General features: G+C 33.1%; 1 protein-coding gene across 6 annotated transcripts; it reads left to right on the top strand.

Annotated features, from left to right (window-relative positions):
- The first annotated feature begins 41,685 nt into the window (after window positions 1-41,685).
- Window positions 41,686-70,046, top strand: LOC135156922 (uncharacterized). Of its 6 annotated transcripts, XM_064110808.1 has the most exons (12): window positions 41,686-41,842; window positions 44,913-44,966; window positions 46,884-46,937; window positions 48,571-48,605; window positions 53,122-53,232; window positions 53,763-53,867; window positions 58,560-58,644; window positions 63,025-63,087; window positions 64,637-64,794; window positions 66,654-66,718; window positions 67,026-67,113; window positions 67,635-70,046. In XM_064110808.1, the coding sequence occupies exons 5-11, from the start codon at window positions 53,145-53,147 to the stop codon at window positions 67,050-67,052; spliced, it is 591 nt and encodes a 196-aa protein (XP_063966878.1). In that variant the 5' UTR covers window positions 41,686-41,842; window positions 44,913-44,966; window positions 46,884-46,937; window positions 48,571-48,605; window positions 53,122-53,144; the 3' UTR covers window positions 67,053-67,113; window positions 67,635-70,046. The 6 variants fall into 6 exon arrangements, with proteins under 6 accessions (XP_063966878.1, XP_063966881.1, XP_063966877.1 ...); XM_064110811.1 differs by lacking the exon at window positions 48,571-48,605 and having other exon boundaries at window positions 53,122-53,208; XM_064110807.1 differs by lacking the exon at window positions 48,571-48,605.
- Window positions 70,047-72,089: the final 2,043 nt, after the last annotated feature.

The raw sequence follows: 72,089 nt of genomic DNA, 5'->3' as shown, positions 1-72,089 counted from the left end.
ATGCTTTTAGGACCTGAGGAATGCGAAAGGGTTTAATGTGTTATTAGGAGCTGGGTGGTTGCAACTGTTCGTCTAGAAATATCCGATGTCTTACATGCGAATTTTGTATTACCCATCTCTCTATCGGCTCGTATGTTAACAGACATATAGGTTTGTTTATTCATGGAATTCCTGAATTAATTAAGATCTCAGAGTACGTGATTTAGCTTTGAATTTTGGGTGTATTCTTGTTAAAGGTCAAGTCCACTCCAGGAAAAATGTTAATTTGAATCAATAGAGAAAAATCGGATTTAAAATAAGAAAGTCATGACATTTCAAAGTTTTGCTTATTTTTCACAAAAAAAAGTTATATGCACAATAATTAATCAGCGACATGCAAATGAAAGAGTCTATGATGTCCCTTACTCAATATTTCTTCTTCCTTTTTTTCAATTATACAATTTTTTTTTAAATAAATTGTACAAGGAGGACCAATTTGACTGAAACATGAAGTGTTCAAACAATGGTAATTTCACATGTTCAGGGTGGAATAAAACAATGAGTGTAAATTTTAATATTTCATATTTGATAAATAAAATACAGAGAAATAGTAAATGGGTGACATAATCAGTCCCCTCATTTGCATACCTCCCGGGATGTGTTACTGTTTTGTAAAATTAAGCGAAATGTAAAAAATGTCATAACTTTCTTATTTTACATCCGATTGTGATGAAATTTTCAGTGTTATACTTGTTAATTTTTCATCCTTTTATTCAAATCAACTTTCTGTTGGGGTGGACTTGTCCTTTAATTAAAAAAAAAATACCATAATTTGAATCCCATGTGGTCTAGTGGTTACGCTCTCATCGCCGTGACCCGGGTTTGATTTCCGGTGTAGGAAAAAGCTTTCCTTTATTTCATTCTTCCCTTTTTATGTTTTTTTTTTATAATTAGTAAGATATAACTAGTTAAGTTTGCATTCTTTTTTATATTACCCATATAAAAAAATCAATCATTTTACGAGGAAACGAAAGATATTTCCGTCAAAGTAGGCGTAGCGGAATTTAAAATGGAAAGGGTTTGACGTAGAGAAAACCACATAATTTGGGGAAGACATTAACTGACATAATTTTAAAAATAAATTCCCATACCGTAATGAACCTGTCAACAAGTTTGCTACAAATGATGGCTTAAACATCCCCCTTCCCTCCTCGCGTCGTTTTGCATGCATTTCTTATCAATCAACAATCTGCAAGTGAACAAGCACAATAAAATTTAAAAATCACTTTCTTACGTTCTCACTGAAGCTAAATCCCACTCAACGGATGAATTAATTCTTGTGCAACAATTATACATAATCAATAGTAGTTTGCAATGCTTTAAATTGTCAGTGCAGAAATGAAATTCAATTCAAATTTCATTATATTGATTTAGAATCTGTGCATGAAGCCTTCAAACGTTCCCGTGAATTATAGTACACAAACGACATGTAAATATACATCCAAATCATGCCCACGGTGAAAAGTCGTACAAAAATTTGCAAGGAAATTCCCGTAATTTCCATGCGTATATTTTGGGCGTTAATTGGCCTACAAGCAGATGGTCTAATTCTATAATCATATAACACCACCATGGCTAAACCTGCAAGGTTAACTTATCATTTTGGTCTTATTGCAGTTGGTCCAGCTGTCACACGGACTAATGCTAACTTGGTCTTCCTTGCCCAAATGGTTTAATTCATAGTTCGTCCACATATTTCTTTTCTTTTCAAATGAAAACTTTTCATAAATAGTTCTTCTAATCATGTAAAACAATATTGGTATTGGACTAAGTGAATATGGGCATAGCTAACTGAATGTGGCCTATATAACTGGAAATAAGTCAAAGTGGGAAATAATGGGCTAAATGGTAGTTAGACCAGTAAAGTGCTTGTATGTGAACGAGGATCAGACCCCGAGGGATCGGACCAAATGGAAAGCAGACAATAGAGGGAGCAGACAATAGAGGGAGTAAATGAATATTTACCATATTTTAGCCTATACAGTGCTGACCCTGTAAAAAATCTGTTATAGAGTATACATACAAAAACATGGTAGTAAATGGTATTATTACAATTATGACAATTTTTCAAAGGACTATTTTTTTCAAATAATGTTTTTTTTGTAATCTTCAATGACATGTTTGATAGTGCAGATGGAGCTAGTGAATAACCCATGAGAACATGTATATGCTTGTCCGGCGATGTCGTAAGATTTTAAATCAATCCCTCCTGGTGACGAGACGACCCTCTCCCGCAGGCAGGTTTCGACAATTTAGGAGGACACATCCCCACGCCCGGTCCCCACGCCACCCCTCGCTCCCCATCGCCGTGTGTAAATATCATAATCGTTGAGGGTATTTTTAATAAAGGTGATAGAAATGCATTATTGGTCTGGTAACATAGCTCGCAATTGGAATGTCCTTGAAAGACCCAGATAAAATGCACTGATATACCTTCCGAAAATCTGCATGTTTGACGGCATAGATGAGCGGGTTCATTGCAGAGTTGCTCCAAATCAAACAAAAATCAAATATAAGCAGATATGGGTTAGAACGGTTTGGTAAGAAGGGAAGAGGAAGAAAAGATACGAGAAACACCGCAGTAACCAAAGCCAAATTCTTTGTGACCTTGATTTCACGAGCCCGAAATCTGTTCTCTGCCATCTGATTGGGACGTTGTTGCCTTGCAGCCTGTCCCTGGTTCCTTGCTTCAAGAGCTATCGGGGGCTGATTCCGAAGTGCTGCTGGGGGTACATCTACGAGGGCGGCTATTCGTCTTGTATTAGCTCTTATATAAATAATAATATTGATGTAAGAGATGAGTATGATCGAGATAGAAAGAACGACACAAGCTCCATCAGTAATATAACAAGCAACCGCAGCGATCTTTGCATTTTCGGAGAATACGCTGGGCCTAGCTGGCCTGAACAGTCTTGCATCAGAGTCATAATGAAAATGCGACCCTCCTAAAAAGAAGATCATGGTAGCGATCATTGCTGATAAGGCCCAAGAAAAGCCAACGATGACTGCTATTCTTGATGAAGTGAAAAGATCGTCGAAGATACCAAATGGTTTTGTAATCTTAACACACCTCATACAGGCAATAACAGATAAGGTGAAGATTGTGTTGGACACTAACACCTTACCCACGACTCCAATCAGTTGTATTAGAATATCTGGCATGGGCAGCTCACTGGGTGATAAGAGAGTCACGGCCTGCACTGACATACACACGCAAACCAGCAAATCTCCGAATGCCAGGTTGACCACAAAGACATTGATTTTGGTTATCAGTTTGGTTGAGAAAAACACAGAAAGAATAGTTAGACCGTTGCCTACAAGACCAGTTATAGAGACCAAGATCATAAATGACGCAGAAATGATATACACAGAAGGATGAATCGGTGTCCGATCGCCAGACATTGTTGAATTATCCATAACTTCTGCCAAAAAAAATATCAGACTGCTATAAAATGTGTGAGAATAATTTGTTTGGGGCTTCAGCCTCCCCCCCACTTTTTTTTCCAAAACCATGTACAAAAACGCAAAAATGACCATACGATTGTGATTTTTTGCATGGTTAGCCCCCCCCCCCCCCCACTTTTGACTCAGCCCCCCCCCCCCCCACTTTGAAAACCGTTCCGCGGCCCCTGATACTAGCATGTATCCCAAGAATCCCAAGGTGAAGTCGCCACCTTCCACTTTCCCTGCTTGACCAATAACTCCATTTTTCGCGTTACAGGCGGGCGTAATAATTATGTGCCCGCCTTAGCGACACTCTTGTTATCAACAAGTACTCAGTTCCCAACCCCGGTTCCCAACACCAATGAAGACTGTATAACATCAACAGTTCAAAAAGTAATAAAGCTTATTAAAAAAAAACTTTTTAAATTACTGTGGGTAATGTAGACAACCACCATGACTCCGCAGCCAATCATCAATTTCGTAGACAAACTATTTCAAATATGGCAACACACCGTGTTGTATGAACAATGATTTTATTTACATTTTACAAGCAAGATGCGATATATACAACCTTTGCAGGAAAAATAGGCGACATTTTGAAGATAGGCAAATCGGCATCGAAAGGATTATTGATGTGAAAAAACCGTCAACATTTTCCCCCGCAGTTCTCCTGATGTGTCGATTTGCCGTTTTGCGGCTTTCATGGCATCCGAAACAGTTTGTTGACCAGGAGCACCTGGAGTTTTCTTATTTGCGTCCTTGGCATTAACCCCCTTGCCATGCTGCATCGGTTTGCGGCCTGGTGCAACATCTGTCTCCTATTACATAAGCATGATAAGGAACATTGATTTCTCAATTGATTTTGTTATCTTGGGGTGATGAAGATGTTGACAATGATGATGATGATGATGAGGAGGAGGATGATGATGATAACAACAACAATAATGATAATAATGACAATAATAATTATAATGATAACAATAATAATCATCATCGTAACAATAATAATAATAATGGGAAAGATGTTCACATGTGACATCACACATCTTTGTCGCATTGCCAATTGGAGGATCTACATTACAATAATGATCTAAACTTCAAATGCTCATAACTTTCTTATCATCTATTCAATTTTTCTCAAACTTTAATGAGCTGTTACTTTGACTTTTCTGTATTCACACAAGCTATCTTGTTCCAAAGATTTCATTTTCCTTTAAACCGACATGTAATCCCCATTCTGAAAAACACGTCTATATCCCAGGCTTTAGTGAGACCCGTTTGAGTGTAGTCTGTACTCGTATCCTACCCCAAAGGCAATTTAACTCACCCCTACACCATCACCAAACACACACACACACTTTCACAACGTTTAAAGGAGAAATATATTGATTATGAATATGGCCTTATTATATATCAGTGGAAAGGTCATGATGTGGGGATTATCATTTGGTCATTCAAAAATAACGAAAGTAATATATAAGGTGGAAATCGCCAATTAAAAAGCGCTAAAATGCCTCTCTGAATTGACTCGAATTTGATGACGTGTGGTGTACGAGAGACGTGATTGGCTCTCCAACGTCAAGCTCCACTTGCATGCAAAACCTGTTGCGAGGGTACGTTTTCTCCACACTGTCACTGAATACTTCGATCACGAAATGAAAGAAAACCCAGAAGTTTATCTAGATTTTGGATTTTCAAATTGATGATTTTGAAGATGAATAGAATGATGATGAAATTTCTAGCTCTAGTGACGTGGATGGAGGTAAATTAGTGGAATTACGTCTATGATGATGAGTCGGACAATTCAACTTGCATGCCGATTCGCTACCAACTGATGCAGCTGACAGTGCTAGCTGCACGTAGGCCTACCGCGGGCCAAAATAAATCCATGAAAATTCCAGCCTGACCATCCACACAGAGTCTCTTCCCTCTGTCAAGGCTCTAAAGAAGGAAAATAATGATATAAATGTACTTACAAACTAGATTTTAATTCGTCATGCGGACGAATTAGGTGGTCTGTCGTATAGATAGATAAGCAGGAAAAAAATATTTAAACAGATATTAGATTGAAAAATAGATAGACAAACAGATTTACATAATCAAACAGATACATACAAGAAAGATAATTATATTAGATGGATGGAGTGATGGATGGAGAGATAAATTATAGGTGGTTATATTAATAAAACATAGACATATATAGATAGATATAGAGAGACAGACATATAGATAGAGAGACAGACATATAGATAGATAGAGAGACAGACTTATAGATAGAGAGATAGATTGATAGATATATAGATATATAGATAGATAGAGAGATGATTGGTGGTTATATTAATAAAACATATATAAACATATAGATAGAAAGAGAGACAGACAGATAGATAGATAGACAGATAGATAGACAGACATATATATAGATAGAGAGACAGACATATCATGAAGCTATTACGAGCTATCTCGTAATAGCTTCATGCTGCGTGGTCCTATCGCGTTATGTAAGCGGGCTCTAACTTTCGCCTGGCGGCTCGCCAATTGATGTTAGATATCGTTCCTTCGCCCGAAGGAAGCGATAACAAAGGATTAAGAGAGAAATTGGAAGATGGTTCTCCTTCTCGTGATAGCTTCATGGATAGATAGACAGACATATAGATAGACAAACATATAGATAGACAGAGAGACAGAAATATAGATAGATAGAGAGACAGACATATAGATAGATATATAGATAGATAGATAGATAGATAGATAGATAGATAGATAGACATATAGATAGATACAGAGACAGACATATAGATTGATAGAGATCGAGACAGAGATAGATAGAGAGACAGACATATAGATGAATAGAGAGACAGACATATAGATAGATAGATAGATAGATAGATAGACAGATAGATAGATAGATAGAGAGACAGACAGACAGATAGATAGATAGATATATAGATAGATAGATAGATAGAGACAGGCAGATGGATGGATAGATAGATAGACATATCTAAACAGATAGATACATATATATTAGACAGAGAGAGAGAGAGAGAGATAAACAGACAGATAGATATACAATGTAGGTAGATAGACAGACAGACATATGGATAGATAGAGAGAGAGGGACGTATTCAAACAGAAAGATATATATTAGACAGAGAGATAGATATGTCATGTAGGTATAGATAGACAGACAGATAAATAGATATGATATAAAAAAGTAATTATAATCTGTTTTATTTTGCAATATTTTAGCTATTATTTGTTAGAATTCTTATAATTGATCGTGGGCAAGATAGCTAAAAAAAAAAAAAAAAAAAAAAAAATCATGTTCACCCGCGGACTCGAACCCCTGCCTGCATGATGGAATGAGAAGTAAGTCTGACGCCTAACCGATTGAGCTAGAATATTTCCCATAGACTTAACACGTAAGCAAAACACCAGAATCTCAAATCCAATCTTGCAAGTGAATTACGGGCATGATCCCGACATCTGATCGGAAAATGAAGGAAACGCAACCGAAAGCTTAGAATCTCAGCTACAACATACTAAAAGCTCAGGGATAACTAGCAACAAAAATTGGAGATATGGCTTACGAAATAGAAGAATGTAGAATCTAGTTTTGAGAAAAAGTCATGTCCCATAGAGATTACACGCAAAATGAGTAAAAATGACATGCCATTATTATTTGCAATTTTTGAGGATGATTTGTCTATCAAAATGAAAAATAAAGGCAATAACTCAGAAAGAGTAAGAACTAAGCTACAACATATCAAAAATTGGGTGAAAATTGACCAATATTCACGGAGTTAGAGCAAGATTTGCATAATTATAATGACGTCATAATAGGCAAAATGGATTTTTTGAATTCCGACGCCATTTTGATGACGTCATAATATAATTGAGGGTCAAATGAGACATGAAATTATATCTCTAGTTCATACTCTATCAAAATATGAAAAAAAAATTGGGGGTCCCCATGCGTTCTGAAGAGCTACAGCGGATTTTCTATAGGCATGTTTTTGCCCATATATGGCCTATAGTGAGAGCTCGCGCGCACACGTGCTGCAAACTTTAACGGGTGTTAATTTCCTTATTAATGGTCGTAGAAGGTTGATCAAGGTATCAAATTGCTCAAAATTATATGATCAATGCAATGAAATAAAAAAAACGGTGTTTCTGAGTTGCATTGAAGGCGTTACGCGCGGAAACGCGCGCGCATACGTTTGCGCGCGCAATTTTTTGAAATGCTTAAAATGACCTAAAACGTACTCTGTTTTGGTCAAAAAGTGATTTTTAGCATTTTAAAATTTTGACGCGCGCGTACGCGCGCGTCGTAACCTTCAGGTGACCTTTGATGACATGACCTGATGACCCTTGATCTGAAGTTTATGTCATGTGAATTTGATTTATTTTTGATAATTGATAATGGAGATATGATTGATAATGTGATTTTACAAAATGGCGTCTAGATGACGTCATGATGACGTCATGACATTAAGATTCTTGCAGAATTGAGGTCTTATTGATGTTGATATGTGGTGATATTTTGATGATTATTGAATTTGAACTTTCTGAGATTTGCTGTCCACAAGAAATGGAGGAAATAAAAATAAGAAATAAACTAGATTTTAATTCGTCATGCGGACGAATTAGGTGGTCTGTCGTATAGATAGATAAACAGGAAAAAAATATTTAAACAGATATTAGATTGAAAAATAGATAGACAAACAGATTTACATAATCAAACAGATACATACAAGAAAGATAATTATATTAGATGGATGGAGTGATGGATGGAGAGATAAATTATAGGTGGTTATATTAATAAAACATAGACATATATAGATAGATATAGAGAGACAGACATATAGATAGAGAGACAGACATATAGATAGATAGAGAGACAGACTTATAGATAGAGAGATAGATTGATAGATATATAGATATATAGATAGATAGAGAGATGATTGGTGGTTATATTAATAAAACATATATAAACATATAGATAGAAAGAGAGACAGACAGATAGATATATAGACAGATAGATAGACAGACATATATATAGATAGAGAGACAGACATATCATGAAGCTATTACGAGCTATCTCGTAATAGCTTCATGCTGCGTGGTCCTATCGCGTTATGTAAGCGGGCTCTAACTTTCGCCTGGCGGCTCGCCAATTGATGTTAGATATCGTTCCTTCGCCCGAAGGAAGCGATAACAAAGGATTAAGAGAGAAATTGGAAGATGGTTCTCCTTCTCGTGATAGCTTCATGGATAGATAGACAGACATATAGATAGACAAACATATAGATAGACAGAGAGACAGAAATATAGATAGATAGAGAGACAGACATATAGATAGATATATAGATAGATAGATAGATAGATAGATAGATAGATAGACATATAGATAGATACAGAGACAGACATATAGATTGATAGAGATCGAGACAGAGATAGATAGAGAGACAGACATATAGATGAATAGAGAGACAGACATATAGATAGATAGATAGATAGATAGATAGATAGACAGATAGATAGATAGATAGAGAGACAGACAGACAGATAGATAGATAGATATATAGATAGATAGATAGATAGAGACAGGCAGATGGATGGATAGATAGATAGACATATCTAAACAGATAGATACATATATATTAGACAGAGAGAGAGAGAGAGAGATAAACAGACAGATAGATATACAATGTAGGTAGATAGACAGACAGACATATGGATAGATAGAGAGAGAGGGACGTATTCAAACAGAAAGATATATATTAGACAGAGAGATAGATATGTCATGTAGGTAGATAGACAGACAGATAAATAGATATGATATAAAAAAGTAATTATAATCTGTTTTATTTTGCAATATTTTAGCTATTATTTGTTAGAATTCTTATAATTGATCGTGGGCAAGATAGCTAAAAAAAAAAAAAAAAAAAAAAAAAATCATGTTCACCCGCGGACTCGAACCCCTGCCTGCATGATGGAATGAGAAGTAAGTCTGACGCCTAACCGATTGAGCTAGAATATTTCCCATAGACTTAACACGTAAGCAAAACACCAGAATCTCAAATCCAATCTTGCAAGTGAATTACGGGCATGATCCCGACATCTGATCGGAAAATGAAGGAAACGCAACCGAAAGCTTAGAATCTCAGCTACAACATACTAAAAGCTCAGGGATAACTAGCAACAAAAATTGGAGATATGGCTTACGAAATAGAAGAATGTAGAATCTAGTTTTGAGAAAAAGTCATGTCCCATAGAGATTACACGCAAAATGAGTAAAAATGACATGCCATTATTATTTGCAATTTTTGAGGATGATCTGTTTATCGAAATGAAAAATAAAGGCAATAATTCAGAAAGAGTAAGAACTAAGCTACAACATATCAAAAATTGGGTGAAAATAGACCGATATTCACGGAGTTAGAGCAAGATTTGCATAATTATAATGACGTCATAATAGGCAAAATGGATTTTTTGACTTCCGACGCCATTTTGATGACGTCATAATATAATTGAGGGTCAAATGAGACATGAAATTTTATCTCTAGTTCATACTCTATCAAAATATGAAAAAAAAATTGGGGGTCCCCACGCGTTCTGAAGAGCTACAGCGGATTTTCTATAGGCATGTTTTTGCCCATATATGGCCTATAGTGAGAGCTCGCGCGCACACGTGCTGCAAACTTTAACGGGTGTTAATTTCCTTATTAATGGTCGTAGAAGGTTGATCAAGGTATCAAATTGCTCAAAATTATATGATCAATGCAATGAAATAAAAAAAACGGTGTTTCTGAGTTGCATTCAAGGCGTTACGCGCGGAAACGCGCGCGCATACGTTTGCGCGCGCAATTTTTTGAAATGCTTAAAATGACCTAAAACGTACTCTGTTTTGGTCAAAAAGTGATTTTTAGCATTTTAAAATTTTGACGCGCGCGTACGCGCGCGTCGTGACCTTCAGGTGACCTTTGATGACATGACCTGATGACCCTTGATCTGAAGTTTATGTCATGTGAATTTGATTTTTGTTTGATAATTGATAATGGAGATATGATTGATAATGTGATTTTACAAAATGGCGTCTAGATGACGTCATGATGACGTCATGACATTAAGATTCTTGCAGAATTGAGGTCTTATTGATGTTGATATGTGCTGATATTTTGATGATTATTGAATATGAACTTTCTGAGATTTGCTGTCCACAAGAAATGGAGGAAATAAAAATAAGAAATAAAAATAAACTAGATTTTAATTCGTCATGCGGACGAATTAGGTGGTCTGTCGTATAGATAGATAAACAGGAAAAAAATATTTAAACAGATATTAGATTGAAAAATAGATAGACAAACAGATTTACATAATCAAACAGATACATACAAGAAAGATAATTATATTAGATGGATGGAGTGATGGATGGAGAGATAAATTATAGGTGGTTATATTAATAAAACATAGACATATAAAGATAGATATAGAGAGACAGACATATAGATAGAGAGACAGACATATAGATAGATAGAGAGACAGACTTATAGATAGAGAGATAGATTGATAGATATATAGATATATAGATAGATAGAGAGATGATTGGTGGTTATATTAATAAAACATATATAAACATATAGATAGAAAGAGAGACAGACAGATAGATAGATAGACAGATAGATAGACAGACATATATATAGATAGAGAGACAGACATATCATGAAGCTATTACGAGCTATCTCGTAATAGCTTCATGCTGCGTGGTCCTATCGCGTTATGTAAGCGGGCTCTAACTTTCGCCTGGCGGCTCGCCAATTGATGTTAGATATCGTTCCTTCGCCCGAAGGAAGCGATAACAAAGGATTAAGAGAGAAATTGGAAGATGGTTCTCCTTCTCGTGATAGCTTCATGGATAGATAGACAGACATATAGATAGACAAACATATAGAAAGACAGAGAGACAGAAATATAGATAGATAGAGAGACAGACATATAGATATATATATATATAGATAGATAGATAGATAGATAGATAGATAGATAGACATATAGATAGATACAGAGAAAGACATATAGATTGATAGAGATCGAGACAGAGATAGATAGAGAGACAGACATATAGATGAATAGAGAGACAGACATATAGATAGATAGATAGATAGATAGATAGACAGATAGATAGATAGATAGAGAGACAGACAGACAGATAGATAGATAGATATATAGATAGATAGATAGATAGAGACAGGCAGATGGATGGATAGATAGATAGACATATCTAAACAGATAGATACATATATATTAGACAGAGAGAGAGAGAGAGAGATAAACAGACAGATAGATATACAATGTAGGTAGATAGACAGACAGACATATGGATAGATAGAGAGAGAGGGACGTATTCAAACAGAAAGATATATATTAGACAGAGAGATAGATATGTCATGTAGGTAGATAGACAGACAGATAAATAGATATGATATAAAAAAGTAATTATAATCTGTTTTATTTTGCAATATTTTAGCTATTATTTGTTAGAATTCTTATAATTGATCGTGGGCAAGATAGCTAAAAAAAAAAAAAAAAAAAAAAAAAATCATGTTCACCCGCGGACTCGAACCCCTGCCTGCATGATGGAATGAGAAGTAAGTCTGACGCCTAACCGATTGAGCTAGAATATTTCCCATAGACTTAACACGTAAGCAAAACACCAGAATCTCAAATCCAATCTTGCAAGTGAATTACGGGCATGATCCCGACATCTGATCGGAAAATGAAGGAAACGCAACCGAAAGCTTAGAATCTCAGCTACAACATACTAAAAGCTCAGGGATAACTAGCAACAAAAATTGGAGATATGGCTTACGAAATAGAAGAATGTAGAATCTAGTTTTCAGAAAAAGTCATGTCCCATAGAGATTACACGCAAAATGAGTAAAAATGACATGCCATTATTATTTGCAATTTTTGAGGATGATCTGTTTATCTAAATGAAAAATAAAGGCAAATTTCAGAAAGAGTAAGAACTAAGCTACAACATATCAAAAATTGGGTGAAAATAGACCGATATTCACGGAGTTAGAGCAAGATTTGCATAATTATAATGACGTCATAATAGGCAAAATGGATTTTTTGACTTCCGACGCCATTTTGATGACGTCATAATATAATTGAGGGTCAAATGAGACATGAAATTATATCTCTAGTTCATACTCTATCAAAATATGAAAAAAAAATTGGGGGTCCCCACGCGTTCTGAAGAGCTACAGCGGATTTTCTATAGGCATGTTTTTGCCCATATATGGCATATAGTGAGAGCTCGCGCGCACACGTGCTGCAAACTTTAACGGGTGTTAATTTCCTTATTAATGGTCGTAGAAGGTTGATCAAGGTATCAAATTGCTCAAAATTATATGATCAATGCAATGAAATAAAAAAAACGGTGTTTCTGAGTTGCATTGAAGGCGTTACGCGCGGAAACGCGCGCGCATACGTTTGCGCGCGCAATTTTTTGAAATGCTTAAAATGACCTGAAACGTACTCTGTTTTGGTCAAAAAGTGATTTTTAGCATTTTAAAATTTTGACGCGCGCGTACGCGCGCGTCGTGACCTTCAGGTGACCTTTGATGACATGACCTGATGACCCTTGATCTGAAGTTTATGTCATGTGAATTTGATTTATTTTTGATAATTGATAATGGAGATATGATTGATAATGTGATTTTACAAAATGGCGTCTAGATGACGTCATGATGACGTCATGACATTAAGATTCTTGCAGAATTGAGGTCTTATTGATGTTGATATGTGGTGATATTTTGATGATTATTGAATATGAACTTTCTGAGATTTGCTGTCCACAAGAAATGGAGGAAATAAAAATAAGAAATAAAAATAAACTAGATTTTAATTCGTCATGCGGACGAATTAGGTGGTCTGTCGTATAGATAGATAAACAGGAAAAAAATATTTAAACAGATATTAGATTGAAAAATAGATAGACAAACAGATTTACATAATCAAACAGATACATACAAGAAAGATAATTATATTAGATGGATGGAGTGATGGATGGAGAGATAAATTATAGGTGGTTATATTAATAAAACATAGACATATAAAGATAGATATAGAGAGACAGACATATAGATAGAGAGACAGACATATAGATAGATAGAGAGACAGACTTATAGATAGAGAGATAGATTGATAGATATATAGATATATAGATAGATAGAGAGATGATTGGTGGTTATATTAATAAAACATATATAAACATATAGATAGAAAGAGAGACAGACAGATAGATAGATAGACAGATAGATAGACAGACATATATATAGATAGAGAGACAGACATATCATGAAGCTATTACGAGCTATCTCGTAATAGCTTCATGCTGCGTGGTCCTATCGCGTTATGTAAGCGGGCTCTAACTTTCGCCTGGCGGCTCGCCAATTGATGTTAGATATCGTTCCTTCGCCCGAAGGAAGCGATAACAAAGGATTAAGAGAGAAATTGGAAGATGGTTCTCCTTCTCGTGATAGCTTCATGGATAGATAGACAGACATATAGATAGACAAACATATAGATAGACAGAGAGACAGAAATATAGATAGATAGAGAGACAGACATATAGATAGATATATAGATAGATAGATAGATAGATAGATAGATAGATAGATAGATAGACATATAGATAGATACAGAGACAGACATATAGATTGATAGAGATCGAGACAGAGATAGATAGAGAGACAGACATATAGATGAATAGAGAGACAGACATATAGATAGATAGATAGATAGATAGACAGATAGATAGATAGATAGATAGAGAGACAGACAGACAGATAGATAGATAGATATATAGATAGATAGATAGATAGAGACAGGCAGATGGATGGATAGATAGATAGACATATCTAAACAGATAGATACATATATATTAGACAGAGAGAGAGAGAGAGAGATAAACAGACAGATAGATATACAATGTAGGTAGATAGACAGACAGACATATGGATAGATAGAGAGACAGACATATAGATAGATATATAGATAGATAGATAGATAGATAGATAGATAGACATATAGATAGATACAGAGACAGACATATAGATTGATAGAGATCGAGACAGAGATAGATAGAGAGACAGACATATAGATGAATAGAGAGACAGACATATAGATAGATAGATAGATAGATAGACAGATAGATAGATAGATAGAGAGACAGACAGACAGATAGATAGATAGATATATAGATAGATAGATAGATAGATAGAGACAGGCAGATGGATGGATAGATAGATAGACATATCTAAACAGATAGATACATATATATTAGACAGAGAGAGAGAGAGAGAGATAAACAGACAGATAGATATACAATGTAGGTAGATAGACAGACAGACATATGGATAGATAGAGAGAGAGGGACGTATTCAAACAGAAAGATATATATTAGACAGAGAGATAGATATGTCATGTAGGTAGATAGACAGACAGATAAATAGATATGATATAAAAAAGTAATTATAATCTGTTTTATTTTGCAATATTTTAGCTATTATTTGTTAGAATTCTTATAATTGATCGTGGGCAAGATAGCTAAAAAAAAAAAAAAAAAAAAAAAAATCATGTTCACCCGCGGACTCGAACCCCTGCCTGCATGATGGAATGAGAAGTAAGTCTGACGCCTAACCGATTGAGCTAGAATATTTCCCATAGACTTAACACGTAAGCAAAACACCAGAATCTCAAATCCAATCTTGCAAGTGAATTACGGGCATGATCCCGACATCTGATCGGAAAATGAAGGAAACGCAACCGAAAGCTTAGAATCTCAGCTACAACATACTAAAAGCTCAGGGATAACTAGCAACAAAAATTGGAGATATGGCTTACGAAATAGAAGAATGTAGAATCTAGTTTTGAGAAAAAGTCATGTCCCATAGAGATTACACGCAAAATGAGTAAAAATGACATGCCATTATTATTTGCAATTTTTGAGGATGATCTGTTTATCAAAATGAAAAATAAAGGCAATAACTCAGAAAGAGTAAGAACTAAGCTACAACATATCAAAAATTGGGTGAAAATAGACCGATATTCACGGAGTTAGAGCAAGATTTGCATAATTATAATGACGTCATAATAGGCAAAATGGATTTTTTGACTTCCGACGCCATTTTGATGACGTCATAATATAATTGAGGGTCAAATGAGACATGAAATTATATCTCTAGTTCATACTTTATCAAAATATGAAAAAAAAATTGGGGGTCCCCACGCGTTCTGAAGAGCTACAGCGGATTTTCTATAGGCATGTTTTTGCCCATATATTGCCTATAGTGAGAGCTCGCGCGCACACGTGCTGCAAACTTTAACGGGTGTTAATTTCCTTATTAATGGTCGTAGAAGGTTGATCAAGGTATCAAATTGCTCAAAATTATATGATCAATGCAATGAAATAAAAAAAACGGTGTTTCTGAGTTGCATTCAAGGCGTTACGCGCGGAAACGCGCGCGCATACGTTTGCGCGCGCAATTTTTTGAAATGCTTAAAATGACCTAAAACGTACTCTGTTTTGGTCAAAAAGTGATTTTTAGCATTTTAAAATTTTGACGCGCGCGTACGCGCGCGTCGTGACCTTCAGGTGACCTTTGATGACATGACCTGATGACCCTTGATCTGAAGTTTATGTCATGTGAATTTGATTTTTTTTTGATAATTGATAATGGAGATATGATTGATAATGTGATTTTACAAAATGGCGTCTAGATGACGTCATGATGACGTCATGACATTAAGATTCTTGCAGAATTGAGGTCTTATTGATGTTGATATGTGGTGATATTTTGATGATTATTGAATATGAACTTTCTGAGATTTGCTGTCCACAAGAAATGGAGGAAATAAAAATAAGAAATAAAAATAATAATAAACTAGATTTTAATTCGTCATGCGGACGAATTAGGTGGTCTGTCGTATAGATAGATAAACAGGAAAAAAATATTTAAACAGATATTAGATTGAAAAATAGATAGACAAACAGATTTACATAATCAAACAGATACATACAAGAAAGATAATTATATTAGATGGATGGAGTGATGGATGGAGAGATAAATTATAGGTGGTTATATTAATAAAACATAGACATATAAAGATAGATATAGAGAGACAGACATATAGATAGAGAGACAGACATATAGATAGATAGAGAGACAGACTTATAGATAGAGAGATAGATTGATAGATATATAGATATATAGATAGATAGAGAGATGATTGGTGGTTATATTAATAAAACATATATAAACATATAGATAGAAAGAGAGACAGACAGATAGATAGATAGACAGATAGATAGACAAACATATATATAGATAGAGAGACAGACATATCATGAAGCTATTACGAGCTATCTCGTAATAGCTTCATGCTGCGTGGTCCTATCGCGTTATGTAAGCGGGCTCTAACTTTCGCCTGGCGGCTCGCCAATTGATGTTAGATATCGTTCCTTCGCCCGAAGGAAGCGATAACAAAGGATTAAGAGAGAAATTGGAAGATGGTTCTCCTTCTCGTGATAGCTTCATGGATAGATAGACAGACATATAGATAGACAAACATAAAGATAGACAGAGAGACAGAAATATAGATAGATAGAGAGACAGACATATAGATAGATATATAGATAGATAGATAGATAGATAGATAGATAGATAGACATATAGATAGATACAGAGACAGACATATAGATTGATAGAGATCGAGACAGAGATAGATAGAGAGACAGACATATAGATGAATAGAGAGACAGACATATAGATAGATAGATAGATAGATAGACAGATAGATAGATATATAGAGAGACAGACAGACAGATAGATAGATAGATATATAGATAGATAGATAGATAGATAGATAGAGACAGGCAGATGGATGGATAGATAGATAGACATATCTAAACAGATAGATACATATATATTAGACAGAGAGAGAGAGAGAGAGATAAACAGACAGATAGATATACAATGTAGGTAGATAGACAGACAGACATATGGATAGATAGAGAGAGAGGGACGTATTCAAACAGAAAGATATATATTAGACAGAGAGATAGATATGTCATGTAGGTAGATAGACAGACAGATAAATAGATATGATATAAAAAAGTAATTATAATCTGTTTTATTTTGCAATATTTTAGCTATTATTTGTTAGAATTCTTATAATTGATCGTGGGCAAGATAGCTAAAAAAAAAAAAAAAAAAAAAAAAATCATGTTCACCCGCGGACTCGAACCCCTGCCTGCATGATGGAATGAGAAGTAAGTCTGACGCCTAACCGATTGAGCTAGAATATTTCCCATAGACTTAACACGTAAGCAAAACACCAGAATCTCAAATCCAATCTTGCAAGTGAATTACGGGCATGATCCCGACATCTGATCGGAAAATGAAGGAGACGCAACCGAAAGCTTAGAATCTCAGCTACAACATACTAAAAGCTCAGGGATAACTAGCAACAAAAATTGGAGATATGGCTTACGAAATAGAAGAATGTAGAATCTAGTTTTGAGAAAAAGTCATGTCCCATAGAGATTACACGCAAAATGAGTAAAAATGACATGGCATTGTTATTTGCAATTTTTGAGGATGATTTGTCTATCAAAATGAAAAATAAAGGCAATAACTCAGAAAGAGTAAGAACTAAGCTACAACATATCAAAAATTGGGTGAAAATTGACCAATATTCACGGAGTTAGAGCAAGATTTGCATAATTATAATGACGTCATAATAGGCAAAATGGATTTTTTGAATTCCGACGCCATTTTGATGACGTCATAATATACTTGAGGGTCAAATGAGACATGAAATTATATCTCTAGTTCATACTCTATCAAAATATGAAAAAAAAATTGGGGGTCCCCATGCGTTCTGAAGAGCTACAGCGGATTTTCTATAGGCATGTTTTTGCCCATATATGGCCTATAGTGAGAGCTCGCGCGCACACGTGCTGCAAACTTTAACGGGTGTTAATTTCCTTATTAATGGTCGTAGAAGGTTGATCAAGGTATCAAATTGCTCAAAATTATATGATCAATGCAATGAAATAAAAAAAAACGGTGTTTCTGAGTTGCATTGAGGCGTTACGCGCGGAAACGCGCGCGCATACGTGTGCGCGCGCAATTTTTTGAAATGCTTAAAATGACCTAAAACGTACTCTGTTTTGGTCAAAAAGTGATTTTTAGCATTTTAAAATTTTGACGCGCGCGTACGCGCGCGTCGTGACCTTCAGGTGACCTTTGATGACATGACCTGATGACCCTTGATCTGAAGTTTATGTCATGTGAATTTGATTTATTTTTGATAATTGATAATGGAGATATGATTGATAATGTGATTTTACAAAATGGCGTCTAGATGACGTCATGATGACGTCATGACATTAAGATTCTTGCAGAATTGAGGTCTTATTGATGTTGATATGTGGTGATATTTTGATGATTATTGAATATGAACTTTCTGAGATTTGCTGTCCACAAGAAATGGAGGAAATAAAAATAAGAAATAAAAATAAACTAGATTTTAATTCGTCATGCGGACGAATTAGGTGGTCTGTCGTATAGATAGATAAACAGGAAAAAAATATTTAAACAGATATTAGATTGAAAAATAGATAGACAAACAGATTTACATAATCAAACAGATACATACAAGAAAGGTAATTATATTAGATGGATGGAGTGATGGATGGAGAGATAAATTATAGGTGGTTATATTAATAAAACATAGACATATATAGATAGATATAGAGAGACAGACATATAGATAGAGAGACAGACATATAGATAGATAGAGAGACAGACTTATAGATAGAGAGATAGATTGATAGATATATAGATATATAGATAGATAGAGAGATGATTGGTGGTTATATTAATAAAACATATATAAACATATAGATAGAAAGAGAGACAGACAGATAGATAGATAGACAGATAGATAGACAGACATATATATAGATAGAGAGACAGACATATCATGAAGCTATTACGAGCTATCTCGTAATAGCTTCATGCTGCGTGGTCCTATCGCGTTATGTAAGCGGGCTCTAACTTTCGCCTGGCGGCTCGCCAATTGATGTTAGATATCGTTCCTTCGCCCGAAGGAAGCGATAACAAAGGATTAAGAGAGAAATTGGAAGATGGTTCTCCTTCTCGTGATAGCTTCATGGATAGATAGACAGACATATAGATAGACAAACATATAGATAGACAGAGAGACAGAAATATAGATAGATAGAGAGACAGACATATAGATATATATATAGATAGATAGATAGATAGATAGATAGATAGATAGACATATAGATAGATACAGAGACAGACATATAGATTGATAGAGATCGAGACAGAGATAGATAGAGAGACAGACATATAGATGAATAGAGAGACAGACATATAGATAGATAGATAGATAGATAGATAGATAGATAGACAGATAGATAGATAGATAGAGAGACAGACAGACAGATAGATAGATAGATATATAGATAGATAGATAGATAGAGACAGGCAGATGGATGGATAGATAGATAGACATATCTAAACAGATAGATACATATATATTAGACAGAGAGAGAGAGAGAGAGAGATAAACAGACAGATAGATATACAATGTAGGTAGATAGACAGACAGACATATGGATAGATAGAGAGAGAGGGACGTATTCAAACAGAAAGATATATATTAGACAGAGAGATAGATATGTCATGTAGGTAGATAGACAGACAGATAAATAGATATGATATAAAAAAGTAATTATAATCTGTTTTATTTTGCAATATTTTAGCTATTATTTGTTAGAATTCTTATAATTGATCGTGGGCAAGATAGCTAAAAAAAAAAAAAAAAAAAAAAAAATCATGTTCACCCGCGGACTCGAACCCCTGCCTGCATGATGGAATGAGAAGTAAGTCTGACGCCTAACCGATTGAGCTAGAATATTTCCCATAGACTTAACACGTAAGCAAAACACCAGAATCTCAAATCCAATCTTGCAAGTGAATTACGGGCATGATCCCGACATCTGATCGGAAAATGAAGGAAACGCAACCGAAAGCTTAGAATCTCAGCTACAACATACTAAAAGCTCAGGGATAACTAGCAACAAAAATTGGAGATATGGCTTACGAAATAGAAGAATGTAGAATCTAGTTTTGAGAAAAAGTCATGTCCCATAGAGATTACACGCAAAATGAGTAAAAATGACATGCCATTATTATTTGCAATTTTTGAGGATGATCTAATTATCAAAATGAAAAATAAAGGCAATAACTCAGAAAGAGTAAGAACTAAGCTACAACATATCAAAAATTGGGTGAAAATAGACCGATATTCACGGAGTTAGAGCAAGATTTGCATAATTATAATGACGTCATAATAGGCAAAATGGATTTTTTGACTTCCGATGCCATTTTGATGACGTCATAATATAATTGAGGGTCAAATGAGACATGAAATTATATCTCTAGTTCATACTCTATCAAAATATGAAAAAAAAATTGGGGGTCCCCACGCGTTCTGAAGAGCTACAGCGGATTTTCTATAGGCATGTTTTTGCCCATATATGGCCTATAGTGAGAGCTCGCGCGCACACGTGCTGCAAACTTTAACGGGTGTTAATTTCCTTATTTATGGTCGTAGAAGGTTGATCAAGGTATCAAATTGCTCAAAATTATATGATCAATGCAATGAAATAAAAAAAACGGTGTTTCTGAGTTGCATTCAAGGCGTTACGCGCGGAAACGCGCGCGCATACGTTTGCGCGCGCAATTTTTTGAAATGCTTAAAATGACCTAAAACGTACTCTGTTTTGGTCAAAAAGTGATTTTTAGCATTTTAAAATTTTGACGCGCGCGTACGCGCGCGTCGTGACCTTCAGGTGACCTTTGATGACATGACCTGATGACCCTTGATCTGAAGTTTATGTCATGTGAATTTGATTTATTTTTGATAATTGATAATGGAGATATGATTGATAATGTGATTTTACAAAATGGCGTCTAGATGACGTCATGATGACGTCATGACATTAAGATTCTTGCAGAATTGAGGTCTTATTGATGTTGATATGTGCTGATATTTTGATGATTATTGAATATGAACTTTCTGAGATTTGCTGTCCACAAGAAATGGAGGAAATAAAAATAATAAATAAAAATAAATAAATAAATAAATAAAGAAAGAAAATTCGGACAAACATAAGAGGTGATCTGTCATAGACAGACCACCTAATAAAGAAAGAAAATTCGGACAAACATAAGAGGTGATCTGTCATAGACAGACCACCTAATAAAAACTAGATTTTAATTCGTCATGCGGACGAATTAGGTGGTCTGTCGTATAGATAGATAAACAGGAAAAAAATATTTAAACAGATATTAGATTGAAAAATAGATAGACAAACAGATTTACATAATCAAACAGATACATACAAGAAAGATAATTATATTAGATGGATGGAGTGATGGATGGAGAGATAAATTATAGGTGGTTATATTAATAAAACATAGACATATAAAGATAGATATAGAGAGACAGACATATAGATAGATAGAGAGACAGACTTATAGATAGAGAGATAGATTGATAGATATATAGATATATAGATAGATAGAGAGATGATTGGTGGTTATATTAATAAAACATATATAAACATATAGATAGAAAGAGAGACAGACAGATAGATAGATAGACAGATAGATAGACAGACATATATATAGATAGAGAGACAGACATATCATGAAGCTATTACGAGCTATCTCGTAATAGCTTCATGCTGCGTGGTCCTATCGCGTTATGTAAGCGGGCTCTAACTTTCGCCTGGCGGCTCGCCAATTGATGTTAGATATCGTTCCTTCGCCCGAAGGAAGCGATAACAAAGGATTAAGAGAGAAATTGGAAGATGGTTCTCCTTCTCGTGATAGCTTCATGGATAGATAGACAGACATATAGATAGACAAACATATAGATAGACAGAGAGACAGAAATATAGATAGATAGAGAGACAGACATATAGATAGATATATAGATAGATAGATAGATAGATAGATAGATAGATAGATAGATAGACATATAGATAGATACAGAGACAGACATATAGATTGATAGAGATCGAGACAGAGATAGATAGAGAGACAGACATATAGATGAATAGAGAGACAGACATATAGATAGATAGATAGATAGATAGACAGATAGATAGATAGATAGAGAGACAGACAGACAGATAGATAGATAGATATATAGATAGATAGATAGATAGAGACAGGCAGATGGATGGATAGATAGATAGACATATCTAAACAGATAGATACATATATATTAGACAGAGAGAGAGAGAGAGAGATAAACAGACAGATAGATATACAATGTAGGTAGATAGACAGACAGACATATGGATAGATAGAGAGAGAGGGACGTATTCAAACAGAAAGATATATATTAGACAGAGAGATAGATATGTCATGTAGGTAGATAGACAGACAGATAAATAGATATGATATAAAAAAGTAATTATAATCTGTTTTATTTTGCAATATTTTAGCTATTATTTGTTAGAATTCTTATAATTGATCGTGGGCAAGATAGCTAAAAAAAAAAAAAAAAAAAAAAAAAATCATGTTCACCCGCGGACTCGAACCCCTGCCTGCATGATGGAATGAGAAGTAAGTCTGACGCCTAACCGATTGAGCTAGAATATTTCCCATAGACTTAACACGTAAGCAAAACACCAGAATCTGAAATCCAATCTTGCAAGTGAATTACGGGCATGATCCCGACATCTGATCGGAAAATGAAGGAAACGCAACCGAAAGCTTAGAATCTCAGCTACAACATACTAAAAGCTCAGGGATAACTAGCAACAAAAATTGGAGATATGGCTTACGAAATAGAAGAATGTAGAATCTAGTTTTGAGAAAAAGTCATGTCCCATAGAGATTACACGCAAAATGAGTAAAAATGACATGCCATTATTATTTGCAATTTTTGAGGATGATTTGTCTATCAAAATGAAAAATAAAGGCAATAACTCAGAAAGAGTAAGAACTAAGCTACAACATATCAAAAATTGGGTGAAAATTGACCAATATTCACGGAGTTAGAGCAAGATTTGCATAATTATAATGACGTCATAATAGGCAAAATGGATTTTTTGAATTCCGACGCCATTTTGATGACGTCATAATATACTTGAGGGTCAAATGAGACATGAAATTATATCTCTAGTTCATACTCTATCAAAATATGAAAAAAAAATTGGGGGTCCCCATGCGTTCTGAAGAGCTACAGCGGATTTTCTATAGGCATGTTTTTGCCCATATATGGCCTATAGTGAGAGCTCGCGCGCACACGTGCTGCAAACTTTAACGGGTGTTAATTTCCTTATTAATGGTCGTAGAAGGTTGATCAAGGTATCAAATTGCTCAAAATTATATGATCAATGCAATGAAATAAAAAAAAACGGTGTTTCTGAGTTGCATTGAGGCGTTACGCGCGGAAACGCGCGCGCATACGTTTGCGCGCGCAATTTTTTGAAATGCTTAAAATGACCTAAAACGTACTCTGTTTTGGTCAAAAAGTGATTTTTAGCATTTTAAAATTTTGACGCGCGCGTACGCGCGCGTCGTGACCTTCAGGTGACCTTTGATGACATGACCTGATGACCCTTGATCTGAAGTTTATGTCATGTGAATTTGATTGATTTTTGATAATTGATAATGGAGATATCATTGATAATGTGATTTTACAAAATGGCGTCTAGATGACGTCATGATGACGTCATGACATTAAGATTCTTGCAGAATTGAGGTCTTATTGATGTTGATATGTGGTGATATTTTGATGATTATTGAATATGAACTTTCTGAGATTTGCTGTCCACAAGAAATGGAGGAAATAAAAATAAGAAATAAAGAAAGAAAGAAAATTCGGACAAACATAAGAGGTGATCTGTCATAGACAGACCACCTAACTAGAAATTTAATTCGTCGTAAGGACGAATTAGGTGGTCTGTCAGTCATTTGTTGACCAAGAATACATATGAAATCGAAATTCTTATGATTGTGATCATGATCATCTTGAAGGAACATTGGAAGGAGTAATGATGTCACTACTAAAATGAATTGCTTGATCATAATGATTATTATTAATTGCTCAATCATGATGATTATTGTGATAAAGATATGATACTGATAATAACACAGGATAATAATAATAAAGTGTTTAATGACAGAAATGAAAGGAAATCTATCAGTTAAATGAGAAGATGCAATGCAAAAGTAATACGAATTGAAGAAATGATGTAATAAAATACATGTAGCAATAAAAATTACCTAATGCACTGCAGTACTGAAAAATTAACACTATGAACATCGTCAATACAATCAGAGATTTGCATCACGACTATGGTGATGTTGATGAACAGATGAAATGTGCGAGAAATGAAGTGATCAAATGAAGCAGTGTAGACAAAATTAGCAATAGAATTGATCATGATCTTCATCATGATCCTTAAGATGAAGATTTAGCATAGATAACAGATAAAAAAGAATTAGAAAAGATCATTAAATATGTACCAGAGATTAGCAACATAACAATCGTCATTATCACCATCAGCGTCATCAACAAGATCATCATGATCACTTTCATAACATATTTCATTAAAAAGGAGCATGAATTCTTATGACCATGATCATCTTAAAGCAACATTGGAAGGAGTAATGATGTCACTACAGTGAAATAAATTGCTTGGTTATAATGATTAATATGATGGTGATATGATAGTGATAATGATAATCATGATAAAATAATGATGTGTTAAATGAAATAATGAAATGAAATCGTGAAAAACAGAAATGAAAGGAAATTTGTTTGTCAAATGATACAATGAAAACCAGTAACGAAAATTGAAGGAATGATGTAACATTTCAACTATAGAAATTTACTATCAAAATTAAGTAGAAATTCTATTAAATTCACTTTTATATCAATACAATATTCAATTGGTTCCATTTCATTAATTTAATAAGATATGTTGGATTAATCAAAATTCTTATTTGAATGCAAGTGGAATCGTTTCTGTTGAAATTGTTGTGGGTATTTATTCGCAACTCCCACCTGAACTTCGTGCGTTCCGCCCTCGCATTTTTCAGGGCCGCCAAAGGCGGCCAATTACTCTTTGATGAGGTCTACGTCCCCCGTCTCCCACCCCTTTTCACAAACCTTGGATCTGCCCCCCCCCCCAGATCTGCCCCTGTATGTCAGCTACCACCTATAATTAAAGCTGAGTGAAAACGAAGCTATAAAGGCCTAACAATGGAGACAGGGTCAATGGTGTTTTAAATTTTTATTTAAATCATGATTTTTTTTCAGCGATTAAAATTGATTAAAGACAATTAAATAGATTTTTTTCATTTAAATCATGATTTTAATCACCTCTTTAAAAAACACCAATTGTGAATGGAGATACTAGGCCTACTTGAGAAAGATAAGAATTGAGAATTTAGTTTTGAGAAAGAAGTCAGTTTGCATGTATAGAATGAAATACGTAAATTTGGAAATGTATGATGATGTCATATTTTTATTTTTAAAAAAAGGAGAGATTTTCAAGTTATACATAATTTCGATGTTGGAAAATAATATTGTACAATTCTAGAATTCATATTATTTTCAAACGTTCAAATAATATTTAAATTTATAAATGACATCAATGACTTATGTGAAATTAAAGGGGAATCCAATGCAAAAGTAAAGTTGTTTTTAGAGGAAAATGTAAAATCAGACAAGCAGATAACTGAAAATTTGAACAAAATCGGACAAAATATAAGGAAGTTATGAATTTTCAAAAGTTGTAAAAAGTTGTAATCATTATACCCATGGAAACTTCAAATTGGCCGCTTTAATGATGTCACTGTGATGTAAGGTCGGGACTACTCTTCCATATGCTCCATTACACAAAATGGCTAAAATTCATTTTTTCTCGAAAGTTTTACTTCAAATTAATTTTTTCTTTTTATGAGGACATAACACAATATGCCAATTATGCTATATTTTGATTACTGCCCCAGGGGAATAGGTACTTATGAGAAAACCACAAATTCCTGATAATTAAGTACACAGCCAATGGGAAAGTTGTCCCTACCACTTGTCATAGTTTACTTCCTGAGTTGCCAATTTTAAATTTACATAGTCTTAGCGATATCATTCTTAAAACAGCCATAAGTTTCTCATTCCTGGTCCAAATTCTTTCAAACTTTCACCATTCTGCTTTTCTTATTTTTCTTCTCTCTTATATATCCTTTTATCACCATGGTTGGATTCCCCTTTAGAGAGGTATAATATTGGCATGCGCATTAATAATTAAATTGTGCATGTGTGGTCATAAAACAAAATGGCGTCAAACAAAGATTTTAAGCGTCGCAATTTCTATCTACTAGAGAGATTTGTGCAGAAGCATCAGGGAGACCGGATGTTTGTTCAGGGAATGGTAATTTGTCAAAATTACCATGACTCGGTGTTTGAGGTTTTTGTTAATAACATGGATGATAAAGTAAGTGATTTTTTTTTTAGTAAGGTCTAGGCCTAACTGTTATAAGTGTTAGCATGGTGTTAGCTCATGTTCTGCATGATAGTTTCTGGGCCTATTACCATGCTGTGTGGTAACTGTATATTTCACTATAACTAGGCCTAGCCTTATCTACTGTAGATCTAGATGTGGGATTTTAGGGTATATTGGTGAATGCAGTTACCGGACACTTTAAAATTTCACAATCAATATCTTTGTCGATATATTGCAGCAAACAATCATGAAAATAAACTGAAATGTTTTTATATGTCATCATCGTTCAAAGCAATCCACATTTTACGTGGTCTCTGTACTTCAACTTGCAAGCATGTTCTTGTAGGGTAAAACGCCCAGTATCCGGTCACTTAAGGGCAAATCAGTTGTTTCTAGACAAAATATCCAATCAATTTGTTAATCCACCAATTAAAAGAAAGAAAAAACGTTCCTCTAACAGATTTCAGAGTTATGAAAAATATAAATTGCTGCTGAAAAAAATACTCCAGAAAGAATGAAGGGGACTTTTCAGCCTAGTATTCGGTCACCCCGCCCAGAATCCGGTCATATGACATTCTTCAGTATTTTTTTCCAATAAATTTGTTTATATCCTTTAATTATTTCATAATTCATATGTAAAAAGGTAAATACTACATATTTAAACTAAAAAAAGTAAAAGAAATCAATTCAAATAGTTTTATTATCAAAATCAATTGTTTTGAGTAAAATTGTTGCATGTTTAGATTTATACATTATTCATATTGTATGTTCATTTATATCATTGGCTTGTCTGTGCTTGTATGTAGATCAATTCAAATAGTTTTATTATCAAAATCAATTGTTTTGAGTAAAATTGTTGCATGTTTAGATTTATACATTATTCATATTGTATGTTCATTTATATCATTGGCTTGTCTGTGCTTGTATGGACATTATTGTTATTTGTATGAAAAAATGAAATGAAAATAAAATAAATCTACATAAATCTAAATCCAAATAACCATGAAATTTTCAACGACAAATATCATTAAAATTTCAGAAGATTATTGATTATTGCCATTATTTCATTTGTGATCTGTTTATGTTCTGTTTATGAATTTATTGTTATTCATTGAAATTATAAATTATTAGTTTATCGTTTATTATTATAATCACCATAGTATTTTCTTGATAATTATTATTATTAGTAGTATTATCATTTATTGTATATTTACCTGATTAAAAACAATGTATATTATGAGTGATACATTTTTTATTTGTTTTTCTTTATTACAGGATGTTAAAGCTTACACAGAGTTAGAGACCCAAAAGTTTTTTGGTGTCAAAGGAGCTATCATTGATACTGTGAAGAACAAGATCATTGTTGGAGCAGGAAGTGTGGTATGTTTTTGTTTTGTTTTGTCAGAGTAACAGAAGAAAAAAATAAGCATTGCTTTTGATGTGGGGAGTGCAGGGTTGGCATATTTCCCATTTTGGAGTCTTTTTCTTCGGATGTTGGGAAATGAGGGATATTTACTGTTTTTTGCCAGTATTTACCACTTTTTAGTAGGAAATATTGGGAAATATATTTTTCCACTCATTTAATTATGATAGGGACCGGAATTTCGATCATGATGAGTGGGGTGGGGGCTAGTTTGCTGTGCAAACCCATTCGCTCGAGGAAAGTGGTCTGAATATGCAGCCTAAAGGCCCTGGGATAGACTTCTGTATTGAGGGCCTCTCTCGCTCATGAAATTGAAACAGCAAGTTGTGTTTGAGCTAGTCTGGTCCCAAGACCCAATTGTTGAGTAAAGTTTCAATCAGGGTCTGTGCCTGCAGACTAGGTGGGGGCACTCACATATACCTATTGTACACATGCGTGTCTATGGGTTTGAAATATACCCCCTAAACCGGTTTTATACTTCAATAAAATAACACCCATAAACAAGGATTTTTTTTTTGTAGACGCTTCTTAACAGATTTTATATGAATATACCACCTTAACAGACTTGTTTCTTTTTCTTTGTTTGTTTTCTGGACATCTTTTCAATAAAAAATTTCAAGATGGAAAATTTAACCCTTAAACGTGTTAAGTCAATAGTCAAAAGCACCCCTTTTCATGAAAAAATCACTGTTTTGGGGACCCTTAACGCGTAACCCGGTGATGTGTCCACCTGGAAAAAACTCCCACCTTCTTAAGTGTTTTCTTCCACGCACATGTGTACAGCCTTTATCTGTGATTGCCCCCCCCCCCTCCCTGCCCTGGGGCAAAGTCTTGTCTACCCCAGTAAAAAATAATCTTGAATAAATGGAGAAAAATCATACAGGCATATTGCTTTAAATTTCACCAAAAGGTATGTAAAATATGAAAGATATGATATTTTAAAGTTTTACTTAATTTTACAGAACAATTATTTGCACATATTGTTCAGTACTTAAATGAGAGAGCTGACAAGGTTACCTACTCGCTATTTCTTTTGGTAATTAATTACATGAAATATGAAATGTCATATGTTTTCTGTATTACAGTATTTATAATGGTTTGATTTTTCTATGAACATATGGGGAATCCAAAAGAGCTGTCTTATTGATAAAATTGGAAAATTTGAAATATTCTATATTTCATATCATAAATTACAAAAGAAATATGAGGGATGATGTCATCAGTTTATGCTGACCTGGATAACTGTTCTGGGAATGAAGCGAAATATCAAAATCTCTATTTGAAATCTGATTTTGATGAAATTTTCAGTAATTTTGGGTGTTTCTAGTCAAATCTGCTTATAGTATTACTACTTGTCTATATTCTGCAGAGTATAAAGATTCCTTTTTTCTTGTTTCTGTTAGATATTTGATATATTAAAGGACCTTTCTATAAAAATCACCTGTTCATAAAGACAATATTTCTTGTGTCTTTTTAGTGCTAATAATAGACAGGTTACTTTGCTTTTGTTGGTTAAACTGTTTATAAACTTTTATTATTAAAAGAGAATTTGCAATATAGAAACATTTTGTGTGATTGATTTGGTTGCATATGTTATAAATGTAGAAGTTAAGAACGAGCAATCTCTAGTACACATGTTTGATACATTGTCATTACAAAAAAGAAAAACCCTTACGTATAGTGGGCCCTATACTATTTTGAGATTTATTCACAATTGAAAATAAGAGTTGTATTCTATTGTAATGAGTACATTCATTAGTTTAACTCCTAGAGAAATCAATTAGAGTTAGTGTACATGCTTCTGTGTTGGTCATGTATGTTTGTTTTGATGTCTATAAATGCAGCAGTGTTGATTTTAAAAATATGTGTGTGTGTTTCCAGTATGAGTGTTGTACTGTTAAGAAAATAAAAGAAAAGGTTTAGAATATTTCTAGATTTTAATTTAAAATAGTGCCATGATAAAATTGTATGATGCAGGCAAGTCCATGTTAAGAATTTATTACTTTTTTTAAGTTGACAGAATTTTCATTTTGGATTATTGATGTTGATAATTGAATGAAAATTTGTGTATTTATTTTAATATTTCTTATTATTTGTATTTATGTACTTGTTTTTGAAGATCACATAAAGATTTTTTCCTTTTGAATAGATTTGTGAAGAAGTGTCATGGTTATAGTATCAGGTATGATAAAGAAATGTGTGTTCATTGTATTTTCTACTTTGAACTTTAAGACTGTATAAAATGGATTTGTTTTCTATATTTTCATTTCTTACAGCTCTTTGCTGTTGTAAAGAAATTTGATGTCGAAAAAGAACTAATTGAAAAATTTGAGAACCCACCTGAAATTACATTTGAGGAAATTAAGGAGAGCCCCAAGAAGAAGAGGGTTTCAATACATGGACATGTTGGTCAGGTATTTAAAGGATGAGAAGTATAAAGGATGAGAAGTATTATTGTAAATACATGTACATGTACTTAGAATCTTTCAACAGGACTTATCTGAAAGTAAATGTATGACAGAAATTTTTACATTAATCATATACTTTACATGTATTTATCATTTTGAAGTGATAAATTTGTTTAATTTAGTTGTTTCTTTATTTTTGTTAATACAAGATTAATATATGCGATGGATTATTTTAAGGCAGCAATATAAGAGTTTATGTTTTCTGATTTGTTTGTCTTATTTTTTTTTTTTTTTTGGGGGGGGGGTTATATTTAATAGAGTCAGTGGATTTTGTGAAAGAAGTAGATGCATGTATATATGTAGTTAATGTTTGTTGTAATGGCTGAAATATTGGCTATCGACATATTCGATCAGCACATCAATGATTGAGAATTGAATACTACTGTCTAGAACAACTGATTAGTTAAGATTATGAATCGTAATGTAAACATTGGATTGGTAGAAATATATGATGTAAATATTTGATTTTGGCAATATAATGAGGTAAATGAAAAGAAATGAAAGTTTTTCTTTTTGGTTAATTTATGCCAGTTACAATGTAGGTTGCAAAGAAATTTTTCATAGTGCATTGATGCATGGTGGCAAAGTGGCAAATGTACATGTAGGTTGAAAAGCTAATACAATTGTAAGTTGTGATTTTTAATTAAGAAAACGAATTATTGCATATGAAGATAAAATATAGAGTTTGTTATTTTGTGTTATTAGGTTGGAGAAGTCAATATGATTAGAAATAAACGAGTGAGAAGCATAGAAGTCCATAATGATGAGGGCATGTCAGCAACTATCAGTCTGTGGGAGGAAGCAGCAGACCTACCTGTGAAAAAATCTGCCAAAATGCTTTTCAAAAATGTTGAAGTGTCATCGACCTATGGCAGGATAGAAAGAGCTCTGTGTAGCACACCTTCGATGACAATAATAGTAAGTAATTTTTATATTGTATTTATGAGAAAGAGATATGAAGTATGTTAGTTATTCTGTTGATGTGTCATGTATGTAGTAGGGAGACAGATTTGAATGTTGGTTTTATTGTGTTTATCTGTGTGTGTGTGTGTTTAAAATTTATAGTATAATTTTAAGGGTCGAAATTATATTTAGTATAGACTACTTAAGGTATTTAGTAATGTATTATGCATGATATCATTTTGTATGTTATTATTGCAAAAAGGAATATGAAGAAATCATAAGAAGAGGAAAAAAGAGAAAAAAAATAGAATGAAAAAGAGAAATAGAGATTCATAGAAAGAATAAAATTGAAGATATAAAAATGAAGAGAAAAAACAAGCAACATCAATAAGAAGTAGTTAGGGGAGCCTTCTAATTGTAGTGCGCACATCAAGAGGGATTCAAGTCTAGTAGATAATAGACAAGAAATAGGTTGTTATAAGTTGTGATGTTGCAGCCTTGCAGGTATGATGTGTCATGACCAAATCACTTTATTCTATGGAAACTTTGATAGAAACAGAATGATTAGTACAGAACAATATTTGGGAGATATTTTTTTTTATTTATTAACATAAAGTGTTAAGAATTGTGATTTTTAAGTCTCTTTTTACACAATTTTTGTATGCTTTATTTGTAAGGTATATGAATAAGCAGGTGCTTTTAAATTTTGTTTTAATTGGTTTAAATCTTGTGGTTTTCAAAATTTTGATTGATGTTGAAGTGGTACAACAGGGTTAAAGATAGTGTAAAGAAAATAAGTTAAGTCTATAGAAAGGAAAATAACTCTGTTTGAAATTCTATGCAATCAATGGGTGTGTGGAGTAGGTATATGTAAAAAGATGAATCTTAGTTTTTGGTATATTTAATGTATATGAAATAATGAATGGTTAGTATCATTAATTTTTAACAGTCAAAGTATGATATTGGGAATTGCATATGAAAACTCAACTATGATGATTTACATAAAGTCATTATTGTAATGATATCGTTCAAGGTTTTAGTTGGAAGTAATGTTATTTTCAAAGCTTTTATTGTTTATATTATGATTTTTCAGTGTCTGAATCAGGGGGAAACAGTGGTAGGAGATATTGTTGCTGTAACGTCAATGGAGTAAGTATAATTAAAATTACCGTCATTTGCAAAAGTTTAGGACCACTAAAACATGTATAGCTCACAATGTTGATGACTGTGAATGTTCAATATGTCACTTATTTTGTGATAAAACATGCTGAATTATGTTTAATTAGAATAGAAAAAGATATTCTTTGAATCAGATATACTTTCAGAATGTGATCATTCATACATGAAGACTTATTGTCCATTCAGACCTCCCAACTATTATGAATTTAGAGGGATGATATGAATTTGTTTTACTATTTTCAGCTAATGTTTCAAAAGAGTTTCCCTCTTTTTCTTGAGGTTTCTACTGCACAGTCTTATGGGAAATACAGTTTCTCTCCTATTTTACAATGAGCCATATCACTGATCCATCACAAATTATGCTCAAATGATTACAGATAGGTGTAAAATCCATAAATGGACAATAAGACTTTATGCATGAGTGATCATGTATTGGGAGTATATTGATTTTAAAAAAAATAATTTTTTGTGCCTTCATTCTGACATAAAATTCAGCTTATTCTTTAATAAATTTAGTGACATATTTCATCTTGAACCTTCACCCTCATTGACTTTATTAGCTGGTGGTCCTAAACTTTTGCAAATGATGGTAGATACATGTGAACTTTCAGCCTTCAACTCTACCAGCGTTAGTATTACCCTTTAGGAGAACAGTACCTGGCTTTATACATGTATCTGGTTTATCTTAACTCTGCCAGTACTGTTGCAATGTAGCTCAAAATACTTGTGGAGGTCAGTTACTAAGGCAACCACTGATAGACCATTCACTCTCTGCTATATACATTAAAGAATTAAGTGAGATGGAGCAATTATAAATGAAATCCTTTAACTGAAAGAAACACATATTTATTAATTCACTTTTCTCTCACTTTCTAAACTCTCAAGAAGTAGCCTACCCTGAAATTATAATTTAACAATACTTTCTATACATTACTGGCATGATGTGATTATTGACATGTAAGTGTGAGATTAGCAATTTGGCTTTTGTAACAATTTCAAGAAATATCAATATAAGAAAGTATGAAAAATGTTTCTTACCCAGTGAATAAAAGAATAAAAAAAATAATAATAAAAAGAAGCAGGTTGTGATGTTGCAGGTGTGATGTGGCATGAACAAGTAAGGAGCAGGTCATGGTAGTCTAGTTCAGACATAATACAAACTCTAGAGCACTCAGCTGCTCTAGGGTTTGTACTATGTCTGAACTATGCATTATGCCCCCTCTATTTTGGGCTTTGAGAAAAGTGACTTCTCTCTCACAGAGGCCAAACTGGACTAGTCATATGGTCACAGTATCCTCTCTCTGGGACTTGGGCTAATTCACTTTGTAGAGAGGGTGAATATTTAACTAATTTCAGAAGTAAATGAGTTGCACAAAAAATAAGGGGGGGGTATTCTATATTCTGTGAGGCATAACATTAAAAATATGAAGAATATGTCAAGTGTGTACAATAAATTATGGATATGATTGGGAATTCATGTCGATTTACATGTACAGCTGTCACTCCTTTTTCATGTTTTCATTTATTTATTTATTTAAATTCATTTCTCGTTTCACATAGACACAGTGTAAAGATTCATGAAATGAAAAGTATTATATAGTGTAATGCAGTAGGATTGCTTGAACATATTAACTACAATAAGTTGAAATATTAAAAGTTTGCAAGAAATAGAAGCAACAAGATAAAATGTAAATTGTTTTAGCTTTGTAAGAGTGTCAGACGGAGGAACTTGTCAAATGTATGATCATGAAATACATCATGAAATCAAGTTTTTATATTACATGTGATCTATAACATCAAAACAGTTTTAAGATACAAATTTATATAAAAACTAGCATCAGTAACTTACAGAATACATTGTGGTATAGATGGGTTTGACATGATCATACTTCTCTATAACAAGGTGAGGAATATAATGAAACCTACAACAGTGCAATAATGAAATATTGTAAACATTTTTTTTCTTATATTTGTTTTTATACAGGTTTTTTTTTTTACTTTATTTCAGTTTATGAAGTAGAACTAATACAAAAGAAGTGTGCTCATTGTCATCTTTTTTCTATATTTTGATTAAATATGTCAAAGACTTCTATTTTTTTAAACAAAATTTATGAATGAACAAGAAGATTAGGTCTTCGTGACAATTAATTCAAGTGTTTCTTATATTTCTATTTAGAAATAGAATTAGATTGTTTCATTATGTGTGGGGAAGAAATGGAAAAAAGAAATTGTAGAATTGTAATTCTATCAAAAAATTTCAATTTTATGAATCAAACAATATATGTACGTGATTCTGCTCAGCATAGATAGTTGCTAGAGGCATTATGTTTTGGTTGTATGTTTGTTCGTTCGGTTGTCTGCCCGTCTTTGTGTCCAAGCTAGTTTTTCCATGTTGTTTGTCCCACTTTCGGTCTCCTTTTAACTTTAAAAGTGGTCAATAGATCTACTTATATTATGATCGAGGATGCGTATGTGGGTGACGATAAGCTTATTTGAACGCGTTCTTGCGACAACTTTCAAATGTTTCGACAGATGTGACACACATATGTCAAGTTCAAACTTGACACATGTCTGCATGTACAAGTGATGATGAGTTGATTAGTTGTGAAATCTGAAGGTCAAAGTTCATGGTCATAAAATTGAACAAAATATTTTGAAAAATAGATTGTTCTTCTGATAATTTAAAAACCCTTTGATAGATGAATTTCAAACTTGATTCGTGTATGCATATACAAGTAACAATGATCTTTTCAGAATTTGGGGTCTAAAGATCAAAGGTAAAGATAATTTGTTTTGAAGAAATAAAGTTTTGGATGTATCATGTTACCAAATTTAAAATGCCTTGGAAATTGAAGTACATGTATTTTGGATTTACATTTAAATGAACACTGTAGAATAATGGTCATTTCAAAATAATAGAGTAGAATGTATCAATAAATGATTATGTTTAAGAATAAGTTATTTTAGTTTGAATTAAATGAATAACAAATGATGTCGTTTTTGAATTGCATAGTGAAATTTGTTTGAAAGGCTTTAATTAATTGTCACATCGTATTGAGATTGAAGTACTTTATGTGATGATTACTCTTAAATGGTTGTTCTTTATTATTAGATTGTCGTTACCATACGAACTGATCATTGAAGTGGATGATAAAGAAGAAGACATCTGTGTGGACGAGGATTCAGTAATTGAAGTTGACCCAACCGAACTTCCACAAAACGTGACAATCGAGGTCACGGTAAAAGATATGAGAAAATATGTCAAGAAATTATATCAAAAATGAAATGATGGAGAAAAAGGAAAAAAAAAGTATTTTAGATGTATTAAAATACTTGAGATAAAAAAGATAATGTTTCATCAATAGTTTTCTTTGTTTTACCTTTTCCAATAGGTTAGTGACTTGTTTTTTTATACTTAAAGTTATTGACAGATAAGAGTGAAAGCTTTGTTTGTTTGTCTCTCTTTTGTCTATTCAGTTGTTTGTATTTTCTTTTGTTTGTTTACGGCTCTGATTTTTCTTAACTCTGTACCGTACAAAAAGCTTTAATGTACTATTCCATTCTCACATTTTTTAACAAATAGAATGCTTTTAGAGTAGTTACATGACAAAAATGTGGTAAAATTGACAGGTTTATGTTAACGTTGAAATTATGTAACGTCCGAAACAGTTCTAAAGTCCTAGCTAGGTATTTATCAACAAATGATGAGTATGACTGACTGAATATGGGACTAGATTTATTTCAGAGTTGACATGTTTCAATTTGATGATTTTTTATTAGCTTCAGGCACTATTTCACAAAAGTTATTAGCAATCAAATCATTTTTTTGTCTAGTTTGCTAAGGCCGCTTGCAAAATTATTGAATACATGTAAATGCACATATTGAAAATTTGTGTTGGTCGGGTATTTTGGGCAGAAGTAAAAAAAAAAAAAAGTGGATCATCCCCCCCCCCCCCGTACTTTCCAAAGTGGATTTACGCCTCTGGCTGTATTAGATGTTTTATCAGAAAATTGACATATTTTGTGTATGATATTATTCTTTAATGAGGTTATAAAATCATTTTTGTTTTTTATGATCATATGGAGAATATTATATTTTATTAGTACAATGATCATTTGTTACAAAAATATGTCTGGCGAGTGTGTCTGGCGAGTATACTGGGCGCTTGTAGGTTCCACTGAAAAGAAGTTAGCTGAGTGTGCAAACTCCCGAATTGTAATAGTCAAAGAATAACTGGGGATATGTTTTACCACCAACTTTTCTCTCGTTTTTTTTTTTTTGGAAGGGGGGGGGGGCAATATTCAGTACTCCATCGTTGTCATCTGTTCAGATACACTTTCTTTAGGATATATTGAAATCAAATCATGAGAAAATGCCAATATGTTACATCAATCATTTACTGTGCCATTTACAGCAGTAATACATTAAAAAAAACTATGATAGTGACATGGAAATTTTTCATTTGTAATAGGGAGGAGGGGAGGGAGATCCGTCTTCTATACTTTGATCAATATTCATTCCCCTCTACAGTACCATGAACCAAGCAATTTCCTGTACTGCTCTTTTTATTATTGGTAGGCCTCAGAACATTAATGTTTTCAGAATATTTTTGGACTGTTAAGTAATAACTAAAAGTACTGTTTCGAATGTCACATTTTGTGATTTCCTATTGATTGTTCAACATTTTGAAGTACATAATAGTTGAATTGTGCAAAATTGTTGAATAGTGCATACATGTAAGTTGAATGATGTTTTGCTATTTCTTGAAGATGGTTTTAGATGTACCATATTTGTTTTTGTTTCAAATGATGTTTTTCTTTCTATAAAAAAAAAAAAAAACTTACAACAAACTAAAGCCCTGCAGGCTGAAAGTAAAAAGAAAGTTAACCTCTTAACATTGTGTAATATTCGGAATGTAACAAAGCAAGATAGTTTTATGTGTCATGTAGCTTAATGTATGCTGTTCAAAGCATTTTTATATTTCTAAATTGGAATCTAACCATGGCGATGAATGGTTTGTAAGAAGGAAGAAAAATAAGAAAAAAAGAAAGGTGAAAGTTAGAAACAATTTTGGACCAGAAATAAGAAATTCATGGCTATTTTAAAAATGAGATCACTGAGACTATGTAAATTTCAAATGGGCAACTCAGGAAGTAATGTATGACATTGATAGGGCCAACCATTTTTGCATAGGCTGTCATAGCTGTATATCATGAATTTGTGGTTTTCTCACAAGTGCCCATTCTCCTGAGACAGTAATCAAGATCAAAGCTGGCATATTTTGTTATTTCTTCATAAAAGAAAAAAAAGAAAACAAATAATTGGAAGTAAAACTTTTGGAAAGAATGAATTTTATCCATTTTGTGTATTTGAAGATATGGAAGAGTAGTCCCAACCCTACATCACAGTGAAATTACTAAAGCTGCCAAATTGAAGTTCTCATGGGTGTAGTGATAACAACTTTTTACAACTTTTGAAAATTCATATTAAAGTTTTTTATTTTCTGTCAAATCTTGTTCAAATTTTCACCTATCTGCATGTCTGATATTATTCTTTCTTCTAAAAACAATTTTTCTTTTGGGTTGAGTTCTCCTTTAAAACATGTTTTACTTCTACAAAATTTGTATGTTGGGACTTTCTGTTAGAAAGCATTTTCGAGGTGTATAAAAGATTCAGTTCTGAGACTATAAGGTTTGGTCTATTACTGGGTATTCTGATATGATCTCTTTGTCCTTTTCTTCATTTTGAAAATAAATCTTAAAATTTAGAATCATAAATTAATAAAGGTTACTATATAAAGTTTCTGAAAAAAAAAATGCATAAGTAATGATCATCAAAAGTATTGTAATATTTAAATGATCACACAAGATTGCACTTGCACACAAGATATCAACTTGCATAATTAGTCTTTTATAGGGTTATTCTATAAAATACTCAACCTTTTTGTACGTCCGACCCCCATATTAATTCATATAACTCCAATATTACTTCATAAACTGCTCAAGCCATGATTATTCAAGAGCATTGCAACGTTTTATATGAACTAGAAAATAGGGAGACATCATTTCAGGAAGGCAGCAAACATAGGGGATCGGACTCACATATTTTATGGAATTGGCCATGTATGAATAGGCACATCCTGATAGTTGATAGAAAGTTATGTCTATACTTTCCTTGTTGATGTGAATTATAATTCAACAATTTTTACTAGGTCATATATATTTTTTTATTTAAAGCATAGTGACATGCCATATTTTAATGCTGAAGACATAAGAGATTGCATGACAGTTCTGCCAACCTCTGTTACTGTATCATATCATCATGTTTCTTGGCTGAAAAACCAAAGAATGCCATATACATTGTATGCATTATACTGAATAATTTACCTACATTCCATACATGTGTAGGAAATAGCCTAGGGCAACAGACAGTTATGGCTTAAAAGCTTAATCACTGGGGCAGATATTTGCTTGCAAATTCTGCCACACTGCAAAAGGTTTTCACAAATTTTCACAATAATTTCTTTTTACATTATTTATCACTTGAATTTGAGATGTATTTGAAAAAGTAGCCTCTCAAAAACATAATAGCCCCATAAATTCAAGTTTTAACCTAAAACTATGATAGAGATAGTCTCTAAAAATCAATACTGAATAATAAATTCTTTACTATTTAAATATTGAAGGGAATAAATATCTGAAAGAGGAGAGAAGGGTACTATAGTGGACTCTCAAAGTAAAAAGCACAAATATAAGAAGGTTTAGTCATAACTATTTTTCTAATACAAAGTTTTAAGTTCCTTTGTTCAGTGGAAACTCTATAAAAAGAAGTCCTTGGAATGCTGGTACCTGACATTTGGCCATGATTATGAAATTATGATTATGTACATACTACAATATTTGTGTTTCTGTGGGGAAGCATTGTGTAGTACACGTTCAATTACTCATTTCTGGCAGCAATTTAAAAAAAAGCAAAATATCTTCTGATTAACAATGAGAAAGAGAAGTACTTTCTTTATAGATATAATAAGATTTTTATGGTAAAATTATACGATTTTTGACAAATAAGGTTGCTAATTCTGCACTTTTAACTTTTTGGTCTAAAATTTGTTTAATTTGACATTAATTTTGTATATATTTCTTTATATTTCTTTTCACAACTACACTTTGATTAAAATTATTAGCAGCATTTATATAAAAAATTGTGAAATTTACTGATTTTGTTAGAGCAAAAAGTTTACAACCTATCTTTTTGTTTCTTGCAGAATAATTTGTTATTAGAACAATTGTAATTCTGATACCACAAAGCAATAGATCAGCATAATTTTTGCATTTCAAACTTCATTCTATATCTACTATGTTTTTTAGCTGTGAATTTGATTTTATCAGAAAGTTGTGGGAAGTTTATTTTTTCCTTATGATTCACACAATTGATAAATTAAAATGAAACATTAACTCAAATTTAAAAGCATTTATTGTTAATACTGTACCATAGGAGATGGTGACATTATGATGTTTTGATGAGACTAGTTTAAGTTAAAGGTAGTATTTAGTTTTGGTAAATGTCAGAAAAAGTATCTTTCTCTATTTCAGTTCATTACCCACAATCCAATTTTTGAAAGTTTACCTAAACTAAACGCTACCTTTAATGATAGAGCTGATGGTGATGATGATAATGATAATAATAATTATAATTATAAAGATGATGTGATGGTGATGAACAGGGTGATGATAGTGGTCATAAAGATAATTATGAAGATGATAATAATAATGATGATACTGATGATTGTGTGATGATAATGATGATGGTGATGATGATTATGATGATGAAGATGATAATGATTATAATGATGATCTAGAAGAAAATTAAGATGATGATAACGATGATGGTTGTGGTGATGTTGAAGATAATTATGATTGTGATGAGGATGATGGTGATGATGATAAGAATGATAATAATGATGAAAACCAAAAGTAGGACTTCAAACACAAAAACAATACACATAAATTTAAAGTAAGCACTCTTAGAGAGCAAAATCACGAAGATATAATTATCTCAATAAAAGGAAAAAATGAAAGGATAAAATTATTAAATCAAAAAAGAAAAGAAAAGAAAGGCAGGGGAAGTTGAGAGTTAATACGATGATGGTCGAAATGATGTCAAAAATAAGAAAGAGAAAGCATTGTCTTATAACGTTTCTCTCCTATATTTCCTTTCATTCCTTCTTTTTTTTTTGGGGGGGGGGGCTGGGGATTCGTTCTTTTTTATCACTAAAGTGTACTTGATATTTCATGCGAGGTGGTTCCCCATTGCTGTTGGTAAATTGTAATGATGATCATGCTAATGACGATGATAACAGTTATTTAATATTATATTGTAATCCTCTTTCCCCCTTTTCCTTTCTTTCTCTTTTTTTCCAAAAAAGCTAGACAGTCATTTCACAAAGAACAATTAACATGGGATAATATTTTTGTTCCTGAAAGAGCGAAGAACAATTTCCCTGCGATAAGTAGTATAGCGCCATCTTGAGACGTGATCATCACAACTGGGCGTTGTGGCGTGCGCCTGTACTGTAATCCAAGCTGCATTTCAAAGTTTCAAATTGATGCAGCAGCGCAGGGGTTCGAAGTTCGGCACACGTATATGGTTGACGCTCCCACATCGCTGCGAAGCACATCGATGAGAAGTACATTGGCTATAGGCCGATATTTCATTGAAATCTTCAAAATATGAAAAATCTGGTAAGTCCCTTGTTATTATTACATATCATTTTAGATATACAAATCCTCTTTTTATGTTCTGCGGAGTTAAATTTTGAATGCCAGTGTCGGGTGAGGTACCTCACCCCGCCTCACCCGCTTTCCTATAGCAGTGCTTAAGGCCTTCACTACAGCGGTGCGTATTGGAGACTTCGGTCTATGTAGGGACTCGGGAGGGATTCCGTGAGGCCAGACGAAGTCTCAGCGGAACATATCGTGACCAAAATAGACAGATTTTTCGGTCTAATTTTTGCAAGCCTAGGCCCTATAAAAGGCTATGTTATTTGCTGTATTTGCAAGGCCCCCTAGAATTGAAAACTCATTGCCAAACACAAAAAATATTTTCAAAATTAAAGATTTGAGTAGGGCCCTACTCTCTCTGGTGATAGTCTCTAAATGGAAGACGGATCATTCATCTGTTTTAATATTTTTTGTTACGGTACAGTAGATTCTATGCCTAGACTAGAGTCTAGACTCCTAATCATATTTTAATTTAAGAATTATTTTTACTATTTGTTCTTGTGTGCTGTCATCATCGGCCTAGTTTTACTAGTTTTGTTATAATAATAATATTTTAAGACCTTTTTTTACAATTTGTGTTGTGTACTGCTAAGTTTCACTTCACAGCAGGTCTTATTTACATGCTATTTAGTCTGTTTCTGTCTGGGGCATGTAAACAAACAACTATTCTACTAGTATTTTGTAATAAATCTAGAGGTACTCTACACATTTATCCAAAAGAAAATAGAGGGGTTAAAACATTGTACTAATGACAGAACAGCTCTTGCGTGGGTGGATCTAGCTTTAAGAGCGTCGTGATGAGAAAATTTGTATATCATTTTTGATATGGTCTTGATGACACTTTAAAGTCTTGGTTAAAATTTCTTGCGGGCTCATGTAAAGAAACGGCTATTCTAACATTTTATAAAAAATCTACACATTTTACAAAAAACTAGAGGGGTTAAAATATTTTACTTAACTTCCGAACACTTTTTGCGTGGGTGGATCACATTTTTCATTCGGTGAAAAGATGAAAAATAAGTAACAATTCTTATTCAGTGCTATGGTTTTCGCTTCAATATCCACGTGTCACCATGTTTTCATGTGTTAATTCTTGCCGTCGCAATACTGCCATTTGCACAACAAAGAAAGCCAATCTCGCCCATCACATGCACTAGTCTCGATCTTCGCGTACACGTGCAGAATATTTCGTTAGGAAAAACGTAATGGTTACACGTGGGGTTTTCTAAGCAAATATTTTGCACACCTTCAGATCAAGACTAGTGCGTGTGATCGGGTAAGATCGGCTTTCTTTGTTGTGCAAATTGCAGTATTTTACAGCACAAATTAACACATGAAAACATTTGTAGATTTTTTACAAAATGTAAGAATAGTTGTTTGATTCATGACCCGGGCAGGAAATTTTAACCAAAGTGTTAAAGGGTCTTGATCATCATTTCAAGAATCATATAAAAAATTTCATCATCACGATGCTTTTAAATGCTAGGGTGGATCGCATTATTCATTCGGTAAAAAGATGAAAAGAAAGCAACAATTCTTACCCAGCGCTGTGATTTTCACTTCGATACCCACATATCGCCATGACTTCATGTGTTAATTTGTGATGTCACAATACTGCCTTTTGCACAACAAAGAAAGCCGATCTCACACGATCGCACGTACTAGTCTTGATCTTCGCGTGTGCAGAATATTTGTTCTGAAAAACCCAATGTCGAGTTTTCCAAGCAAATATTTTGCACACCTTCGATGATACTTATCTGGGTGACAAAGAGCTGATTAGTTTTTGTTCCCAAGGTAGAAGGTCAAAGGTCATAGAATTCAATAAAGTACATAAGAAATAGATCATTTTCGCGATAAATCAATAATTCTTTGATGGATCAATTGCAAACTTGGCTCATTTGGCACATACAAGTGGTGATGAACTGATTAGTTTTGGGGGTCTCAAGGTTAAAGGTCAAGGTCATAAGAAAGAGACCGCTCTTGCGTTAACTAAAAAAAATTGATTGATCAACTTCAAACTTGGCTCATGTGTACATATGCAAGTGATGATTAGCTGATGATTTTTTTTATTTCAAGGTTAAAGGTCGAGATCATACAATTAGAAAGAATACATCAAAAATAGACCGTTCTTGCAATAACTTTAAAACCCTTTGACAGATTAATTTCAAACTTGGTTCATATTAGCATATACAAATGACAATGATCTTAAGATTTTTGGTCTCATGGTAACATGGTTCGATCAACTTTACATGTTTGATTTTTGGGGAAATAGTTATTTGACAAGACTTCATAGTCACAAGATCAAAGGTTTAGTATTTTTTTAAACTTTATTTGAACAGAAACTAGGATATATTTCTGGTCTTGCACTGGCGGAGGCATGCATTTCGACCGCACACGGTTGAAGATTCGTCAATTTTTTGTTTACCATAACTTGGAAACTATTTTACTCATATTTGAAACTTGAATCATGGACTCGTTACCAAATGACAATGATCTGATTCATTTTGAGGGTAAAAAGTTAGGGTTACAAATTCAATACATAATATGAGAAATAGATTGTTTTGCAATAACCTGAAAATCATTCCAAGGATCAATTTGGAAGTTTGATTACATGTGCCCAGGGATATGACATTTTTAAAATTAGTTTTCAGTTCATTGGGTCAAAGATCATGATTATGAATTCAATATAATACATAATAAATAGATTGTTTTTATAATATTACATTTACTTTTTCATGCATCTAATTGAAAGTTAATTCAAAATTGATAAGAGGGTGACAATGACTTGAAGGTTACATGTTTGAAAAAATTGCTTTATCAATAATAAAACATTATTGGAACACTCGAAAACAAGAAGCTTGGGAAATTTATGTTTCTTTCTATTTTCTCTACAGCTACCCGTAAACAGACAAGAACAGGTGCAAGCTCTATGTAAAAAAAAATAATTAAAAAAAAAAGAAGAGCAGTGGGTTTGAGTATGTATGTGTTATAAAAGCATTTATTTTTCTCTCATTTTTTTTCCCCATTATAGACTACCTAAGTTACGGCATAGACTGTTCGTTCCTGTATTTTGCTGGACATTAGAGTAAGTATGCATGTACAGTCAAAATTCATAAAAAGATCTGATATAATAATATTCCTGATAAAAGAAGATAATATTTTGGTCTTGGCTCTTTATATTCTTTTGTTTTTTAACCCTGATATAACAAGACTTGTGCTATTATTTCTCTTTCTCCCCCTGTTTTTCTTTAATCTCTCTATCTCGTTTCTCTCTTGGTTAAAATGTATACATGTAGATAGCCTATCGAACCAACTTTGAAATAATAGTTTAAATAAAAGAGATTAATTCATACATGAACAAGCAATACACTCTTCTGAAAATGGTATGAATTTGTATTTAATATTGTGAGTGGCAAGTCACGACTTGAAAAGCATTCTACTGATCAATTTTCGAAAGTTTGATCATATGTGATAAGGGAGTGTCAATTATGTAATTACAGTGGAAATTTGGTATAATGAGGTCCTTGGGTACATCAAAATTTCCTTGTTGTAGCGGGAATGTCATTATATCAGGATTAAAAAAAACAACAGAGTAATAAGAGTTGAGACCAAAATATTACCTTGTTATATCAGGAATATTATTTTATCAGATCTCTTTCTAACAAGTTTCTACTGAACTTTTGGGAGTGATGGGTCAAAGGTTCAAAGTAAAAAAATCTATAAAATGCATAAGAATGGACTTTTTATGCTTTCACCCATTAAAAGTGGATGCTGGAAGCATTATGTATTTGGGTTGTCCGTCCGTCCATCTCTCCCATTTTCACTCTCACGATAACTTAAAAATTGGTCAACTGATCAACTTCATACTTGGCTCGATATTTATCTTGGTGACAAAGAGCTGATTCGTTTTTGGTTCGCAAGGTAAAAGGTCAAAGGTCATAGAATTCATTAAAATACATAAGATATGGACAATTTTCACGATAAATCTGAATTCCTTTCAGAGATCAATTGCAAGCTTGGCTTGTGTGTGCACATACAAGTGATGATGAGCTGATTGGTTATAGGGATCTCAAGGTTAAATGGTCAAGATCATAGAATACATAAGACTGTTCTCACGATAACTCAAAAAAATCTGACGATCAACTTCAAATTTGGCTCATGTCTGCATATGGAAGTGATGATGAACTGATTATAATTTGTTTTCAAGGTCAAGGGTTGAGGTCATACAATTCAATAAAATACATTAAAAAATAGACCGTTCTTGAAATACATGTAACTCTCAAACCCTTTGACAGATCATGAAGGTTGTTGACAATGTCACACTTTTAAATTTTCTAAATTAATGAGGTACTATCTAAGCTTTAAATTGAGAATAATTTCATACAATAAAAATGAGTTAGAATTTTGACCCTATTTTGGACTCGTTGTCTTCGTTTCTCTTGAAATAGCCCACATACTCATTGCAAAATGACAATGATCTGATTGATTTGGGGTAAAAAGTTATGTTTACAAATTCAATAGATAACATAAGAAATAGATTGTTTTTGCAAAAACTTGAAAATAATTTTAAGGATCAATTTGGAAATTTTATTACATATGCACTGGGATGTGACATTGATGAAATTAGTTTTCAGGGCCATTGGGTCAAAGATCATGATCATGAATTCAATATAATACATTATATATAGACTGGTTTTATAATAACATTTACTTTTTCATGCATCTAATTGAAAGTTAATTGAAAATTAATTAGAGGGTGACAATGACCTGAAGGTTACATGTTGTGAAAAATACTTCATCAATAATAAAACATTATTGGAACACTACAAAAAATTTATGTTTCTTTTTATTTTCGATACAGCTACCCGTAAACAAACAAGAACGGGTGCTAGCTCTGTGTAAAGAAAAATAATAATTGTTTTAAAAAAAGGAGAGCAGTGGGTTTGAGTATGTATGTGTTATAAAAGAATTTATTTTTCTCTCATTTTTTTTCCCAATGTAGATTACCAAAGTTACAGCATAGCTTGTTCGTTCCTGTATTTTGCTTGAAGTTAGAGTAAGTATGCATGTACAGTTGAAACTCATAAAAAGATCTGATATAACAATATTCCTGATAAAACAAGGTAATATTTCGGTCTCGGCTCTTTATATTCTTTTGTTTTTTAACCCTGATATAACAAGATTTGTGCCATGTTTTTTCTTTCTCCCCGTTTGTCTTTATCTCTGTATCTCGTTTCTTTCTTGGCTAAAATGTATACACGTAGATAGCCTATCGAACCAGCTTTGAAATAATAGTTTAAATAAAAAAGATTAATTCATAATGAACAAGCAATACACTCTTCTGAAAATGGTATGAATTTGCATTTCATATTGTGAGTGGCAAGTCACTACTTGAAAAACATTCTACTGATCAATTTTTGAAAGTTTGATCATATGTGATAAGGGAGTGACAATTATGTAATTACAGTGGAAATTCAGAATAACGAGGTCCTTGGGTACATCAAAATTTCTTTGTTATAGCAGGAATGTCATAATATGAGGGTTAAAAAAACAAGAGAATTTAAGAGCTTAGTCCAAAATATTACCTTGTTATATCAGGAGTATTATTTTATCAGATCTCTTTCTAACGAGTTTCTATTGTACTTATGGGGGTGATGGATCAAAGGTTCAAAGCAAAAAATCTATGACATGCATAAGAATGGACTCTTTAATGCCTCTATCCATTAAAAGTGGATGCTGGAAGTATTACGTATTCGGGTTGTCCGTCCGTCCATCTCTCCCATTTTCGTTCTCACGCTAACTTAAAAACCAGTCAACCAATCAACTTTATACTTGGCTCGATACTTCTCTGAACTGATTAGTTTTTGGTTTGCAAGGTAAAAGGTCAAATGTCATAAAATTCATTAAAATACATAAGTACTAGACCATTTTTGCGATAAGTCTGAATTCTTGTGCCGGATCATATGCAAACTTGGCTCGTGTGCACATACAAGTGACGATGAGCTGATTAGTTATGGGGATCTCAAGGTTAAAGGGTCAAGGTCATAGAATACATAAGAAAGAGACTGTTCTCGCTATAACTCGAAAAAATCTGACGATCAACTTCAAACTTTGCTCATGTGTGCATATGGAAGTAATGATGAACTGATTTTTTTTTTTTTCAAGGTCAAAGATCAAGGTCATACAATTCAATAAAAGACATAAAAAATAGATTGTTCTTGCAATAAGTATCAAACCCTTTGACAGATTAACTTTAAACTTGACTCACGTATGCATATACAAGTGACGATGATCTGATTAGATTTGGGGTCTCAAGGTCAAAAGTCAAGCTCATGGAATTCAATAAAATACCTAAGAAATAGACCGGTCTTGTTATAACTAAAATATCCTTTGATGGATCAACTTCAAACTTGGCTCATTTTAGCATATACAAATGACAATGATCTATTAAGATTTTTGGTCTCAAGGTCACATGATTCGATCAGGTTTACAATATACATGTTTGATTTTTGGAGTAATAATTATTTATTTATCGATTTCATAGTCAAAAGATCAAAGGTTTAGTATTTGTTTACTTTAATTGAAACAGAAGCTGAGATATATTTCTGGTCTCGCACTGGCGAAACATTGTTGCAACACTTGAAACAGGAAGGTGGGGAAATTCATGTTTCTTTCTCTTCTCTCTACAGCTTCCCGTAAACAAAGAAGAACAGGTGCAAGCCCGGTATTAAAAAAAAAAAATTTAAAAAAAATTAAAAAAAAAAAAATTAAGAAAAGGAGAGCAGGTGAAACCCCTGGAAAAGGAGAACAGGTGAAACCCTTGAACAGGAGATTAGGTGAAACCCCTAAAAAAAAAAATTGTTCAAAAAAAAGGAGAGCAGGTGAAACCCCTGGAAAAAAAAAAAGATAAAAAATTTAAAAAAAGGAGAGCAGGTGAAACCCCTGGAAAAGGAGAACAGGTGAAACCCTTGAACAGGAGATTAGGTGAAACCCCTAAAAAAAAAAATTGTTCAAAAAAAAGGAGAACAGGTGAAACCCCTGAACAGGAGATCAGGTGAAACCCCTGAAACAAATCCGTCTATCACACAATTCAAGACAGTAGACCTTGCACCTTGCACGAAAGCTTGGTTGAGTAAAAAAGAATTGTGGGTAGCAAACTAAAAAATTTTTAAAAGGAGAACAGGTGAAACCCCTGAACAGGAGATCAGGTGAAACCCCTGAAACAAATCAGTCTATCACACAATTCAAGACAGTAGACCTTGCACCTTGCACGAAAGCTTGGTTGAGTAAAAAAGAATTGTGGGTAGCAAACTAAAAAATTTTAAAAAGGAGAACAGGTGAAACCCCTGAACAGGAGATCAGGTGAAACCCCTGAAACAAATCAGTCTATCACACAATTCAAGACAGTAGACCTTGCACCTTGCACGAAAGCTTGGTTGAGTCAAAAAGAATTGTGGGTAGCAAACGGAAAAAATAAAAAAAAGGAGAACAGGTGAGACCCCTGAACAGGAGATCAGGTGAAACCCCTGAAACAAATCAGTCTATCACACAATTCAAGACAGTAGACCTTGCACCTTGCACCTTGCACGAAAGCTTGGTTGAGTAAAAAAGAATTGTGGGTAGCAAACTAAAAAATTTAAAAAAGGAGAACAGGTGAAACCCCTGAACAGGAGATCAGGTGAAACCCCTGAAACAAATCAGTCTATCACACAATTCAAGACAGTAGACCTTGCACCTTGCACGAAAGCTTGGTTGAGTCAAAAAGAATTGTGGGTAGCAAACGAAAAAAATAAAAAAAGGAGAACAGGTGAGACCCCTGAACAGGAGATCAGGTGAAACCCCTGAAACAAATCAGTCTATCACACAATTCAAGACAGTAGACCTTGCACCTTGCACGAAAGCTTGGTTGAGTCAAAAAGAATTGTGGGTAGCAAACGAAAAAAATAAAAAAAAGGAGAACAGGTGAGACCCCTGAACAGGCGCACAGGTGAAACCCACTGTAAAACCGGCGAAGAGGTGAAACCCCTCAACAAGCACACAGGTGAAACTCCTGTTAAGTTAGTAAAAAAAGGAGAACAGGTGAAACCCCTGAAACCAAGAAAGTCTACCCCACAATTCACGACAGTAGACCTTGCACCTTGCACGAAAGCTTGGTTGAGTCAAAGAGAATTGTGAGGACTGGTAGCAAAAAACTAGTTAACGAGATAAACGAGATAACGAGATTAACAAGAATAACGATAAAAACAAATAAAATAACAAGAAAAACAAAAACAAAAAAAATTAAAAAAGAAAGCGGAGAACAGGTGAAACCCCTGAAAAGGAGATGAGGTGAAACCCCCCAAACAAAGCAAAAACAAAAACAAAACAGAAGAAAAAAGAGAAAATAAAGACGTGTACTTCATTATTTGACTGTAAAGTGTTTCTTTCTTATGAGTTTGAAAAATTACAAAGAGAGTGAATAAAATTGGAGTCAAGAGGACAAGTGGTGTTGAGTAATCTGAAAGAGTTTATTTTACTAAGGTTATTTTTCTTTTAGGATAGCAGAGTGAGGAATATATAATTAAGAGAATAACATTCAGAAGTTTAGAGACTCTCAAGAGAAAGAAGTGAGTAATAAATTATATATACTGAAAAAGGAGACGAGAATTTATATCCAATTAAGTCTAGAGATACAGCTGGGCTTGAATCGTTGAGGAAAGAGTATTTGATTATTTACAGAGTTTTTAGAGGGAAAAAAAGGTGAGGAGAATTGAAGTAATAGGAGTAAGTTGTAATTACAAGTTAGCTTGAGTGGTTGTGAAGAAAATATTGATTAAAAAGTGTTTAGATTGAAAGTAAAGATGTGAGCTTGATTAGGTAGAGTATTGTGAATAAAATTGAAGTCTAGGAAACAAGGTTGAGAAGTACTAGTGGACTTAATAATTTCAGAGGATATTTGATCAAATATATTTCTTATTTAAGGAAGAAATAAGGCTGGTTAATCAGAAAATAAGTGATCAAAATTGTGCTAAGAGACAAAAGGCTAGAGGTTTACAACTTTTGCAAACAAGAAAAAAAGTGGCCTTGATATATTATAAACACAGTTTGTAAATTGAGAATAATTGAAGCTTATGAGATCCAGATAAACAAGTAGGCTCGAGTAGTTCCAGAGAGGGTATTTTATCATTTGCAGAGTTTGATGAAAAGAAGCACACCTGATATAAAAGAATAAGGCTCAGAAGTTCATAGATTCATAAGAAAGAAGTGACTGATGAACTATACTGAAAAAAGGTAAGGAAAATTGAATAGAATAAAATCGAGAGATAAAACATAGTTTGAGTAATTAAAGTAAGAGTTTTTGGTTGTATACAGAGGATTGAAGAAAAAACAAACAAAAAAGGGTTAAAAAACAGTTTGAGTAATCAAAGTAAAAGAGTTTTTGGTTATATACAGAGGTTTGAAAAAAAAAGAAACAAAGGGTAAAAAACATAGTTTTAATAATTAAAGTAAAAGAGTTTACAGACATTTGAAGGAAAAAAAAGAAACAAAAAAGGGTAAATATTATTTGAGTAATTAAAGTAAAAGAGTTTTTGGTTATGTACAGAGGTTTGAAGAAATAACAAAAACAAAAAAGGGTAAAAAAACATAGTTTGAATAATTAAAGTAAAAGAGTTTTTGGTTATATACAAACGTTTGAAGAAAAAACACACAAAAAAGGTAGAAAATATTGTTTGAGTAATTAAAATAAAAGGGTTTTTGGTTATATACAGAGGTTTGAAAAAAAAAAAAAAAGGGTAAAAAACATAGTTTGAATAATTAAATAAAAGAGTTTTTGGTTATATACAGACGTTTGAAGAAAAAAACAAAAAGGGTAGAAAATATTGTTTGGGTAATTAAAATAAAAGGGTTTTTGGTTATATACAGAAGTTTGAAGAAAAAACAAACAAAAAAGGGTAAAAACATAGTTTGAGTAATTAAAGTAAAAGAGTTTTTGGTTATATACAGAGGTTTGAAGAAAAAACAAACAAAAAAGGGTTTTAAAAAATTGATTAATAAGATAAAGTTAAATATCCAAGTGAGCTTGAGTAGTTCGAAGAAATATTTCATAAAAAAGTTTCTAGATTGCAAAAAAGGCTTGAACTTGATAAATTAGAAAAAGAAAATTCAAATCGAGATAACAAGACTGGGAAGTACTAGTGGCTTTCAAATTAGAAAGAGAATATTTGATAAGAGAATTTGTTTTTATCTAAAAAAGAATTGAGCTTGGTTTATTGATAAAAAGTGAGCGAAGTTGAAGGAAGAAAATAAAATTCAGAAGTTAACAGAGCTTGGAAAAGGGAAATTGACCTTGATAAATCACCTGTACATTAAAAAAAGGAAATATTGAAGAGAATAAGATCAAGATACACTGTTATAAAGAGGATATTTTATCATTTACAAATTTTTGGAGAAAGAGCTAAGCTTGATAAATCAAGTATCGAAAAGAGTAAGAAAAATTGAAGTAAAAGAAGAAGGCTTAAGTAAAACAAATTGGTTTAAGTGGCTGGAAAAAATTAAATCACAGATTTTCCATTTTTGTTAAAGCGAGCTTGATATATAACAAAAGTAGAAAAATTGAAGTAAGAGAACAAGGTACAAGAAATACAACAAGGCTTATATAATTTAATAGCCAAAACCCATAAATTCATCCAATAGGAAACCAACGTTTGTTGAGAAAAAAAAAAATATTGGATAAGAGTATTTTGTGAAATACAAGGAGGCTTATATAATTTCATAGCCAAAACCCGTATATTCATCCAATATTCCAGTTGTAAACCAACGTTTGTTGAAAAAAAAAAAGTTATTGGATACGAGTATTTTACGTGTTGAAAACACATCAAGGCATTCATTTGGAATTAACTAGTTGAACTGTAAAATTATAATATTGAGCATTTTATGTCTATTGCAGAAGAGAAATTGAAAATGGCTGTCGATCATTTCAGCTCAGTTGTTCATGAAATTTTGAGCATACTCTCTAATTATACATCGATGATCAATACAGATGTTGATGAATGTTATCTGTGCATGGATAAGATCAATGAATATGAAACCTACGTAACGTGTGAATCTTGCAACAATGATTTCCATGTGACATGTAAGGAATACGTGAACAATAACAAATTTGCTGACCAGAGATTGATATGGATTTGTTCATGTTGTGGTTATAGCAACATTGGTGATCGCATATTTGACAGAGAGTGTATTCCATCTCATTATAACAGATATGAGCCTCTAATGGAAGCAGATGATGATGATGATGATGATGATGACAATAGCAATAAGAACATCAAAACCTTCAAGCAGACAAGGCAAGTTAAGGGAGCAAGGAAGAGGTATGTCAAAGAAAAAAAGAGCACAGTGCTTACAGATCAATGTAGCAGATATGAAAATGGTGTAACAGACAATCTGTCTCAAAACTTGCTCAGTGAAGAATTTGACAATAGCTGGGTGAAAGTAAAATGCAAGAGAGCAAAACTAATGGCAAGAAAAAGGGAAGAAAGGTTGCAATCAAATTCAGAACAAAGAAATGATCAGGGCAAAAGGCAGGAAAGATCAGTCAATGGTGTATTGTTGGAACCAGGTGTAACGTACATTGGCACAGCATTCAAGACATTTTATGGAAGTCGTAAGAGGAAAAACACAGTACAGAAAAAAGAGAATGATGAGAACCACAAAATGAAAAATGAAGAAAAACATGTTGGTGTCCAATCCTATGCAGAAACTCTATTGAGCATTTATGCTTGCAGTGTGAAATCTCCGCTTTCCATGAAATTTTGTAATGATGCCAGTAAGGAATTTGAGAAAATGCAAAATCGATCCTATGCTAATGTAACTACTAAGTTGTCTCCATTGTCGAAACCAGATTCTGCTAAGCACTCCAACCGAAGAACGTGTAATATTCTGGGAAAGATGAAGGATTTGAGACGGTACAGAGTTCATGCAGGAGGCAAACAAAGGAACAAGAAAGGTCAGTTTATCAAAGTGAAAAAAAGGGTAGATGATGTCGATTGCACTTTTTCAAAATCGTCAAAGAAGGAAGTAAAAGAGTTGAACACAGATATGATCCACAATGAAGTGACAAATTCTTCAGAGAAAGAAAAAGTTTCTAATCAATCAAACAATTCTGATAAATCGATCACAGTAGGCAAAGATAAAGGAGAATCAAGAGGCAGTAATGACGGTCATCCTCCAAACATGCCATTAAATGAGAATGGAACAGGTGAAATTAGAAAACAAAGTATCGGTAGTGCAGAAAACATGAATGTCACCAATGGAGTAAGGCAAGTCGATTTGCAGGATGATATTGAAGAGAATGAGGAAAGCGGTAGCGACATTGACATTGATACACCTATCAAACGTAATCGTAGGAATTACATCGATTCAGATTCAGACACCAGCATTGAAACTGTTGCAGTTATACCTTGTAGTTCAATTAAAAGTGAAGAGTCATGTCAGGGTATTGGTACACAGCATGTACTTGATGAAACGTGTCACATTGAAATTGTTCCAGATGCAAGACTGAACGAAAATACAAGCAATGCAATTTTGAATACGGGAGATGAGTGTATTGATTACTCTCATGTGCAAATTTCCTTGGAATCTGATATCAAAGCAGACATTGTTGAAGAAGAAAATGAAGTTGAAATCTGTTCGAATGAATCAGGAGACGAAGTAGAGTTTGTATCAGATCTTGGAATGTGCGATAGACCAGACAAGTCTTTCAAATTTGTACCCCTCGAGATGAATGAGAAACAAGCGATTTGTAAAAAAATGAATATTAATTGTGCACAGAAGAGCTGGCTTGAAAGTTTTAATAAAGACGAGAATATTGGGATTCCTTCGTGCATAAAAATTATAATTAGAGATGGCAACTGTTTCTTTCGTGCAATTTCGTATGGAATTTCCGGTACTGAACGTCATCATGCGATTCTGCGGAGACTTACCGTTAATCATTTATTAGAAACTAACGATATGTTCAGGAATACATTGAGAAGTGAGTTCAGAAGTGTCAGAGAATATGTTGTTGAAAAGAGAATATCGGAAGATGGAACTTGGGCTACGGACACGGAGATGAGTGCATTGGCCAACTTAATTGATACTGATATCTATTCTTATAATGACCAAGTACCGTGTTGGCAGTTGTACTCTGCTAAGAAACCTGGCAGCATAAATGTTATTACAACTGAGAGAGGCATTTTTCTACAATACACAGATAATAATCATTTCAATGTAGTTGAATCTGTTAAGAGTCTTGGTAGTGATTCATCAAAGACCACAAAAACAAAACAAGATGTGAGTACAGCAGTAGATACACGAGTCAAACCAGTTGCACAGGGAAGATTCAATCAAGGTCATGAAAGATTTGGTTGTTCATCTGGAAAGCAATGTGTTGCTAATTCATTATCAGCTCTGTTGTACAGCAAAGTGAAAAATGCGGCTGATTGGAATAATGATGATTTGGATAGGATTTTGATCAACGGGGATGAATTGTATCGTAACATAAGGCAGTTTGTTTCACGCCAAGACGAATATTTATTGATTTCTGATCTACCAAAACTCTTGGAAGCCTATGATGAATTGTTCGAGATTGAATATCGTGAATCGATTCCTGGTTTGCTAGAAGGAGATGAATCAACTTTGGTGGACTCAATTTCATTGCCACTGAAACAAGCACTAGAGCAAGAGTTATGCAGTGATGTCAATGCTAGCTTTGTAACATTTTCTGGGAACACTTTTGTTGTCATATCTGCATTTGAATCTTTTTTTGTATTTGATTCTCATTCAAGAAACTCAAGAGGCTTACTCATAGAGGATGGCTTTAGTGTAGTACTAGAAAGTCCAAGCTGGCAAGGTGTTCACAAGCATTGTATGAGGTTGGCAAGGACGTTGGGTTGCTCTGAATATACGCAATATGAAATCACAGGTGTTATTGCAAGAACAATTTCCGGCAAGAATGAGACATTGAATGGTCGCTTTCAGTTACCTGGCATTTCATTGCCCCAAGATCCATTACCGAGTGACAATGCAATACACGTAGAGAATGATATCTGTGATAATGTTGGAACAATAGAACAAAGTGTTTTTTCTGACAAATTAATTGATGAAGACGAGTTATTAAGTCCAGTTGATGAAGTGGATAACATAATCTTTTGTGATGAAAGCAATATGATAAAAGAAGCTTCAGAATCGACAACATGGACTATGAAAAGCTCCCCTGCAGACAAAGACATTAGTATGGAAAGTACTGATGCTAATGATTTTAATCGGTGTGCCAATGAGCCACAGAATTTAGAAAAAAATGGAAGTTGTAATCTGACAAGAAAACGAAAACTGGATACTTTGGAGCAAGAAATAGAAGCTAACATAGATGTTTGCCAAGTAACAAAGAAATTTAGATCGCAGGACATAAACAGAGACAGTTCTGTCCTTAAAGATGGAAATTCTAAGAGAACGGAAAATATCAATGAAAGAAATATTACTGACATGAAAAGTGATAGAAGCAGTACGAAAATGCAGAAAAGACGTAAAAGAAGTTGTACACAAAGAATGAAATACAAAAAGGAGTTTATGAGAAAAATTCGTGGTAGGGTATATGAAAACAAAGTAGAGGCTTGTGTCAAAGATGCAAATACACCTAAGAAAGGAAAAAAAGAGAGCAAAAAATCAAGATATCATGAAGATATTATCTGGAGAATGGAAAAAATTAACAAGGTCAAAGGAAACTACAAATACACATCTGATTCTGATTTTAAGGTAAAACAATGTGCTACCATGAAAAATCTGTATCAATCTAATTTGAAATATAAAACACGTCGACTTAATGCAAATAAAACAAGATATATGACAGATAAAGACTTCCAACAAAAAGTGAAAGAGACTAGGAAAACCAGATATCAGAATGAAGAAAATTACAAGCAGAAAAACAAAAATACCATGAGACACATGATTAAAGAAAAGTATGCAAAAGATTTGAAGTTCAGATATAAACAAAAGAATATCATGAGAAATAGATACCAGAATGAAGAAATGTACAAACAAAAACAAAAGAATATCATTAGAAATAGATACCAGAATGAGGAAATCTACAAACAAAAACAAAAGAATATCATGAGACACATGCTTAAAGAAAAGTATGCAAAAGATGAGCAGTTCAGACAAAAACAAAAGAATATCATGAGACACATGCTTAAAGAAAAGTATGCAAAAGATGAGCAGTTCAGACAAAAACAAAATAATATCATGAGACACATGCTTAAAGAAAAGTATGCAAAAGATGAGCAGTTTAGACAAAAACAAAAGAATATCATGAGACACATGCTTAAAGAAAAGTATGCAAAAGATGAGCAGTTCAGACAAAAACAAAAGAATACCATGAGACACATGCTTAAAGAGAAGTATGCAAAAGATGCGCAGTTCAGACAAAATAAAAGGAATACCATGAAATTCATGTCTTTAAGGAGATATAAAAATAGACAATATAGACAAAGGAAATTGGCAATGTCAAAAGAGAAATATAGAAAAATCAAAAAGTTTAGAGAAAGTGTAATAAAACGAAATACTAAAAGAACTATTGCTAAAAAGGAAAAATTGTGTAAATTTAACAATGTAATCAAAGAATTTAGAGAAATTGTATCTCATGGTCCAGAATATGTATGTGCTGTATGCTTTAAACTTCTTTTTGAAAATCAAGTCAAGAAATGTGTAATTGATGATTATAAGTTTCAGATCTGTATTAGTACAAAGTATTTGCATGTTTGTAATTCAGAATGTAGAGGAGATTGTCCAGTAAAAACCTCAGCTAGATCATCTTTATGGATATGCTTTACTTGCCATAGAAAGTTGAAATCTGACAGAGTACCTGCAGAAGCAAACCTAAATAACTTGCAATTACATGAAATTCCAAAAGAACTTGCGAACTTAAACACATTGGAACAGCATTTAATAGCACTAAATATTCCCTTCATGAAATTGATGGCATTGCCTAAAGGTGGTCAAAACGGAGTTCATGGTCCAGTCGTGTGTGTCCCTTCAAATTCTTATGAAACTGCAGATATTTTACCAAGAGCACAATCAGAAGATCAATTGATTCGTGTTAAACTGAAAAGAAAATTGTCTTACAAAGGTCATTACGAGTATAAATTTGTAAATAAAGAAAAACTGCTTTGTGCTTTGCATTATCTAAAACTAAATAACAAATATTATTCAAATATCACTGTGAATGAGGGATGGAAAAATTCAATGGAACGAAATGAAAATGATGATGAAACTGAAGAAGAACAGGAAAGCGAAATGAGTGCTCAGACTCAATTAAGAAATTATTGGAAAAATTATTGGAAAAAATGGAATGAAGATATTGACAGTATTTTGTCTAAGGACAAGAAAAATGATGAAAACTTCAGACAGAGTGCCAACGTGCCAAATACAAAATCAAATAAAAATGACATCAATGATGAAAAAAAAGACATCACTGACGAGGAAGACCGTTTCCATGGTTTGCATCTAGATTCATGTCTTCAACCAGTTGATATTGGACAGGAAATTCTTGATCAATATTTTGATGAAATAATATGCTGTGCCCCTTGTGAAGGAAAAAATCCTGTATCCGTTCTGCAAGATGAAACTAATGAAGCTAAATGTTTTCCTATATTGTTTCCCAAAGGTCAGCCGACGTACCATGATAGAAGGGAAGAGAGGATAACATTAGGACGTTATCTGCTGAACCGATTGATGCATGTTGACAACAGGTTTGCTCAAAATACAGATTTTATTTTTTATGCTCAGTATATCTATGAAATTCAACAAGTTTTGTCACAAGTGTCTATTGCATTGAGACAAAGTTGCAACAAAAAAGATGATTCCTCACCAATTACTGCCTCAGATTTGAGATGTCCTGAAAAAATAAAAAATGTTTTAAAATCAGACAAAGGATATAAATTTCTTAAGCAGATTCGAGGGACACCTCCTTACTGGCAGAAAACACAAAAAGATATTCTAGCAATGGTTCGACAGCTTGGAAAACCAACCTGGTTTGCTTCATTTTCTTGTGCTGATATGAGATGGCCAGAGATTATGAATACATTACTAAAACAGCAAGGAGATAGCAGAAAGTCAAGTACCTTAGATTGGGCACAAAAATGCAAGCTGATGAACTCAAATCCAGTAACATTAGCAAGGATGTTTGAGAAAAGATTTCATACTTTTCTTCATAAAGTCATTTTATCACCATCTGCTCCTATTGGGAACATCCAAGACTTTGCATACAGATATGAGTTTCAACAAAGAGGAAGTCCACATTGCCATATTTTGTTCTGGGTTGACGCCCCACAATTAGGAAAAGACAAAGATGAAGATGTTGTACAATTTATAGATAAGTATATTTCTTGTGTGACGCCTGATAAGGAAGACGATCCAGAATTGCATGAAATTGTTCGTTCTGTACAGCAACACAGTAAAACGCATTCTAAATCGTGCAGAAAAAAAGGAACGACTTGTAGATTTAATTTCCCGAGACCACCTTCAGAAGAGACGTTTATCATTAAAGTTAAAGATAGAAAAACAAACAAAAAGAAAAAGGGTGAAAATGGAGAAGATGATAGAAAAACAAACAAAAAGAAAAAGGATGAAAATAATGAAGATGCTGAGAAAAAGGCTACAGAAAATGCAAAAGAACTGTTGAATTCTGTTAAAAATGCCTTGTCGGATGGAACTGAATATAATAGTACTAAAGAACTTTTTGATAAACTTGAAATTACACAAAGCCAGTTTCAAGAGGCACATCACGAGATTGCATCACAGGAAAGTGTGGTAATCACAAGAAAGCCTGGCGATGTATGGATAAATCAGTATAACCCTAACTTATTGAGGTGTTGGAATGCTAACATGGACTTACAATATGTGACAAATGCCTATGCCTGTGTTATTTACATTGTGTCCTACATGTCAAAGGCAGAAAGAGAAATAGGAATGCTTTTAGAGCAAACAGTTTCTGAGATGAAAGATGGAAATAAAGATGCTAAAGAAAGTATGAAATCAGTCGGGCAAGTGTACATGCACAACCGCGAAGTATCGGCTCAAGAAAGTGTATTCCGTGTTTGCAGTCTAAGACTGAAAGAATGTTCTAGGAAAGTTGAATTTATATCTGTTGGTCCTGATCCCATAAGAATGAGTTTACCGTTAAATGTCATAAGAAACAGACCTGATTGTGATGATGATGAAGAAAATATTTGGTTTCCTAGCAAAATTGAGAGATACAAAGCTCGACCTAAAGATGCAATGTTCAAAAAGATGTGTCTTGCAACTTTTTGTTCTCAATATAGGATATTGACCGCTTGCCATATGAAAAGCAAAGTGCACAAAAACATCTTTAAACTCAGAAATAATTTGGGATACATTCAAAGACGAACTCGTTCCAAAGATGCAGTCGTAAGATATCCACGATTCTCGTCCACCAGATCACCTGAAACGTATTTCATGAGTATATTGCAACTTTTTTTGCCACATTATATCGATGAGCAGTTGAAGCCTCCTGGGTTCAAAAGTTATGAAGAGTTCTATGAGACAGGTTGTGTAAAATTATCTGGAAATGACTTGCAAAGGGTTAGCTCAGTTATCAGTAATAACATGAAAAAATTTGAAATCAATGCAGATTCTATCGAACTGGCACAAGAGCATTTAGATCGTTTTGGTGTACCAGAAGATGCATGGGGCCTATTATGTCCTGAAAGTGAAGTACAGAGACTTGAACATCCAAACGTGTATGTTGATGCCGAAGACCAGGATGAAGAACTTGCTATGCCTGATCTTAAAGAATCCAAAAATAAAGAAAACTTTGCAGTGGAAATTAGGACTCATAAAATTTCAAAAGAAGATAGGCATTGTATCATTAGGTCAATGAATGAGAAGCAGAAAATTGTGTTTTATAAGATACGGCAGTGGTGTCTCGATAAAATAAATGGAAAACAAGTTGAACCCTTTCATGTATTTATCACAGGTGGAGCTGGCACTGGAAAAAGCCATTTAGTCAAATGCATATACTATGAATCAACACGTATATTAGCCAGAATGATGCATAATCCTGATGATGTCTCAGTGTTGAAAATGGCTCCCACTGGAGTAGCAGCTTATAATATAGATGGTCATACTATTCACAGTATTTTGTCTATTCCACCTAATGCACAGATGCCTTACCAGCCATTAAGTGAAGAAAAAATAAGCATTCTTCGCAACAAGCTAATTCAGTTGCAAATTCTAATCATTGATGAAGTGTCCATGGTAAATCAAAAATTGATGTTTTATGTCCACAGTCGTCTACGGCAAATAAAACAATCACGAGATCAGACTGCTTTTGCTGGTGTTTCCGTTATTGCTGTTGGAGATATGTATCAATTACCTCCTGTCTTTGGAAGCCCTTTATATAAAGATACACTTGAAGGAGTGTTATGGAATGACAATTTTAAAAAAGTAGAACTTCAAGAAATTATGAGACAAAAAGACGATGCAAAATTTGCTCTTTTACTGAACAGATTAAGAGTAAAAAAACGAGATGATATTCTTTCTGATGAAGACCTGGCAGTGCTAAAATCCTGTGAAACTGGTGAAGAAAATGAAGACGCTCTTCATATTTATTCATGTAATAAGGAAGTAGATGAATGGAACAGGAAATTGTTGCATAAGAAATGTTCCAATGTGATATGCTTGAAAGCCGAAGACACAGAAAGAGACTCGAAGAAGGGAAGTACAGTTCGCGAAAAACCTGTCACACGTTGTAGAAGCCAATTACCCAGTTATTTATGGATTGCCATCGATGCAAGAGTCATGTTGGTCAAGAACATTGATGTTAGCAAAGGCCTTACAAATGGATGCTTTGGAAATGTTTGTGAAATAATTATGGACCAAACAAATTCTAAATATGTTTGCATCAGAGTAAAATTTGACAAGGAAAATGTTGGTATACATTCCATTGAAAAATGTAACGAATTTCTGGGTAAGAAGTATTCAAGGAGACAGTTTCCATTGAAACTTGCTTATGCATGTACAATACATAAAGTACAAGGTTTGACCTTAGACAAAGCTGTGGTATCATTGAAAAGGACATTTGAGTCTGGTCAAGCATATGTTGGGCTTAGTCGTGTTTCTTCATTATCTGGCCTTACTATAGAAAATTTTGAATCTAAAAGCATACATTGTAATCCTGAAATCAAAGAAAGATTGGATAACATGAAACCATTTATTGAAAATTTGGAAGCTGAAAAGAGTGATAGTGATAAGTTCACTTTAATTTTGCACAATATACAAGGATTAAGACAACATTTTTTAGATCTTCGTTCCCAACAACAATTTATGAATGCAAACATAATTTGTTTGACTGAGACATGGATTAATGATGACAACATTTTAAATATTTTTATGGATGGACATAAATTCTACCATCAGCCACGTAGTCTTTCATACAATGAATCTGGAAATTCAGGCAAATTTAAAGACCTAGCACACGGCGGCGTTGGAATGTATGTGAAGAAAATTGACACGAGCAGATTAAACATAAATGTGGATAATTTGGAGTTTATTGCAGTTCTTATTAGTAGATCTCCTTCTCTTGTTGTTTCAGTCGTATATCGACCTCCTTCTTATGATATTAATCATTTTTGTCAAAATTTGACTGATTTGATAAATGAACTGAATAAAAGATGCACAAGATGTATTATAACAGGTGATTTTAATGAAAATTTGATGAAAGGATCATCAAAGATACATCAGTTAATGTCTATGAATGGTTACAAACAGCATGTTATGAATCCTACAACAGAGAGTGGAACATTAATAGATCATGTTTACAGTAAGGGATTAGACTCATTAGAAGCTGAAGTCATTCCTGTGTATTATAGTTATCATGAAGCAATTCAAGTAATATTTTAGTTGACGTGAAATGAAATAAAAATACTCATGTACCCGTTTTCTATTGAATTTTGGAAGTGTTTACTTAAGATACATTATAGTAACATCCTAAATCAAGAAGCATTAATTTTGAGGCATGTAAAAAAAAATCATATTGAGTGTAATATGATTGTGAATGCAGTTTGTTAATGTATTAAAATATCTTGACTGTTATTTATCGTACGATACAGATGTCAAAAGGGAGGAGAATGTTTATCTGATATCTTAGAAAAGCAAGAAGGAAAGAATAAAGGGTAAGTGTAGATTTAATTTTGTATTGATCAAATAGTTATGATTGCAAAATGAAAAATTTAACATATTTTGATAAATGAAAGTCTGCATAGATTATGAATAAAGGCAATTTTCAAAAGAGCTCTGCATTTATGAATACATTAATTAAAAAAAAAGGATATTCAACCAAGTATATTTAAATCAAGTTCAAAACATTACATTTCATGTAAAGGACATTATGACAATGCCTCCACCCACCAAAGGTGCTGCCAGAGACATTATGTTTTCGGGTTGTCCGTCCGTCCGTCCCACTTTCGTTCTCACGATAACTTAAAAACCAGTCAACTAATCAACTTCATACTCGGCTCGAGGACACCTATCTGGGTGACGATGAGCTGAGTAGTTTTTGGGTCCAAAGGTCAAAGGTCAAAGGTCATAGAATTCAATAAAATACATAAGAAATAGACCTTTCTCACAAAAAATCAAAAACCCTTTGACAGATCAATTTCAAACTTGGCTCATGTGTGCATATACAAGTGACAATGAGCTGATAAGTTTTGGGGTCTCAAGGTCAAAGGTCAAGGTCATAACATTCAATAAAATACATAAAAAATAGACTATTCTTGTAATAACTCTTAAACCTTTTGACAGATCAACTTTAAACTTGGCTCATGTGTACATATACAATAGACGATGAGCTGATTAAATTTTTTGAATGTCAAGGTCAAAGGTCAAGGTCATAAAATTCAATAAAATACATCAAAAATAGACCGATCTCATGATAACTCCAAAACCCTTTAACAGATCAACTTCAAAACTGGCTCATGTGTGCATATACAGCTGACAATGATCTGAGTAGATTTTGGGTCTCAAGGTCAAAGGTGAAGGTCATAAAATTCAATAAAATGCATAAGAAATAGATTGTTCTAATGATAACTTTTAAACCCTTTGAAGGATCAACTTCCAACTTCTTTCATGTGTGCATATACAAGTGACAGTGATCTGTTCAGATTTTTGGTCTCAAGGTCACAGGATTCAGTGAAGTTTATATGTTATCTGACTAGATTCTGCAGTCGCAAGATCAAAGGTCTACTATTTTATACTTTATGGAAAGAGAAACTAGGATATATATTTCTCGTCTGGCAGTGGCGGAGGCGTACATTTCGACCGTGCGCAGTCAAAGATTCGTCTGGTTTCAAAATGCAATTACTACTGCAAAGATATTTTATTTTACAATACATGGTGTCATAAGAAGCATCAGTTTATTATTGCAACAGCAATTATCAAAAAGAAATGAAACAGAATTTGAATCTAGTTTGGAAGTGAAAGAAATGAAAACTTTCTACTAAGAATGTGCTTTTATTTTCAATGAATACAGAAATCTTGTAATTTATAATGACTACATGGTATACATCGACTCAGAAAAAAGGTAGTCCAAGGGGGAGGGGGTTATGGGACAAAGATATATAAGTGTATTGTGTAATAGTTCTTAATTTTCTTTACATACCATTTGCAGTTTCTGTAATACACTGTGTAATAATGTTGTTCTCTCAATGTTACTATTAAGTACAGGTACCAACAAGAACCCAAACACCAACAATGTGATAACTCCTCTTGGGGATTACTGCCTGACTTGCGGTTATTAGACCGCTTTTCATCTAATGATTTGGGACCATGTAGGAGTGTGCATAGTGTACAAAGCCATTCATTTATGCAGTTTCACTCCATTGGTTTGTATTGATGAAATTTATATCCAATCCCAATCGGTGCCATACAAGCCTGGTGTCTGTAAATGCTCCTGTGAGTAATGTGCTGACCAGGTTTATCCCTGAAATTGTTAGTGAACGGAGCAGCTGGAGGATCCCAGCCCTTGGTGATAAATGCTGGGTATTGTGGTGAATAATAATGTTTAATATCATCAAAACACTTGTCTACAAACAGGAAAAACAATTTAGAAATTTGTTTTATTGACAAGATTTGATGATGATAACTTATGAAATTTAGATAATTGAAAATGTGTCACAGATATGTAATCCCCTCTCACCCATATTTAGTGTTTGTCGTCCAGTTAATCATTTGTCGTCCAGTTTATCATTACTCTAAACAAAAGACTTTAATGAAGAACACACCTTCAAGACAAGGATTGACTAACTCCTCACTACTTGCGCACTTATTTCAAAGAAAAACGTTTATCAACCATAATCTGTCAGTCTCATTGGCTACCAGACAAATCGCCTGCCCACAAATGCTACAGGTCCTTGAAATTGTCAAAGAAAAGACCACTTAGAGGACATTGGCTCGTCTAAAATGTAACTGGACTCTGTGATGGGTCACTTTGTATAAATTTGTTTATTATCATCTGAACAATTTCAGCTTTCTTATCATTGCAGAATTTTTGTTTATTTTGATTTTCAACAGTTTTTTTAAATTATAGTTCACAATCTGCTTCATATGTAAACCCCAACTGAGATGTGCAATACAAAAAGAAATCAAAAGTAAATCAATGATTCAAGACTTATAAAAGCCATGTCCACCCCAAGAACAAATGGATTTGGACGAAAAGGGAAAAATCAAACGAACATGCTTTATGCTGAAAATTTCATCAAAATTGAATGTTATTATAGTATTTGAAAAGAGGTCGGATTTTTCCTTTAAGATTTACTTACAAGAGTTGGACGAAGAGGGTGTAAAGTGTTTGTCTTATCACAACATTGAAATGTACATCTCAGAACAAATAGTTCCATTTTTGTAAAGTTATTATATTGAATATGGACTGTTATTAGAAATGAAAATTATATATAATTATTTAAATTGCTTGGGATAAAGTATACTTCCTTTTTTATGAAATTGTATTACGGAATGGTGTTATAACTTAGTAAAGAGGAAGGATCTTGTGAAAGTGATTATGTTACGCGGGAAGAAAACCCGCTTGGTCAGTAGAGATCGATTGATTTGAGGTCATTGGTCAAGCTACTCAGTGAGGAGAGCAATCAGTCAGAGAGTCCTGTAGGATCCAGATAATTTAGATCTCAATCCTGTCGAGGTATGTTGATTGATATGTGCTATTTTATAAGAGAAGGATATCTATGTTTTGGAATATATTATCTCTAAATCATGAACTAGAATTAGAGCATTGAATCGTAATTTTTCTGTTAGGTCAAGGATACCTACTACGTGGCATGTTACGTAACAATGAATGTGTGTATATATGTATCGGGTACCTATCGATTCAAGATGGTATCACTCTTTCCTTTTTGTCTTGGAATTGCCGAATTGGAGGACTATATTTATGTAGTTGTATTTCTTTAACGCTCGATAAATTATTTACCTGGTGTATTTAAATAGACGATGAGTAGAATTTATAAATGTGAATAATTCGTAAACCGGGAGATTTGGTAAATGGTAGCCTCAAGGTCAGGCAATGTCAAATCATTTCGTACTGATGGTTTCGATTAATTATCGATTTAACTTTAATCGATTAATATTTTCGCCAGTTCAGTTATATATTTTAGATTTTAAAATGATACGTGATCAATTGATATTATACAATCATATATATTAAGGATTGGTGTATCGTTTATTTATTTAGGAGTTCGAATGTTCATTGTTGATGGAACTAGCTGGATTGTGATGATTTCTGGGTTTTCTACGAAGGTACGAAAAGTTATGAATTTTCCTTGTAATTTAATGACTGTGTTGTTCGAAGTGATATCTTATAATATTAGGATAAGAATGATTGGTGAATTTGATTTTTTTCCTTCGAGCATTGAAGGCTTAAATGATAACTTTTTCATTAGATCACGGTGTTTGAATTAATAATTCTAATTTTTTGTCAATATGATGTTAAGAACATTTACAGTTAATCGATTGTAATTTCCCTGTAAGATGTATAGGAACCTAAAAGGTATTATGATATAGTTGAATAGTTACTCATGCAAATGTATGTTATTATTTATTTTAGATTGCAGTGTTGGGTACCGGAATCTGACCCTAGAAAGTGATTGTTTTGGTCCTTGGTATGGTTTTTAACCTGTATCTGCCCTAGTCGGGTGAGTCAAGATGGCCGTACTTAAAAGATTGATACGTGCAGCATTTTTTACCAAAATTAACGGTGTTTTGTGATCGATTACGAAAGTTTGAATTTGTTGACATATATAAAAGATTGATATATTTGGAAGAATGTTTCCAAAGTTTGCTATATAAATTGTGAATTCATATATTTTACAATGAAAGAAACTATTGCAAAAGAGGTCGATTTAAGCTTAGAAACATATAATATCTATGATAATTGTGACTATTTAATTATCGATAGTTGTATTAATAACTTGTTATAAATATTATTACTTTTCGCATATTATCGAGCGCAGACTAATATCTACTTATATGATTGCAAATCATTTAAAAAAAAAAAAAACACACATTGTAGTGGCCTGCTCAGTGATTGACAGGTGTATTCGTAATATTAAGAGTTTATATTCTGTCTTGACATGTAAATGCTTTATTCATGCTGTAATGATATTTTGAACATTATACTCATGTTCTTTATTGTTTCTCTCTTTTCTGCTTGCAGAGGTTTTTTCTTTTCCAATTTGTTATATACTGAACAACTGTTGTGCTCAAGTGGGAAATTAAATTCCGCTCACAACCTACAACTCTCGTCGTATCGTGTCTTGTGTTCTGGAGTGTCCTGACAACTTCCCCCAAAAATCCAGAATACTACATTATGTCAGTTCAAAGTTTTTCTGTATTCAGCAAAACAGTTATATACACATCATGCTTTGTATGCAATTTAGAAAGTGATGACATCAAGTCACTATTTCTTTTGTATTTTTATTAAATAAAATATGAAATATTTCATTTTTTTCCTCCTTAGGAAACAAACCAAGTTTGATTCTATTCTCACATTCTTCATAAACCATTGATAAAACCTGTTGTGAAGAAATTAAGTGTATCTGTGTTATCATATTTTCAAAAACATGAAATATGGTATGATTTATGTAATAAAATGCAAAAGAAGTAGTGAGTATGTGACATCATCAACTCATTGATTTGGACATGACCACGATTTGGTTATAACTGTTTTGTATAAGATAACCAATATTTTAAAATGACATTACTTTCTTATTTTCTATGCAATTTGTATTAAGTGTGTGACATAATGTTTCCTAGATTGTCCTCTTTTGGTTCAAATCAATTTTTGTTGGGGGTGGACTACTCCTTTAAGGAAAGTGTCTTAAATTGGTTACTTATGTTACATTTTTGTATTGTTTTATATTATCCATTTACTACTGTTTTATTTGTCACTGCACTTGAGTGTTTCGTGATTACCAATGTATTCAGATAATTGGAAATTCAGTTTTGCTGTTGTGATTCTTTTGTGAAATGGTGATTGAATGTAAAAAAGAAAATTTGCATCCATTTTAGATTTCAGTTCATATGTCTGCCTTTTGGAGAAACAGTTACCTGACTAGATTTCAAAGTGTGAAGATTGAAGGTCTATAGTGTTTTTTTGTTCATGGAAATAGAAAGTAAGAAATATTTTTCTGGTCGGGCAGTGGCGGAGGCATACATTTTGACCGTGCACAGTCGAGATTTATCTAGTTTTCAATGAGAATTGTGGCAACATCATTTTAATCACCAAAAAACATAGATTGTTTTGACTGAGTAAAAGTAGAAATAATGACACATTTATGAATTTTGGGAGAAAAGTTTATTTGATTTGTTTTGATCATTATAGCATTTTAAAGCCTGACAGTCATTTACATAATATTGCATAACTTGAGAACCACATATATGAATTTGATATGGAACAATGTGCAAAGCTTGTATGTAAATTGTGTTGAACCACTGTGTTGATGAGTTCTCAACATTGTCAGTTTTCACAGTTGATTTAACACCACAAAAAATTAAGCCAGTTATATTTAAAGAGATCTTCATTACCAATTGACCTGCGTGAATGGTAAAACATCCCACTATTCATAAAGGAAAGTTATTATTTTAGTTTCTCTTTATACATCAGTAACTGACATTGTCTAAAGCAAGCTAAAGAATTTTTATTCCTCTGCTCATCAAAAGTGGTTGCCGGTGGCATTATGTTTTGGATTATCCGTCTGTTCGTCCATCCGTTCATCTGTCTGTTTATTCCATTTTTGTTCTCGCAGTAACTCAAAAACCATTTCACAGATCAACTTCAACTTGGACCATATATGCATTAGGTGCTCAAAATGATTTCACACATGCGTATGCATGTATGTATCGTAAGAAAAAAATTAATATTCATATTCTGTTGGTACATGATCTCATTATTTAGGGTTAACAGATCAAGGTCAAGGTCAGAAAGTTCAAGCAAGTACATAATAAATACTCTGTTCTTGCTACAACTCAAAAACAGTTTCATGGATTCACTTGAAACCTGTATGGAATGGCGGTGAAGAAGATCTCATCAGTTTAAAGGTCATGAGGTCAGAGGTCAAGTTCACAAAATTAAAAAAAAATAGATAAAAATACTCATTTTTACTTTTACAATTTTGTAGATCATCTTGTAACTTTGATTGTGTATGCATCTGTAATGAATTTTTGCTTTTCGCTTAATGGACTTTTTGCAAAAAATATCAAACAACAAAAATGGTCTACTCCACCAGGCCCCCCCCCCCTCTTCCCAGTGAATTGTTAAACTAAGCATCACTTTTCTGTTTAGATGCAGTATTTTGCAATAATACATTATATGAATGAAACTTTATGTATGTAGTCTGTGTATGTATTTAGGATCCCTATGATATTGGAATAACAATGTAAGCCCAAGCCTTCAGGGCTTTGGGTAACAGTTAAAATGCTGTGAACCTTTTAATTTGATTATTATGAATTATTTGTTGATCATTGTTATTGTATTTATATTTTCTTTTTTATGTTCAGAAATCTGTCATTATCTTTTATGGCTTTTGATTGTACAAATAAAGATAGAAAATAAAAATACTAAAGAGTATTTTCTTTTAGTGTGATGCAGTAAATTCAATTTTTCCTTAAATTTTGAAATTATTTCCTCTTATCATTGTACTTAAATTAATAACCACACCATAAGCCTGAAAAAAAAAAAAAACAGTGAAAGAGATTAGGTAATAATAGCAAAGAAGGTCATGGTGGTTTAATGGTGAATGATGATTATGGTAGTGGTAATGATAATGGCGATGTTGATGATCATAATTTACAAGTCTGGTGTCTGTAAATGCTATAGCCCCTGTGAGTAATGTGCTGACCATGTTTATCCCTGAAATTGTTAGTGAACGGAGCAGCTGGAGGATACCAGCCCTTGGTGATAAATGCTGGGTATTGTAATGAATAATAATGTTTAATATCATCAAAACACTTGTCTACAAACAGGAAAAACAATTTAGAAATTTTATTTGATTAAAGACAATATGATGATGAATATGTTGATAATCATGGCAATAATGAAAAAAAAAGGGATTGTGATGATGATAACAATACATTAGATATGCTGAAACAGGAAAGTCAACCATGATCTATCATTTCTATTTTCCTCTTTTATTTGTTTCTTTTCTCTCTTTTTCAACGGACTTCATTGGTGGTTGGTAGGAGGTTTTTGCCCCAAACATTTGATAATGGCAAATATATCATAAAATGATACGGCAATGAAAATTTTCGAGAAGAAATTGATAGTGATTATGTTACGAATGAAAGTAATCAACAAATCGGAATAAACTAAGATCAATGCAGCTTGTGACCATGATAAAATAGAGAATGATGGTGATGATGGTAATGTTAAAAAACGATGAGAAAGAGAGAAAGAAAATCTTTCCTCTTTTTTTAACCTCTCTCTCTCTGTCTCTCTCGTATTGGTTTTCTTTCTTTTCTTTTTCTTTTTTATCTTCTTTTTTTTTTTTAAGCATACATGAATAGTCATTAAAAACGTCATCATAATTGATGTCATCATCATCATGATCATCAATATGTTCGTGACCATTAAATATGTACCAGAGATGAGCAATATAACAATAATGATCATGAATATCATCATTATCATCATGGTCATCAACAGCATTATCATGATCATTATCATTATCCTTTTCCTAAAAGAAAAGAGCATAGGAAATGGAAATAATCTGTGATAATGATAATCATGATTATAATAGTGAAGTATTAAATGAAGTAATAAAATTTGGTTGATGTTTGAATTGATAATAATTAAGATGATAATGGTGATGATAATGATAATGTTGATGATGATGATGATGGTGATAGTGATGATGATCATGATCATTATCATGATCCTTTTGCTAAAAAAAAGTGCATAGGAAATGGAAATAATCTGTGATAATGATAATCATGATTATAATAGTGAAGTATTAAATGAAGTAATAAAATTCAGTTGATGTTTGAATTGATAATTAAGAAGATAATGGTGATGATAATGATAATGATGGTGATGATGATGATGATGATGGTGATAGTGATGATGATGATAATGATTATGATGATGATAATGATTATGATGATAATGATTATGATGATGATAATGATAATTTAGAAATTTTATTTTATTGACAACTTTGATCATGAGAACTAAATAAGCACTCTTGAAATTTAAATAATTGAACATGTGTCAAAGCTATGTAAAGCTCCCTCCCCAATTTAGTCTTTGATGTCAAGTTTATCATCACTCTAAACAAAAGACTTCCAAGAATTGAGTGACTCCTCACCACTCGTGCACTTATTTGAAAGAGAAAGGTTTATGAACCATTGCCTGTCAGTCTCATTGTCTACCACGCAAATCCCTGCCCATGAATGCTTCAGACCCTTTAATTTGTTGACTGTGAATCAGTACCTTTGTCAGAGAAGAGACCACCTGGAGGACATTAGCACCCGTAAATAATGTAATTAAAGTCTGTCCTGGGTCACTTTGAATAAAGTTGTTTATTATCATCCGAACAATTTTATTGTTATCATGGCAAATCATTTGAATAATAGAAAAAATATGGAAAAAATCCAAGGATAATTAAAAAAAAAA

The sequence above is a fragment of the Lytechinus pictus genome, chromosome 16 (assembly GCF_037042905.1).
Source record: "Lytechinus pictus isolate F3 Inbred chromosome 16, Lp3.0, whole genome shotgun sequence".
In the NCBI taxonomy this organism is placed as follows: domain Eukaryota; kingdom Metazoa; phylum Echinodermata; class Echinoidea; order Temnopleuroida; family Toxopneustidae; genus Lytechinus; species Lytechinus pictus.
The sequence above is the reverse complement of the archived record's forward strand: the minus strand, read 5'-3'. Positions and strand labels throughout refer to the sequence as shown.

Excerpts from the sequence above, each read along its gene's own strand:
- LOC135156922 (XM_064110807.1), top strand. The coding sequence starts at position 53,145 with ATGATGATGATGATGATGATGATGACAATAGCAATAAGAACATCAAAA. Across the intron at positions 58,645-63,024 it reads TTGATGCATGTTGACAACAG|ATGTCAAAAGGGAGGAGAAT; the intron begins GTTTGCTCAAAA and ends CGTACGATACAG. Across the intron at positions 64,795-66,653 it reads TATGCAGTTTCACTCCATTG|GAGTTCGAATGTTCATTGTT; the intron begins GTTTGTATTGAT and ends TTATTTATTTAG.